The 69043-nt window shown below is 49.2% G+C and overlaps 2 protein-coding genes across 4 annotated transcripts; one reads left to right on the top strand and one right to left on the bottom strand.

Annotated features, from left to right (window-relative positions):
* Nucleotides 1-1660: 1660 nt before the first annotated feature.
* MIURF (mitochondrial elongation factor 1 upstream open reading frame) lies at nt 1661-2554 on the bottom strand. 3 transcript variants are annotated; one of them, XM_085601260.1, is made up of 2 exons: nt 2398-2554; nt 1661-1889 (listed from the first exon to the last, which is right to left on the bottom strand). In XM_085601260.1, the coding sequence occupies exon 2, from the start codon at nt 1871-1873 to the stop codon at nt 1661-1663; it is 213 nt and encodes a 70-aa protein (XP_085457386.1). In that variant the 5' UTR covers nt 1874-1889; nt 2398-2554. The 3 variants fall into 3 exon arrangements, with proteins under 3 accessions (XP_085457386.1, XP_085457387.1, XP_085457388.1); XM_085601261.1 differs by having other exon boundaries at nt 2402-2544; XM_085601262.1 differs by lacking the exon at nt 2398-2554 and adding an exon at nt 2131-2253.
* Nucleotides 2555-22871: 20317 nt separating this feature from the next.
* Nucleotides 22872-25323, top strand: LOC146833442 (zinc finger BED domain-containing protein 5-like). The gene is made up of 3 exons (XM_085599903.1): nt 22872-23661; nt 23950-24286; nt 25236-25323. The coding sequence occupies exons 1-3, from the start codon at nt 22872-22874 to the stop codon at nt 25321-25323; spliced, it is 1215 nt and encodes a 404-aa protein (XP_085456029.1).
* The last annotated feature ends 43720 nt before the right edge of the window (nt 25324-69043 follow it).

The raw sequence follows: 69043 nt of genomic DNA on the forward strand, positions 1-69043 counted from the left end.
AAACTTTGCAAGCGGCATGGAGTCCTTTTTAATACTCACAAGAATGACAGGGGTTTCACAAAAGAATAACTTTGTGTAGACCCAACTGTGCTAGGAGAGCTACTGTGCCACGGCTGACTCTGTACAGAGGCGACTCAGTGCATGCTAAAATAGGAAGTATTAACCGATGAAGCTCGTCAGCAAGAGGCGAGGAAACTGCGTCACTAAGAATTCTTCCCAAATAATTGCACTTATTATTTAGAAAAATCGTTTTTTTTTTATGTGTTACTCCATTCCACTGCCGTGTGAAAACATCACTCTTAGCAAGTCCCACCAAAAAGAGACTTACTGCTAACATGTTAACCCTTTAAAGCATGAAATATTGTAATAATCATCGACTAATCGTTGTCTTATGGCGCTTCAATTTCTTAAACTACTAGCCACGGCGACTCGTGTTTTCGTAGACTATCAGATCACCTCTGGCCCTGGAAGTATCCTTCACAAATACCGTACAATACGGTATTTCAAATACGCGCCTGGTTTCCCACTAGTTGCTATCATGTCACATGGGTTGTTTGTATAGCGCTTAACGGGCCAGCACTACAGGAGAGACAATGAGGTAACCTGTTAGGGGAGGGGGGGGGGAGGAGAGGCAAAGGAAGGGGGAGAGGCAGGAGGAGGAAAGTGGGTTGTAAGATGCGGCAGAAAGGTGGAAGGAGGAATCGATCGCAATCATTCAGTCTGTCCTCTTCACCTGCGCAGCTTGAAAACAAGCCTTGTTATGGAGACGGGTTATCTGCGGCCACGAGCTCAGACATACAGGACCGGCCAATGCGGTTTAAGCAGTACACACAATGGCTACAAATTCACATCATGCTCCGCGGGAACTTTCCATTGACTTTTAATTCACAAAGATTATTTATTTTATATGTGTTGCAATTTAGCCCGACATTTCCTGTTCAGCAGCGGCGCTTATCCCTCTCCCCGACCCACACTCACTCACTCCTCACTCCTCCGTCAGTCTAAGTGACCTTGGGTGTCTGGCACTGGCGTGAAACTCGGGAGCCGCCTCTCTCCGGACCAGGTAAAAACTAAAGCCTTCCCAGAGGAACAACAAGGCAGAGCAAAAGGCACACCACTGCCTTTCTCCGAGGCAGAGCAGAAATGCCTCGGAGAAAGGCAGCGGCATTTTCGGATTCGAGGGCGTGTTTGTCTTTTCTCTCCTCCAGCCATTGGCTGGAGGAGAGAATGAGACTTCTTGCAAAAAACACGCCCCCCGATCCGAAAAGGACGGGGCCTAATCGGAATGACTGACCTCTTCTCCAATGGCTGGCCAGCATTCAAGAGGCCAGCCAATGGAGAACAGGGGAGAAGAGGGGCGGGTTCAAGCCCCTCTTCTCCAAGTCATTAAATCTCGGAGCTAGACTGCGCAAGCGAGATCTAAAAACCGTCCCTGTAGAGAAAACGGTGCCATGCTTGCAATAAACTACAGAGTATGCATATACCCTTAAGGTGTCTGGTCTAGAAGCAGGCACTTTTTCTACAAATCTTGTGTGTGACCTAGCACGTGTTCACTGGCTCACCTGAGACTTTAAGTTGCAAGTGGAATAGCAGATATAACCAAATACGTTTTCAAAAGTCAGTGGTGGATGAGGGACCCTGGCTCACAACGCAGGCCCGCTCACACCAGCCCTCCCAGTCGGGTGCGGAGGAAGAACTGCCCCTTCTCCAGTTGCCGTGCTTTTTCGTCAGGCTGTGTTAGACCTTGGTTACGGCGGAACTCTCGGCGGACAGACGCAAAGTAGAAGTCACGGTCTGTGTACTGCAGCTGGCGTCCAGCTCGCAGCAGGGCCCGGTACAGGGTGAGCACCGCTGTACGGGACCACGCCGCCATGGCCCACCCGAGGAGGCTGTGGGAGAAAAAAGAAAACCGTGACAACATACACTTTAACCTCCGAAAAATCAATTCTACACCTAGGGCCCTGCAATTATGCCAATGTCTACCATTCCGTTTCAGTGAACTTATTTGCGACGTTACGGTCAGTCCAGTTTCTGGAATATAGCAGCCGGACTACTCTAAACTACACTTTCCTCGAGTCTTTTATCACTTATGCCCGGCTTAGACCCCGTTCACTTTACTCTCCAAACCACCTTTTCTTATTTTGTCTATGTTCCACGTCTTGGTCTCTGATCTCCGTCTTCTGCAGCCCATACGCTCTGCACTCACGTCAACGTTTAACACTGCGCTGTCTCCCTTCAACCTTGTCCCCCAACCCCAGTTTATCTTACACCCTTTGACATCATTGTGTATGTGTCCTGGGCCATTTCACCGGTAGGTCATTGACCGGCGCTTTTTGCACCGCTGTCTAGCCCGCCACGCTTTAACCGTGTGTAATTTCCTCTGCCTTGCCATCTTACCTACGTTTGGGCCGTTCTTCGATTCTCGCTGGAAAAAAAGGTGGAGAACGGTTCGGGCCACCTGTACTGGGGTGATGGGGGGCGGGCCGCAACCCGGAAGAAGTTTTTTCCCGTGTTCCCTCGTCTCCGATGCCACCGGAAGCGCCTCTGGAACACTGGTCATTTCCGAGTATGCGCGCACCGCGGGATTTAACTCTGCGGCAGATGCAAGCGGTTAAAAAATAGGAATATGAGATTAGGGGACACGGGTTTCTCTGCTTTGTCCCCACCCTTCCAAAAGGAGAAAAGGGACGTAAACAATCAAAAACGTTCGCTAAAGCGAAGCGGGCTGCAACGGTGCGTGTTCCGCCGCAACTGGCACTTGTTTTTGGACCAATTGTGCCATTATCTGACAACCATTTCTCAGGGTTTTGCACAGGTTTGGAAAAGGTTTCCCAGTTTTCTGTCCACGAACGATGCCATCTATTTCCAGAACCTCGGGTAGAAAAGAACATTTATCCCTCCCGTTTTAAGAAGGCAAAGTAGTTTTAGTTTTATCTGTCTCCCGCCTTAAATTGCCTCTGCTTCAGTGGCAGTCAATGGTATAATCATACATGCCAACATTTCAGAAGAGCAAAGTGGGAGATAAAAAAAAATATATCGGGAGAATGGGGCCTTGAATCGGGTTACTGTCATGTATGGGCCTTGGAAGTGTGCTGCTGCAGGATCGGACATTTGAAACGCAAATGCATGTTTTTTCTTACCTTCCTAGTAGCATGGACCCCAAGGGCAGTCAGAGAGAGGGTGATGCAAGTGTTGTGCACTGGCCAGGCAGGTTGCTGGCAGTGCATACAACACCACCCACTCCCCCCACCTCTCGTGTGTGTCAGCCCGGGCTGAAACAGCTTCCCGGGTACACACACAGCCGCCGCCGAGTACTTCACAGGTCTTTAAAAGACCATTCGCTTGTTAATGAGGCTTTGTTGTTTTTTCACCCCTTTTAGAGCCCCTGCATCGCCACTCTGACTATTGCTGGAAGAATTAGCACGTTACACATTACCAAGCCCTGTCAGCTGAAACCCCGAGGAATCGAGTTTTTGCTTGCAGGAATCGGGAGGTGGGAGACTAGCCTTGAAATCGGTAGTCTCCCGCCTGAATCGGGAGGGTTGGCATGTCTGGGTGTAATGTGCCTCGTTAGCGGGGAACCATGTGCGCGCTGCTGCGGCTAATGAATTAAGCTACACAAGTGATTGGGTTCTGTAGCGTGGTCTCAACTACCGCCGCTGGGCCCTGCCTCGTTATTTTATACTAGCGCATTGCGTCATGCGCTGGATTTCAGGCGTACGCTACGTGCGTGGGTAAAGTGAACCGTTACCCCGCACTATGAACATTACATTCCTCCTCACCTTAATTAAACACAACAACATGAAAACAGACAATTTTTTACCAGTTCAGGATAAGTCCACCTCCGGCTCGATGACGCAGGCACCGTTCGCAGTCCCACACATGACTTGGGTTTCTCACACAAGGAAACCTGCAAGGCGGGAGGAGGGGGCAGGATTGCTCCGCACATGGTACTGGGAATGTTTTTCTCGGGATGGGAGCAGAGACGGGACTCCATCCTCTGGGACGCAGCCATCCGGGGACTCCGGTGGGCAGCTGGATTGTTCTCCTTCAGGGCCTCTCTGTGGAGATGGGGGCTCTCTGTCAGGCACATTCGAGACAGCCACGGGGATCGTCCCCTGGCGGGTTTCACTGTCCTCGGCCATTCTCCGACTTGGGCCTGCTTCCCCACCTTTCCGGATTAGGATGTTTATCGTCCCTGCATGAACTTTTTTGAAGAAAGATATATCCCTTGTGAGTTCTTCTGTCCCCCTCTGGGCAGTGATCATAGTTCCTCTCCGGCGAGTTACTGTCCACGGGAACTGCTCAAACGGGAGGCGGAATTTGTTCCCTGGATGTCGGTCTTCGACGTAGACCATGTCACCTTCACAGATGTCCGATGCTCTTGCTTTCCTGTTCATACTGGACTGGTCGTTGGTGTTGGTCCTTTTGGCTAGGACCTGAGCCCTGTCAATCGGGGAAGGAACCCAGTTCGGGTGATGGGGAATAGTGTCTCATACTACTCGGCCCATGCTTGCAGGCCCCGGTGCTCTTTCTGTCGTGAGATGGGGCGTTAATCGGTATTCCCTCAGGAAGCTGTATATGGCTCGTTCTAGGGGCGCTATGCATAAAACCGAACTTCCTGCACTATTTTATTTTAAACATTAGGCAATGTGTCCATGTGATAAAACAAGACCCACAGTCAACGGTGTACAAAACTACATTAGTTCATTTATTAACTCATTATTTCATTTTTTTTACTTAGAAAACATATACATGTGTTTTTGAAACTATATATTAATACATAGACTGCATGTTGCATAATAATAATAAAACACACTTATAATTTGTCTTCAACAATCCACAACAACATGACATAAAACACAAACATATATACACAATACAATACAATTGATAAGACAATAGACCTCAAAATAAACAAGGGAAAAATTAGTGATTATTAAAAACCATAGGTTAAGAAGTTTGTACATAAGACCAGCGCCGACGCGCGTTTCGGAGCTCCTATTTAACTTTTACAGGCTCCTTCTTCAGGGCGTATTTGAATGGTCTTTCAAAGAACAAAAACTTCAAGGCCTAACTTGATGTCCAACATCATGCGGCATAGGTACAAAATTCAATATTGACAGCCGTTGGTTTGTCAGGAGAATTTTGAAAGAAAACACCAGATAAACGACAGTGTCAATCGTTGTCTTGGTTGTTTTAGATAAAACCAAATACGGTATCACAGTCCTTAGGATCGGTATCCACGCCGGAAATTAATGCCGGTCAGGAAAGTATCCAAGTTGAACTATGCGGACCCGAGGTAGTGTTACTGGATATAAGTATTCATGGTCACACAGTTGGGATTGCCTAATATTGCTCACAGGCAACACGTTCTATGTCTGGATGAATTAATGTTCAGACGGTTCGCAGGCTGAGATCTTTACAGATACGTCGTGCAATGAAGGTAGAGGGTAGATATAGTTCAAACTATCTAATATTATTCACAGGCAACACGTTCTACGCCTGGATGAATTAGTGTTCAGACAGTTCACAGGCTGGGATCTTTACAAATAAGTTGTGCAATCAAGGTAAAGGGTTTGGACATAATTCAAACAATCAAAAGGTACAAGAAAATAGTCTCCCGGGTCCACAACATACTGCTCACGACGTTCTAGGGGCGCTTCTTCGGCATGAGTGATAGGAATGACTTTGTTGAGGGTGCGCATGAACCGTTTAACTTCCCCATTTGCTTTAGGTCAGCGCGGTGTTATTTTCCAATGGTGGATGCCCCAGGATTTGAGATAGTCAGCAATCTCTTGCCCCTTGAAATGCCATTGTCAGTCTTCACCACCTCAAAGATCCCATGAGTGGCAATGATTTTCTCCACTTTGGTGATCACTTCCATGGCGGTTTGGCTTCCTACAATTTCTACTTCTGCTTACCTCGTGTAAGCGTCTAGGACTACAAGGGCGTAGCGTCCGTCTGGCAAGTGCCCAAAGTCGATGCTGACACACTCCCAAGGTCGTTGCGGATTGGCTTTAGTGATGACAGGTGCAAGTCGCTCCGGCTGGCCTGAGACCTGGCACCACTGGCATGTTTTGACGGCCTGCTCGACCATCGTGTCCATCCCCGGGAACCATATTTTTGCTCTCAGCCGACTTTTCGTCTTCATGACGCCTTGGTGCCCTCAATGTGCTAGTTCCACTGCTTGTTGTGCAAGGCTTGACGGGATAACTAGTCGTGGACCTCCCAGGAGACACCCACTGCTGTCAGTGGATAGCTCTTCTTTGACTCTCATTATTTTTTTTTTTTTTTTTTTGATTGAAACCGTTTATTACAATCTCAAATATATACAGGTATGGGCCTACAACCTTCCGGCCGGCCGCTAAAGTGACCGAAATAAATGACATATATACAATAAGGCACTTGGCGTTACAGAGACGCTAAAGCAGGAGGTATCAACCACGTGGGCCACATGACTCTGAGCCCACAATACGGTTTCGTTTTATACAACACAGCAACATAAAATCACACCCGCAAGGCAACCCGAGAGCGAAAGTGACAACATATGCTCCTCAAATGGGGGGACCCCAACCATACACTAAAATTGAAGGAGGGGAAGGGGAATAGGTCCGGGACTGGGAAAACACTGTGCCCGGGATTGAGGGAGAGGGTCATCTAGGGGGACGGAGCTGGTGAAGCGGGAGGCAACAATGGCGGCTCGCAAATACCCCCGCGGTAGGCGTTCCAGGGGCCCCACACCTTCAGCCACGCCCCAGGCTTACCCCGCGCCACATACACCACCTTCTCTCGGAACATGCACCAATCCATGTGTTCTTTCCAGGCCGACACTGCCGGGGGCCTCTGGGATCCCCACAGTTGAGCGATGTCACGTTTAGCAATCATATAACCCAGCGTCACCCATTGCGTCTGCGGAACCGAGTAGTCGGTCGGTTCCCACACATTCAGCAGGCATCTCCTCGCTTCAGGCACCAGCACGACATGCGTAACCGCTCGCAGGACCTCATGCACTCCACGCCAGAATCGCTCCACCCTCGGACATTCCCACAGAATATGTAAAAAAGTCGCCAATGCACCGCACCCACGCTTACACAGTCCATCCTCGGCATAGCCCATACGCAGAAGCCCTGGCCCCGTCATGTACACCCGGTGAAGTATCTTAAGCTGGACGAAGCGAAGGCGAGCCGGGATGGCCACCTCCTTCGGGGAGGCCACCGCGGAAATCCAGTCCTCGTCGTCCAGCTCCAACCCATCGGCAACCCAAGCCTCGCGGAGCCCAGTCAGTAAGCCCGAGCGGTCATTAATCAACTTCTTGTAGATGAGGGAGATCGTGCTGTCCGGAACGTGGCCATCTAGCTCTCTATCCTCCAGTGGGGAGGACTCCGGGATGGCGGCCACGTCTGGGAAGACAGAACCCAGTGCGTGACGGACCTGCAGGTATCGAAAGTATTCACTGCCCTGCAGCTGAAACTCCGCCTGCAGTGTCTCGAATGTTTTGAATCCTCCCCTCGTCCAGAGGTCCCCCACTGTACTAATGCCTATCGTGTCCCACCTATCGAAGCCCTTCGAGGTCCATAGGGAGCCCAACCTCTCAGACGCATACAACGGTGACGCCCGGGTCAAACGGTCCTTCCATCCCATAGCTGCATTGGCCGCGTGCCATACTCGCACCATGACACGCGTGGGTCCCGTCAAGCGGGAATCGGGCACGCTAGTGTAGAGCGCTCGATTGTAATCGCCACCGGGCAGGAGCATCTTGTCCATTTCAAATGCCGGGTTTAAGGCGGGCCCGTAAAGGCCGTGATTAATTGCAGCTAATTGGGAGGCCCAGTAATACCGCTTAATATCCGGGAGGGCAATCCCTCCGTCATACCACGGGAGCGTCAACTTTGCCAGGGCTATACGCGGCCTCCCGTCCCAGAACAGGCGGCGCTGCAAACTCTCCACCTCACGGAAGTAACGCGCCGGGACCAGGTCCATCGAGTTCTGGAGAGCGTACAGAAAGCGCGGTAATGACATCATCTTGAACAATGCCGCCCGGCCGAGCGGCGAAAGCGGCAAGCGCCGCCAGCGCGCGACGTCCTCCTTCAAGCGCTGGAGGGGGGGAAGCAAATTCCGCTCGTAGCGGGCCACCGGGTCCAGCGTAATATAGACGCCCAGGTAACGAAACCCCTGCGAGGCAATCTGGATCGAGCAGCCCCGCGGGAGAACAGGAGCCTCCCCGGAAAGCACATAGACACAGGATTTAGCCCAGTTGATGACAAGACCTGAGTTACGGCCGAAGGAGCGCAGAACATCGACCAGGACAATCAGTGATTTACGCGGGGAGGCTAAGTACAACAGGATGTCGTCGGCGTAGAGGGACACGCGGTCCTCATACTCAGGGGTCCAACGGAGACCACGGATAGAAGGGTGCCACCGCAGCCACTCCGCCAGGGGTTCCAAGGCCAGTGCAAACAGGAGCGGCGACAGGGGGCAACCCTGTCGCGTGCCCCGTCCCAGCACGAATGGGGCCGAGACTCGACCATTCACCACCACCTGCGCCAATGGGTCAGAGTACAACAATTTGACCCAGCTGATGAATCCCGGGCCAAATCCAAATTTCGCCAACATCGCCCAGATGTACGGCCACTCGAGCGTGTCAAACGCCATGGTGGCGTCCAAGGACGCCAAGATGGCCGGCTCCCGCACAAATGGAACACGCGCGAGCACCCCGTGCAAGCGCCGCAGGTTAAGGGCCGTGTTGCGATGGGGAATAAAGCCGGACTGGTCTTGGTGGACCAGATCGCCCACCACGCCGACCAGCCGGTTGGCAAGCACCTTGGCGAGGATTTTAGGCTCCGCAATCAAGAGCGAGATCGGCCGATAGGATGTAACCCGGTCTCGCGGTCTCCCCTCCTTGTGGATAACCACGATGGTAGCTAGACGCTGGTCCGGCGGGAGGGAGCCCCGCGAGTGGGCCGCAAGGAACATCGCGCGGAGGTGAGGTGCCAGTACATCCGGTCGCAGCTTATACAATTCGATAGGAAGGCCATTCGGGCCCATGGCCTTGCCCGAGGCGACCGAGCGTATGGCGAGGGCGATTTCATCCGAGGTGGGAGCGGCATCCAACGAATCCCTGTCCTCCACTGAAAGCGAGGGCAGCGCGATGTCCCGCAGCAGGGCATGGGAATCCTCCTCCGAGCAGGGAGAGACCGGAGAATATACCTCGCGGAAATAATCCGCGAAGCAGGAAACAATGCCTTCCGGCTCAGTAATTCGTACACCATCCATCCTCTCAATCAGCGGGACCACACGACTAGCTCTCTCCTTCTTATCCAACCACGCAATCAGTTTGCCAGCCTTATCACCCACATCGTACAGTCGCCCCTGTTGCTCTCTGCTAAGGCCCCTGGCCGCCTCCGTGACGAGGGCCCTATAGGCCGCCTGTTTAAGGTGTAGAACATGCAGCGCCGCGTCAGTCACCCCACTCCCCAGACCACCCTCCAATTCAGTAATTTCGGCCTCCACCCGGGTCACCTCCTCCTGTGCGCGTCTGCGGGCATGGGAGATAAAGGAGAGGGCCTCCCCTCTGAGAACTGTTTTGAAGGCTTCCCACAGGGAGATAGCCGACGGAACGGACCCCACATTCTCCTCAAAATACCGTTGCAATGATTTAATCAGGTCAGCACGAATAGTGGGGTCACGCAGGTACCAAGCATTGATTGGGGCTACCCTGCCCTCTCCCCTCGGGAAGACACCCAAGTGCAATAGGAGCGGGGAATGATCTGAAATACCCCGCGCCAGATGGCGCACCTCTCCCACCCTCCCAGCATAGGCCGCAGGGACAAGGACATAATCAAGCCGCGAGAGGCTACCATGGGCACCCGAATGGAAGGTGTACTGCAGCTGGGTGGGATGCTTTAAACGCCAGCAGTCCACCAATCCCAGTGTGTCTAAAAGGCCCGCTAACCACGCCTGTGCCCGGGGGAGGTCCCTAGGGGGATGACGATCCATAGTCCCAGAAGCCACCGCATTGAAATCCCCCCCAACCACCAGAAGCCCCCCCGGGAGGTCAAGGAGGAGGCGTCCCAGATCTGCAAAGGTGGTGGACTGTAGCCCCGGTGGGACGTACACAGAGACAAAGACAACTACCTTGCCCTCCATCCTCCCCACCAAGACAGTGTAGCGTCCCCTCTCATCATGGCGCACCTCGTCTATTTCTAGCGGGAGCGAGGTCTTGACCATGATGCCCACCCCCCGTGAGCCTGATGTGAAGCCCGAGTGGGCCACCAAGCGAAAGCCACGGCGATTCATGGCACAAAAGGAGTTACCAATAAGGTGTGTCTCCTGCAGAAAGACCACATCAGGCGAAATCCGTTTCAGATACTGCAGGACCACACCCCGCTTGATCCTATCACCCAGTCCGTTAACATTCCAGGACAGCACAGTCAAATCCCTACCCCCCATCACATAACGAAGCCATCATTTGTCCCCCCCAGAGCATCTCAAAAACAACAATACAATAACGGGTTTGCCTTGCGGTAGAAACGAACCACACCCCACCCCAACCCACCCAACCCAACAGAACTCCCCCCACCCTGCACCCCTGCATGAGCCCAAACAGCCCCCCCAAAGTGCAGTGTGCCTGTCGCCCCATTGATAAGAAAACTAACTAGTCCCCCAGAGGAGGAGGGAGATCCCCCAAGAGACCCCACACGACCTCCACAGGAGGGGAACTTACCCTAACAGTCAATAGTGACAACAACGCAGTCCAGAGCAAGGCCTACCATTAGTCCCTCAGTCCTGATCCGGCGGGCCCTCCCCACCAACCGCACCCCCCCCACCCCCCCGGCCCCGATCTCCGGGCAAAGTGTCTAGCCAGTCCCCGGCCACCTCGGGTCGATCAAAAAAGTGCGTGTGGCCATCCACCTCCACTCTCAGCTTAGCTGGAAAAAGCATCGCATATTTGAGATTCAGGTCCCTTAGGCGACGTTTAACACCAAGAAAGCTCAGTCTCTGCTTTTGGACTGCCGGAGTGAAGTCAGGATAGAAATTGATGTCCATATTGTCAAGTTTGACCGGCCCTTGTAGCCTGGAAGTCTGTAGGATAGCGTCTCTGTCCCGAAAATTGAAGATCCGGGCGATGAGAGGCCTCGGAGGGGCTCCAACCTTAGGCCTACTCCCGGGGACCCTGTGGGCACGCTCCACCGCAAAGAATTTACTCAGCCCCCGAGGCTGGAGATGGGTGAGAACCAGGTCCTCAACAAATAGATCCGCCGCCTCCGCCTCGCGTCCCTCCGGCACCCCGATAATGCGAACGTTGTTCCTCCGGGCCCGACCCTCGGAATCCTCCAGCCGACGATTCATCAGGGCGCTCGCCTGGCCAAGCCTGCGCACCTCCTGTTGGAGGGCCGCCACGTCCGTTGTGAGGCCCGTGGTAGAGTGGGCCAAAGAATCGACCCGGTCGTTGGTTTTAGACAAATCAGCCCTCACGAGGCCCACGTCCACGAGGACCGAGTCAATCTTCTGCGCCAGAGTGTCGAAGCGCTGGTCCACCGAGGCCTTCATCTCGGCGATGGCGCCCATGACGTCTCGGAGGGTCAGGTCCGTGGGCAGAGCGGAAGCATCAGTCGGGCCCGTAGGGGACCTACGCGGCGCCTCTGGGGATCCCTTCTGGAGGGTGTAGCGGTCCATACTGTTGGATTGCTGGGCCGCGCCACGGCGGGTCGATTTTATCTTAGCCCGATCGCCATCTTGTTTGGTGGCCATGGTTTCGATCCCCAAGACGAGTCAGTCTCCTCAAGAAAGGGGGGGGGCGACAATCCAGTTCAAGGGGTCCAGGGGGGAGCGACCACCGCTCCGCAGGACGGACCGCAGCTGGCGGACCGGCAGGGCACCCCAGCGAGACCACACCACCGCACACCGCCCCGCAACCCAACCTCGCCTGGCAGCAAGGAGGGCGCAAAAGCGAAAGTGAAAGTGCGGGGTACGCGAGTCACCCAGCCTTGCCCGCCGCTGTTGTTCACTTTGTGTCCGGATCGCCCCACAACTCCAGTACGGGGGGCCGGTGTGGAGAAGGCCGCAAACCTCAATCGATGCTCCTGCCGGTGTCCGAGGTCCGATTTAAAAACGGAAAACGGGCGTCACCTCTGCTCGGGCTCACAAATACAGTCCCCTCATCTGGGACAGGATTCTGTCAGGATTTATGCAGGAGGTCGCGGAGGTCCTCGGGAGCCTCGCACCTACGCGGCCATCTTGGTTGCGCGCTAGGCTCCTCCTCTGACTCTCATTATTGACTCCAACGTGGCCTTCGCTTGTGGTGTCTGTCTGGTCATGCTGGTCTGGATGGATCGCCAGTCATTTGCTCGAACCGCAGCGATTGCCAATTGCAGGCATTCATCATTTCTGGTGCCTTCAACCAGTGTTTCGATCCTCATTGGCATCGGCCAGGACCGTTCGGACACAAAGCGGACATATTCTACGGCAGAGGTTTTCAAACTTTTGATGGCCGAGCCCCCCCATCTAAACCTTTTTACACGTCGAGCCCCCCCCCCCCCACCACCTGATAAAAAAGTTCTGGAAGCTGGTACTCTGCATCATTGATGGCCATTCCCTCCTGCAGAGCCCAGGTTGTATAGGGCAAATAATATTAAATAAAGTAAGAGTGTTTAGTAAACTGAAGTTTTTGTAGTACATGTGCTTATTCGATAGTTCAAATAAAAAGAAAACAATTAGCACAAAAAATTTCATTGGTGCTTTATTTTTTACATAAAACATAAAATTTAGGATAGATTAGCAAAAACACTCCCAAAACTCAGGTGTGGGAGTGCATGTTTTTCTCCACAGAGACAATGTGTGGATGGATTCTTGCTTCTGCCATCCTTAGGTTGTGTTCCACTTCCAGTCTTGAGCAGTGCCTGGAAACGGGAGTGCTCACAAAATGTTGTAATATATTTTTTTCAGTTTTATATAGCGTGAACATGACCCAAATGTATTGGAGCGCTTTTCAGGAGCATCTTTTACATTACACAAGCACACATTCATTTTTTGTAAGCACAGGGAGATTTAGTGATTTGCCCAGAATCACAGGATGTTGAGCAGACATCAAGAATTGAACCTGGCTCCCCAGCTCCACAGTCTTCAGCTCTGGCTGTTGCGCCACATCCTTGCCCCTATACAAGATATCAGAAAAAGAAGTTCCACAAAACATGCTTTCTGACACAATTAAAAAATCCATGATTATGTGGAGTATGGCCAGGTGTGGCCATGTCAGTAGGAGGCCAGCCACAGTTTTCCAAGAAGGCCTAGGGGACATTTACATCATACACATGTGATATAAGTGATTCAAAAGGATATATACATCTTTATTCTCTAGCAGCATCAATAGTCAATTTGTTAGCATAGTTGGCTTATAAAGAAGATCGCCTTCCAAAGCTTCAGAAATAGCTGCACAAGAAAGCATTTAAATTTGGTCTATGAAAGAAGCGAGGACAGATGGTAGGCATACTTGACAATATTTGTTATATTAGGCTTGTGGACTCCGCATAGGGATTGGAACATGTTAAACAAGCACCAGTGACTTTAATCAAGGTCAAATTCATTTTTCGTAAGTCACTGGTAAATTAAGTGATTTTGCCCAGGATCACAAGATGTTGACCCGATACCAGGACTCGAACTCAGGTCCCCAGAACCAAAGTCAGCACCTATGGCATTAATGCCAAATCCGCTCCTCCTTGAAACATCCAACGTTCCCACTAGTATTGGGACGAAGGGGAAAGGAGCGAGGCTTTAAAAAAATAATACAAAAAACTCTTCACTCTTACCTGCCAGAGAATGGAATCTTCAGGAAGGTTCAAAAGCAGTAGCCCACTGACCTATTTACATTATGTGCACTTTGTACATGTTCTTTGCAGCAGGCACATTAACCCTCTGTACTACCTATCCATGAGTCAAAACTTCCACTAGACAAAACTCTGATCTCTCTCTAGGAAGAACATTAAACACCAGAGTCATCATGACATTTTTATTGTTGCTGAAAATTGCTGGAGGCCAGGAAGGAGGCAGCAAGCACTTTTAAAAGCTTAATATACTTGCAAACATAATGCCTCCACCCAAAGTCAGCGCCCGGTCACACCGGTTGCACTGCCCTAGAGCTGGCCCTTCTCAAGGGTCCTGTGACCTCAGTGACAGAGTCACTAATGTTCTTGGCTGTGCTGCTTCATAGGCCTGCCCGCAAGACTGGAGGTGAACTTCAGTATGGATTGTGGTGGACAAACCTTGAAGGTTAACCCAGACTTGTCAGTGCTAGGGTCGACCTACTAGTGCTAAGACATCAGCGCTTCTAAGTTCTTGCGAAACCTTCTAAGGTCTAGCATGGGATTGTGCTCTCTCAGGAGAGTGGTCTGGTGGACTGGTTATTAAGGCTGAACCTGGTTCCCCAGTTCCAAATTCAGCAGCTCTGGCCATAGTGCCACATCCTCTCCCCCACTGAACACCATACTGCCCCACTGAGAAAAACTCACACTGCCTTCAACTACAATCCAATTGCTGCCAACTATAAACACCTGGATGCGGCTCAATTTAAATGACGCAATAGACAAGAGCAATATACGGCCTACAAAAAAAGTAACAACATCCTGGAAAAAGCAAACACTCATAGGGAATGCAAAATTTAGCAAGCCATGTGAAATTTAAGCAGGAACAACATGGTTACCTTAACGCTTTTACCCTCACTATTCAGAAATCAGTGAGTTCTTTTGCCTCAAAAGTTAAAGACAAGACTACAGGGCCCTGAATGGACCCATTTCAATGTCCATTGCTTATATCCTTACAAAACGTAAGCAGTATGGTAAAAAGACCACATCCCTGGACGCAGAGCCGCAGTACACATTTTGTTTTCCAATCCACACTTTGCAGTACCTCCAGGATTGGTGCACTAGTTGCAAGCCCAGGGAAAACAAAGACAAGAAAACAAAAATATCGCTTCACCGGCAAACTCTGTAAAAGTGGCGCTAATGTGCTTAGGTGTGAATAAAATCAATCTGGCCAGTTTGCTATCACTCTGTCTTACTTTATTTAGTTATTTTTCATATAATTTTTTTTTTTCCAAGACCTTTATTGCAGACTTACACATTACACATCTTACAGCCTACAACCCCTCGGGCCGGCCGCGTAGGATATACACCTGCAGTCAGTAGTAAAGCACACAGCCCTGTGCCGTCAGCCCGGGGGTACGGCGGCGTTGTAAGGCACGAGTGTCGCACAGTGTGACGAAGGATAGTGCAGGACTCAATTTTCTCTTTTTTTCAACCATAAAACATAGGCATATTGCCAAACTGGCGTAAAGGCGCCTAACAGTCGAACTGCCCCCCCCCCCTAACAAAACAAGGTCATCACGTTCAGCACCATAAATCACCTACGTTCAGGTGAATTTTTCATATTTTTAACCTTTTGTTCCAGATGCTGCACTTTGAAATTAAAATACGACATTTCCAGCAAAAATGATTTTCTTTTTTGGATCCATTTCACAGGGGAGCAAATAAAAGAAAGGAGAGGAAAGAGAGTTTTTAGAACCCAATCTTGAAGTCACGTTTTCAGTAAGAGAAGAACTGCTAGACAGAAAGAGAGGGAAGAATGAAAGAGTGTGGGGGGGGGCAGCTGAAGCGGCAGAGCAGAAGTGGACACTGTATTTTTCTTCTCTGAGCAAGAAGGAAAAGACAGAGTCCTGTTACTTCTCTGCCACCCGTCCTCGAACGCCAGGAAAGGCTGAGCTTTATTTAAAGGGGATGGTGATTTCTTGTCCTGGGACGCATTTTCAGAATAAAAAAGTAGGCAAACAGAATCCTAGGAATTGAACCAGGAGGGGCACGCTGTGCCCTTCCGCTCCCGCCCACTTCGACCACTGGGCTTCTGACTAAGACCTGGGGATACAATTGCCTTCACATCAGGTGCGCAACGCCCATAGGACTCAAAGGGCTTCAGCGCCCTCACCCCCCGTGGCCCCCAAACCCACCCGTAGTGTGTGTCAGCCCCGGCTGAGACAGCTTCCCGGGCAAACACACACAGACAGTTTTGGTGCTGCCAGCCGCACCTGTACTTCACAGGTCTTTAAAAGACCATTTACTCGTTAATGAGGCTTTGTGTTTTTCACCCCTTCTTAGAGCCCCTGCATCTCCACTCTTCCTATTGCTGGAAAAATTAGCCCCCTTCCACTCCCCACCACCTCCGAAATCGTTGCGCCTCTGGCCTTTAAAGACCTGTGACTCCAGACACTCTCAGCCGAGCCCCCAGCAGCTGGAGCTGTAGCGGCCCGGGCTGAGTTAGAGGACTGGCGCCTGACAGCAACAATAGAAGGTGAAGTGCGCGCCCCCCCTGGAGGGATGCCCCACAGTTTGAAGTCCTATGTTCTACGGTGTCTTCTGCGTCCTCTTCTTCTGCTTTGGTCTCCGCCCTCGGGTGCCTCGAGAAATAGTCTGACGGGTTGGACGTACCTGGTTTGTAATCTACCCGGTAATCATATCCTTGCAGCTGGAGTATACATTTTTCTATCCTCGGGGGGGGGGGGCGGGAGGGGGCTTCGAGGCAGACCCTTGAAAGAGAGGTATAAGAGGCTTGTGGTCTGTGGAAACTGTGAATGGGTGTCCGTATACGTAGATGTGAAAATGCCGACAGGCCCAATGAATGGCTATGGCCTCCCTTTCAATCTGCGAGTAGCGCTGTTCGGTTTCCATCAGTGAGCGGCTTGCATAGGCGATTGGAGCCCAGTCTTCATTACGTTGCTGTTGCGTGAGCACTGCTCCTAGCCCGTAGGGGCTGGCATCCACGGCAATGTTGGTAGGACGGGCTGGGTCAAAGTACAATAGTGTGGTGTCTGCAGAGAGGGCCGCCTTGGTGTCTGTGAAAGCTCGTTCCTGGTCGGGCCCCATTGCCACGGGGTTGCAGTCTTCGTCAGCTCCCTAAGGTCCTTCATGATGTTGGTCAGATATGGGATGGAGCGTCCACAGAAATGAACCATCCCCAAGAAGCTCTGCATCTCCGAGACGTTAGAGGGTGCTGGGGCATCTTGAATGTCACGTACTTTGTCAGGATCTGGGGCCACTCCTTTGTCCGAGAACATGTATCCGAAAAAACTGATTTTCTTCTGCAGGAATTAGCACTTTTCTCTGTGGAACATGAGGCCAGCTTCTCGGATCCTTTGAAGGACACTGCAGAGACTTCTGTGGTGATCTTCCAGGGACGTGGCGTATACCAGCAGGTCATCACTGACGTTAAGGACTCCGGGGAGCATCCCTAATGGTGTTCTGAAACACCTCGGCGGCGCTCGAAATCCCGAAGTTGAGGCGCTTGTATCTTCTCATGGGTGGAGAAGGCAGTGATATATCGGGAATCCGGATGTAGAGGCAATTGGTGGTACCCCGAGCGGAAGTCCATTTTTGAGAACCACACGGCACCATTCAGCTCACTCAGAATGTCATCGATAGTAGGGGTTATGTGACATTCCCTCTTAATGGCCACGTTTGGGAGGCGCATGTCAACGCAGATGTGGACCTGCCCTGGCAGTTTTGGCTTTCTAGCCACCACGATCGGGAACACCCATGGGGTGGGTCCACTGACCTTCTCTATGATCCATTGCTGTTCCAACGCCTCCAGTTCATCTTCGACCTTCTGTCTGAGGTAGAACGTTATGCGTCTGTGTCTCAGCGCCACCGGTTGATCTGATTGGTCGATGTGGAGAGAGACCTCTTTCCCATTTAGTCATCCTATCCCTTGGAAAACATCATCAAACTCTTCCATGATGGCCGCTAATTCTTCTTCCTGGATAGTGAGGGCATAGGAGATCTGCCGCAGCTCTTGCGCTGCATAGCCACTGACCAGCATTCCGCTCCCTTCTTCTGTCACATACACCGTGGTGGGGATGCTCACGTCGTGATGTCGAAGTTCGGTTCTGAAACACCCCAGGAGCGGGATGGGCGTCTTCTGTCCATATGCAAATACGCGGATCTTGGCCTCGCGCAACTGTGGGTATGGATTTAGGTTTCTGTCCACGTTGGAGGCCATCAGCTCTGTTGAGGCTCTGGTGTCTATGGTGGCCCGCACTTCTTGGTTGTGAATCTGGATACGGCATTTTGGAAGCCTGCGCCTTTTCTGTGGCGGTTGGTCCACTGCAAATATGTAATGAATGGGATAGTCTCCAGTGTGGTCATCCATGTCTTTACTATTGGGTGCTTCGCCTACTGCCTGGGCCGTTTCTTTCTGGTGCCTCGATGACCTGCACACGGCCGCAAAGTGGTTTATCCTGCCACAGGCCGTGTACTTCTTCCCTTTCGCTGGGCAGTCTTGCATGCGGTGGGGTGTGCCTCCACAGTATCCACATTCTCTCCGCTTGTCTTGCGGACGTTTGCCTGGAGATCGGCGCTGTTTGGCCTTCATGACCTTCTTCTGCTTCGTCTTGATGGGGCGGTGGAGTGCAGCCTCCATGTGCGATGCTCTGGCCTTCGCCAACTCCTTAGACCGTCCCAATGTGAGAATGTCAGCCAGGGGTTTGCCAGACTCCTGGAGAATGTTCTCCCTTAACTTCGAGGAGTAGCAGCCTTGAATGATCTGGGCCCTGATTTCTTCCTGTTCATCCTGGAAGCCGCATGTGTTGGCCAGTTCCTTCAGGCGACCATGGAATGCATCTAACGACTCATCCTCTTCTTGCTTAGCCTGGCGGAAGATGAATCGCTCATAGTCCTTGTTTTGCCATCGGCTCGAAGTGCGCATTCAGCAAGGTCACGTATGTCTTGGGCGTGGCCTCCACCAGCGTCTTGTAAATATGATGAATGTCCTTACCTCCTAAGTGCAGGAGTAGTGCCCGGCGCCTCTCGCGGGCGATGCCCGCCCTCTCGAAGTAGAACTGGAGGCGCTCCGTCCAGTCCTTCCACCTCGGGGCCAGTGATGATGGAGTGCCGTCCACCACAAACGGCTCGATAGCTGGGATCGCCGCCATCAGGATGCAACCGGGGGGGGCACCTCGCGGCACGTGCACTGCCTCACCTCAGCAGACTAGGCAGCTGCCTGACAGAGGGCGATTGTGGCCTGGACTCGCAAAGGCCGCTCTTCACTGATGCCGGCTTGGCAGTACCCTCTGTGGGTACCCTCTGGGGGGGGGGGGGCGCACGGAGCTGGTCAGACGCCTGAGAGATGGCGTGGAGCTGGGGCCTTAGAACGTGGCAGCACCAGCGCTGGACGACCTCTAGTGGGCGCACGGAGCCGAGCTGACGCTGGAGAGAAGGCGTGGAGTCGGGGTAGCAGAACCCCGCCTTGCGACAGCAGCTGTCTCGACTTCCGTGGCACGCTGATCAGGCGAGCGCCGTGCGGCAAAGTAGCGTGCGTCCGCTGCCGCCTCGTCGCCAGTGTAATGTGCCTCGTTAGCAGGGGACCATGTGCGCGCTGCGGTGGCTAATGAATTACGCTACACAAGTGGTTGGTTCTGTAGCGCGGTCACAACTACCCCCGCTGGGCCCCGCCTCTTTATTTTATACTAGCGCCATGGTTCCCAAAGTGTGCGCCGCGGCACCCCGGTGCGCCGTAATGAGGAGCCAGGGGCGCCGCGACCACAATGTGACAATGTGAACTCACCCGCAAAAACTAGGGACATGGTTTGTCCCAAGAGGCGCACTGCCGCCATGCGTGCGTACGTATACGCGTCGTATGCAGTCTCCATTACTCATACGCAGCTCGGTCGTTTGCAGGAAGTTAATGCTGCCGTCTTCTGCCGCCCGCCGTCTTCTTGTAGGACCCTCTTCCAACATCAGGTAAGTGAAGTTGTTGGGACTGTCTTGGGAGGGATTCCTGTGGGTCCTGTTAAGACTTATTTGTTTCTTTAATGCGTTTTTGTATAGCGCGGACTTTACCCGAAGCGAAGGTGTCAGAGAGCTTCACAATAGATAGGGACGTAAATCTGCATCGGGCCACGCGTGCAAATGAACTTGGCGGTCTCATCTCATTCCTTAATTAATTTATTAGCAGTAAAATTCAGTGTTTTTTTTATCTTTGCCTGCTGTGAAAGCTGTCTAGGGATAGAAGCAGGTGAAGAGAAATGTTCCGCAAAAGCCTGCAGCCTTCCCACCTCAAGTGAAGCATTCAGTCTTCATTGTTCGCTCCCACATGCAGATGCACGGATACGCGACATATCCGTACCAATTAACCTTTCACGACTCAAGCGAAGTATCCTGGGCTAAATGGAATATTCTCCCATTGCACCTTTAATGATCCCTTTCAGTTGACTTTTGTTAAAAGCCATTCTTATTCAATGTGGGAGCTGAACCCACCTCCATACAGTATATCCAAATGTCCTTTTTCAAGACACTCCATTCATTCTGCTGCTCTGATTACAACGCTGGCCATTTTTCAATTCTTCTGTCGTTTCTTTTCTTCTCTACTCACACGCCTTCAAGACTCAACTCTAAAGGTTTGCAAGAAAGACTTAGAACGAATTGATAGCACATATTCTTCTGAAACATGAAACTGAAGACAGAAACCAATTGTTCTGTAAAGGCACATTACCTTTTTTTTTACCTTGGATTTTCACTTTTGAACGTCAGGTTTGATGACCATTTCAGCATGATGCCCTTGCTTTACCAAGAACAGCTCTTATATTTTTCCTTTTTTGAGCATGGTGAAATAAAAACAAAAACAAGGTTGGTCCTTTGCTCTCCATTTCCTTCCCATTAGTTGTGTTTCACTGTAAGTTACTGCTAAGGCGTTTTATTGGACTCTCTTTTAAATATAGAAACTAATGTCTACCAAGGGACACTGGAGAAAGATAGCCCAAGGCAGGTCTAATTTCTCAAAATGAAGGCTCTTTATTATGTAACAGGCATATACCTGACAGGGGAACAAAGGTTTCAATTTATGCACTGTAGAAAGGCTCACTTCCATGCAAGTTGCACTGCTTGAAAGCGAGAATGTTATTGCAGTTTGAAATAAATTCAATATCTATTTAAAGCTGATGTCAGTTATGGTCATATTTTAAAACAAATTATAGCAATGCATTTTCAGAAAGTTAGTTTAGACAGATCTTTGTAGGTATATCCAGTGGATTCAGCTACATAAGCCACATTATAGAAATATTTTAACTATACGAATTCTGTTTACACTTGGGCTAGGCAAAGTAAAGATACAAAGGAGAACAATTACAAGTGAGCCTGTTACAAAAACGAACGTTACGTTACATGAAGCAATAGTTACAATTGTGCAAGTATCAAGAGCAAATAAAATACTAGAGGTAGCAAACGATACGATATAAAAGGAAAAAGTGACGTGTGCAGGCCTTTTATTTATGTGTTCAAAAAACCTGCAATAATAAAAGGCATTGTCATTTACAATACCAATAGGTCAGTGGTTCCCAAAGTGTCCCTGCCTAGTCCTGCTGGCCCTGCCTGCCTCAGCTGTGCTTGGCTCTCTGTCCCGGCCTCGCCCTTTTGACCCCAGCTGCTGCTGCACTAAATCTGAGACCCACATCTGCTTCTCTCTTTTAGCCTTCTTTTTCACCTCTGTCTCTTGCGATTTGCACCTCTTTTCAGTTTTGCCTTTCTGTGCATTTGGCTTTTCCTCTCGCCACCTTCACCTTTTGCCCCTTTTGTCACCTTTAAGGCCGTGGTTTCCAAACTGTGATCGACATTTCACCAGCATTATTTTTACTGTAAAAACGACGCACGTTAAAAATCTGACATAAAATGTAAGCCAAGCCAATGACTTCTCTCAGAGAGAAGAAGGCCTTGGCTTGGCTTACATTTTATGTCCGATTTTTAACGTGTGCCGTTTTTACAGTAAAAATAATGCTGGTGATACGGGTGTAAAATGTAGGTTGGGCAGAAGATTCGGCAAGACTAACCTCTGCTTTTAGTACCCACAAATATCTCTCTCATTTGAGTGTATGGTAGAATCACGATGGAACTGGCAAAATGAATTTTGCTTGGTGATCTGCATGGTAAATGTTCTGTGCAGCAGGCATATCAACCCTCTGCACTACCTAACCAAGAATAACAACTTTGAGTCAAAACTTCTATTAGGCAAAACTCTGATCTCGCCTGGGAGAACATTAATCACCGTAGCTTTATTGACATTTTAATTGCTGCCTGGACACTGCTAGAGGCCAGAAACGGGGCAGCAGGTGCATTTACGCCCCTGTGCGAAGTCAGCACCCGGTGTGGTGGCACCGGTCGCACCTCCCTAGAGCCGGCCCTGCCTTCACTTTTATGAGTGACGCTATGAAATGTATTAAATGCATTTGAGAGAGAGTGGTTATGGAGACTGTTGAAGGGTAGTAGGGAGGGCATCCGTGTCGGAGGTGGTCATTGTGAGGGGGAGCGCCCAAAAACATTGGCACGGGGCACCACCAGTTCTAAAGCCGGTCCACCCAGGAATCCAGCACTGTTTGAACTAAGTCAGAGTTGCTCATGTTTTCTATTGTTGGTTGCAACCGCTGCACTAAATTGCAGAAAACGTTCCATTTGCCATTTTATTTGACCTTAGATTTCGTGTAAAAACTGAGTGCTCTTTCTGTCTGTGCGGGGTGCCAATAAGAATAATAAGTCCAAATGGTCACCATCATCATGGGCTACTATAGCAAAATAACAGAAATAACAGATCCATCATTAGGCAGAGAATAACTTTAGTTCTACTTCTACTTGTCTTACCTGGATGTTTTGTACTTCAGGCTTATTATTCCGTGGAGACTGTGGATGAGACCCGCAAGAAACCTGAGAATACTTCAGCAAAGGAAAAGAAAAGACGGCCAGGAACTTTACAGATAGAAAGACCTTTCTTTATGTATTTTGTATATTCTTCTCAATCCGAATAATTACGACTAGAGGAACTGATTCCCATCTTTCTGATTGACAATGAAGAGATTTCTAATGTCAAGTTCGTCTGAGCAAAGTGAAGTTGCAGGTTCTCCTGACAAAAAAGAGGACGGGAAACGAAAGGCCAAGTACAGAAAGTACGATGACAGGTATTTGGATTATGGTTTCACGTGTGTCCAGGTTAATAACGAGGACCGTCCTCAATGTGCAATCTGTTTGAAAGTTTTGGCTCTGGAATCCATGCTTCCAAGTAAACTTAAGCGACATCTTGAAAGTCTTCACCCAAATGTGGTCGGAAAGCCAAGGGAATTTTTTGTAAGAAAAGTTGCAGAAGCCAAACTACAAAAGTCCACTTTCTCAAAACAAACCAAAATTAATAGTAACGCCCTCCTGTCTTCATATAAAGTGGCCTATCTAGTTGCACAGAGTAAAAAACCCCACACAATTGCAGAAGAGCTGATCTTGCCTGCTGCTGTTGAGATGGTAACAATCATGCTCGGCGATGATGCGGGTAAACAGCTGCTGAAAGTGCCTCTTTCTAATAATACCATCAGCCGGAGGATAAATGATATGGCTGAAGATATTAACGAGCAGCTCATCTGTAATCTAAGAGGCAAAGACTTTGCACTCCAGCTGGATGAGGCAACAGACAACCACAAAGACACCCACCTTATTTGCTATGTCAGGTTTCTATACGAAAAACAAATTGTTGAGGATTTGTTGTTCTGTAAAGAAATCAAAGGTGGAACTACAGGCCAAGACTTGTATGCGGTTGTGGATGATTTTATGCAACAGAATCAAATTGACTGGGAGAGATGTGTTGGAGTTTGTACAGATGGGGGCCGTTCCATGGCAGGATGCTACCAAGGACTTCAAGCTCGCATACGATCTAAAGCTCCTAATGCTGTTTGGACACACTGCATAATTCACAGAGAAGCACTGGCAGCAGGAAACCTCAGTGAAGAACTGCATGGTATTCTGAAAATTGTCATCAGAGTGGTAAATTATATTAAAACAAGACCATTGAAAGCAAGATTTTTTGCTAAACTGTGTGAGGACATGGGTGCGGAACACTCATGTCTCTTGTTCTACAGCAGTTCTCGGTGGCTGTCTCTAGGTAACTCCCTGCTTAGGGTGTATGAACTGAGGAATGAAATATACTCGTATCTACATGATGATGAACATTGTTTTGCTGACAAGTTTATTGATGCAGACTTTCTAATACAAATGGCTTATGATCTATTTGAAAAACTGAATGCACTGAACAAGTCCTTGCAAGGCAATAATACTAACATCTTGCAACTGTCAGACAAAGTTTCAGGCTTTAAGAAGAAAGTGATCCTTTGGAAAAGTAGTATAAGCAAAGGTGACTATACATGTTTTCCTTCATTGGACCAGTTTCTGCAGGAGAATGAGATGGTGTTAAAGGCGGAACTGAGGACCGTTTTTGTTCTGTATTTGTCTCAACTGCGTTTTTACCTTGATAAATATTTTCCAGAGGATGAAGTGGAGCCAATAAAATGGGTGAGAGACCCCTTCAATGCTGAGATACCTCAGCATTTCAGCAATGAGGAAGCAGAACAGCTTATTGATGTTTCAAGTGACTCAACATTGAAAGTAAGGTTCCAGTCTCAGTCACTGCTTGACTTCTGGTGCCAAGCTGGTGATGAATATCCAATGATAAGCAAGAGAGCCCTGCATGTTTTGATCCCTTTTGCTACTTCGTACCTTTGTGAAGCTGGTTTCTCAGCAGTTGCAGTGATAAAGTCTAAATATAGGGCAAAAATTAACCTTGAAAAAGAAATGCGTGTTGCGATCTCGAAAATAACTCCAAGATTTCAGGAGTTATGTAAGGAAAAACAAGCACATCCATCTCACTAGGATTTGTAAGGTAAATTTCAGACTCTGTTGTTTTACCTGTCCATTGAAAAGATATTTTATTGTATAGAAATTTTTGAACTATTGTGCGGTTAAAAAAAGTTTCATGGAAACATATTTGGCTATTAATCTTGTATCGCTTCACACTTAACAAATTTTTATTAAACGGCTGTTATCTTCGTATTTTGTTACAAATATGATTATAATACCTTCATTGCATCCCAATTAATTTAAGGAAGACAACAGGAAGTACTCCCGAGGTCGGGCTTACATCCCCCTCCCACCCCACGCCCACCCGGAAAAAAATGGTGGGGAGCCACGGCCAACTGCCAATTAGGTCAAGGGAGCCACGGGTCAAAAAAGTTTGGGAACCACTGTACTAGCGCATTGAGTCATGCGCTGGGTATCAGGCGCATGCTACGTGCGTGGGTGAACTGAAGCGTCACCCCGCACTATGAACATTACACATGGGTAACATTAATTCCCCTGATTTATTTTTTAAAATCCTCCACCTTCCTGTTCTAGAAATGTTGGCATGTATGACATTAATGACGTGAATGAACGTTGCTTGTTTACAGAAAGCATGCAGCAACTGTCCCACCGACAGTCGTAAAATATTGAATACATCACAAGCACTTCGATGCCTTGTCAGGGGTATGTAGTGTCCTGCAGGACACGTTCTAGTGTTTGGCATGATATGAGTTTTCCCAGCCACTCCCTCGAGGGCTGGGCACACTGGCCCTTCCACCCATCCATCACGGGTGTCACGCGTGATGTGGCTCCAAAAATAAAAGGGCCCGGGTGCATGTGCTTGTGGCCAGTTACTACACTATACCACCTGGTGTTCGTGTCGTCCATTGCGGCCTGACACCACATTGGCGACGAGGGGGTCGAGCCCCGTGTGTACAGTGGCCGCCGCCTCATAGTTCCCGATGAGAAGCATAGGCTCCCCCACGCCTACTGCCAGCAAGATCACAGCAGAGGCAGCGCTGAGTGAGAATAATGTCACTCAGTGCACTAACTGGCGTCACCCGGGGAGGTCCCTGCAGACGCCCAAATACTTATGCCGCAGCAGCCCTGATACTCACCGGCCGGCAGCGAGAGGTTAGTGACAAAAGAAAACAAACGTGAGGGGAATCGCCATGGCTGGCCCAGAGCTTTATGAAGACACGGTTCTGACTCTCGAAGTACCCCCACATACTAAGGCATCCACAGGCTGCCCCACCTGCTGTTTCTGCACCGGAAAAAGGGAGAAGATGAACGCCGTCTCACTACATGCCCTGCACCAACAGTATCAGTCTGAGGACCGAGCTGTTGTTTCCGGAGAATGCGGAGCAGCCGCACCACCTGAATTCTTCACTGCCCCATTCCCACTCTGTTCAGAAGAAGGGGCTGCGGGCACACAAAAGTGTTGTGGCAAGGATCACTCCCTGCCTCCTGACCGCCGTGAGCAAACGAGGAACTGCGCACCAACCGGCACTCACCTCTGCACTCTTCCGTGCGCTGACCACAAGCAACAAGGCGCCGTGGCATGGTGTGGCGGGAAGCGCTCTGAGGCATGGCTTTCCTGCCGCGCAGATCCCCATCGTGGCAGGCATGAAGCACATGCAGCGCCACCTGGTGACCATGGGCAGCTGCACGTCTGCTCTAAGAAAGAGTGAAAAGAGCACCTGCAGGAGTTGCCGTTCTTGCGCCGACACCCACGAAGGCCCACCAACATACTCAGCAAATAGAGTGGAGAGGCAGTAAAGACGTTACGGCGCCGTGGGCAAGGTACACTCAAGACGCGCAGTGTACACAGCGCCCTGCACCAGCAGAAGTAAGCCCCTTTGCCCCGGCGGCTCCTGCACGGCATCAGCATTGCCTGCTAGCAAGATAGGGGCAGAGAGACGCTCCTCAGCCAATGGTGGCACCCGCCAACTAAGGAGACAATCCCCAGCGCGGTATGTCCACACAGCATGTGGGCTTAATGGGACTCACCGCTGCAGGCCGGTGCTCACATATCCAGAGGCTCTAGGTGTCCATTCACTGCTCCCGTGATACCATCTGTCCCGCAACAAGAGGAGGATCGGATTGTGAGGGAAGCGGTGTTTCAACACAAGGAGGTAGCTACCAGCAGCGTGCAATCGTGTATGAGGGAGAGCACTGCCCTGAGCCCTGCCGCATTGAGAGAGGCTCTGCACCTGACTTCCCAGCTGCACCGAAGCCCAGCACCAGCATTGAAGGTAAAGGCCCACAATTAAGGAAAAGACTGCCGGTGCCTGTGCAACGCATTATGTGGTGATTACACGTAGTCAATTTCAGGAGAAAGATGTCTTTATTCGAGATAAGCGGAGCACACAGAAAGTGTGGTCCCTCCAACGCCATCGCGGTACAAAAGGGGGTGGTGATGGACGGAGCATCAGAACCAATCAAACACTCACACCCAGTCAACAGATCTGGGTTTGATCCATCACCGTTCTTTAGCCCACTCTGCCACCCCAGTTCAGACATGGCCATATGCAAATCAGTCTGACCCTGCGCCTCATGGGAACAGTCCAGCCCGAACAACACCAGCCACAGTACAAACTTGTTGGTGGAACCCACGCGCACAGTTAACAAAGGAAAAGAACACTGGGGAAAACTCCAATGAAAAGAAGCACTGCTAAATGCAAGTGCAACATTACAACACGCTACACTGCCACCTAGTGGCCATTTGGAAATATCGCTCCAGTAATTCATCGGCTGTTTAAAATGAAATGGTCCATAACATTGAACAAGTGGTGTGCTTCGTGACACACCTATCATCCCTGGCCCAGAAAGAAGAAACCAGTGAGTCAGCCCTGCAAGACAGCCTGCATGTGAGTTTTTAGAGGACAGAGGGGCTGGTACCTGAATGAAAGGGGCCTGCACTACTCTGTGCTCTGAGGATCTACGACAACCAGGCTGTTTGGAGTACAGCAATAGCAAAGACGGTAAAGCCAGATGCAGCCACAGAGAGTCTAGTGTAGAGGACTCAGCACAACCACATCAGACAACAAGCCCCAAAGCTGCCCCAGCCAACAGAAGCATCAAGTGGCCAAGTAAGGTACAGCACAGATAACGGGAAAGGCAGTCAAGCACCAGGAAAGCACCATGGCTGACCTACACCACCACAAGTGACGAGTGCACCGCATCCCCCAGGGGTGAACAGCCACCATCTCAACACAGAAGGAAAAACTGTAACGCCAAGCGCCAGAAGAGGGTGCCCACAAAAAGGACTAAGCACGCAAGGTGACAGTGTGCAGAAGTCTGCACCAGAGAGCCCGACAGCACAGCCAGGAGCCCACTTGGAGCCAAGAACTTAAAGCCCCAAGGCAGATAGCCCACAAAAGACGAAAGCAGAACGTGCGTGGCGCACACGCCGCCAGTGGCTGTTTTACGCCACCACAAGCAAGAACAGTGTGCCACCTACCCTTGGTGGTGAACGGCCATCACCGCAAGAAAGAGGAGCAGGCATTCCAAGCAGCAGAGGAGGCCGCCCGAAGGACGAAGAGTGCGCAAAGACAGAGGTGAGCAGAAGACAGCCCCAGCAAACTTGACAGCACGGGCAGGCGCCTGGGAGACAGAGGCATCTCCACAAAGAAGCACTGCTGAACGCAGCACAGAGAGCAACTACCAGCGAAGCCCCGCAGTGGGCCGAAGACAAAACAGTGTCCTCCCTCACATTGCCTCAAGAAGGAGTCGGCCGTGACCCAAGACAGGCAAGAGAGGAGTCGCACACTCCACGTGGCAGGCCACCACAGCAACTGGTGCTCCGGCGACACGTGACCGGAAGTCACGTCGCACAGCAAGCAAGGAGCATGTCACACAAAGTGAACAGTCCGGACAAGCACACCGGAAAGAAGAAAGCAGGCGCCACGACGGCGCCGCCTCGAGGTCCAAGTACATCGTCCTCGAAGGAAGAAGCGTGACAGCCCCTGTCACCCCGAAGGGAAGAAGAGGAAACCGGCTGAAAAGACCAACAAGGAGAGAAGACCGAGGACTCGCACAGCAAGCCAAGAGCACACCCTGACACACCAGACAGCCACCAAGGCGGATCGACGTCCCTGGATACAGCCTCACGGGAGAACCGAACATAAGCCGCAGCGAGCGCAAACTGCATCTCATCCCAACGCTTCTCAAGGTGAGCGTTAACCAACATCCCTGGATACAGCCTCACGGGAGAACCGAACATAAGCCACAGCGAGCGCAAACTGCGTCTCATCCCAACGCTTCCCTAGGCGACCGTCTATCCCAGAGTTTCGGCAGTCTAAGTCAAACGGCATCCTTGCTCCCGACCGCAGATGCCATGGATGAAGATCAGCACCGAGTGTCTTTCCTCACACTGTCTCAAGATGGAATCGACAGTGGCCCCAAGCCAGGCAAGAGAGGATATGCACACTCTACATGTCAAGCCGCCACCGAAGATCAACTTCAGCAAGGCGGAGACACATGGCTGCTAAGTCCCTCCTGACTTCCAACTCTCCCAGCAAGGCAACACCACCTGTCTTTCCGACCCACCACATGGCTGGCAACCGCCATCACCCCAGCCCTCACAAACAACACCACTCCCAGAGTACCGATGGACTGGAGTCCTACACCGTTACCACACCAGTCAACAAAAGAAACCAGAGGCTACATGTGAACCTGGCATATCCCTGAACAGCTGCAGCGAGAGCAAGTCTTGGCCAAGACTCATCCACCCTCGAGGGTTGTGCGTACGGCTAAGTAACTGCTCCTCGGTGGTCCTGCAGTTGCCTCCAGTCAGCACACAGGCGGCCCCAGCGCAGCCCTCCTGCAGTCCTGCAGCAACCCCGACAACGGGCCTCCCCAGGCGGGAGAGTGAGAAGAGACATTGCCCAACCGACAGGTTATCGGTTACAGCCAAGCGGTTCAACAGAGACAGTTGATCAGGCAACACCTCCGTGAACTCTCACCATGGACTCTATCCATGCTCATGACGCATCCCATTGTATGAACTGTTAGAACTCACTACAGACCATCCCCGACGTCAGCAAAGTGGAGCCCTGCAAGACTGCAAGTCATGTTATCATCAGAGAACTGACGGTATGCAACGGACGTCTCCAAGCCAGCGGTCGTGTCCTGAACCCCTCATGTTAAACTACGGGTGCTTGCCGAGATGGTCCTGTTGCAGGCAGAGTCACCAGCCCATGTCTGATGTCTTCTTGCCACCTGACTCGTAAGACTGATGGACCTTGTGGTGTTCAGCTGACTGTTCCTCTCCACTGGTTGAACTAATTGTTGTTGTTGTTCTCCATTAAAGTTGGGGAGGAATGTAGTGTCCTGCAGGACACGTTCTAGTGTTCGGCAGGATATGAGTTTTCCCAGCCCCTCCCTCAAGGGCTGGGCACACTGGCACTTCCACCCATCCATCACGGGTGTCACGTGTGATGTGGCCCGACAATAAAGGGCCCAAGTGCACATGCTTGTGGCCAGTTAATACACTATACCACCTGGTGTCCGTGTCGTCCATTGCCATCATCTGGGCCTGAGGCCCGACACCACAGGGTAGTAAGCGCTATGTATATGCAATTACATTTACAGCGCATAGCTCTCGTCCACACACAAAGGGGAAAGGAAAGGGCAGCAAAATGAATACGGTAAACCCATATATATGCAGGTACTACATCTTTTCCCTCCATTTGAAATAAATGAATGCACCAAATATTACTTAAATCTTGAAGGAGGTGCAGCATTCCTATTGGCACGGCTAGAACCAGCGAAAACCAAGGTATTACAACAAACACTTTAACTCAGATCAGATCTAGCATCAGAAACATTGCTACTGGCATTAGAACTCGGGTCGAGGTTAGAGGCATTATTGGTATGAGAGGAATCATATGCCTGAGAGGATGATGTATCATTAGAGGAGCACAATCGTTTTTCGCATCCTAGGAATTTCAACACCATAACAGTGGAGTTATTCCACCACTATCCATTTTCCACAATAATATCTGTATCCCCTTGCTTGACCACCTTAACTGGATCACTGAATTTACTGATATTGTTTTTCTTTTGATAAGATTTAATCCTAACTTGGTCACCAAATTGGACCAATGAGTCTTTAACTCTATTCATGTTGTTATAAATGTGCTTCATTTTTTACGTTTAGCCTTTATCACACATTCCTTCACTACGTATCTCGCAGTAAAGGAATGCGTGGTAAAGGCTATATGTGGTAACCACGCATGCGTTGTTATGCATGCGTGGTTAAGGTTAAGCGTTGAAACGGCCGCGTTGTAGTGGCTGTTTCCCCCGTAGGGCTGCTTTAAGATTGACAACACATTTGAGTGCCAAATGGACGGTCTCTTTTAATGAGATTGGTTCTTTCTACTTGTCCATTACTTTGTGCATGATATAGAGACAGTTTAATATGTTCAATTCCATTAACCTTGAGGAAATTTAACATTTCTTGGGATGTCAATTGTACCCCATTGTCACTGATTAAATGGCAGGGAAAACCCTGGCAACAAAAAACCTTAAGGAAGTTTAGAACTTCCTTAGTGTTTACTTGGATCACAATTTAACCGCTACCCATCTGCTGAAATAATCCACAAGTACGACAGCATAACATTTTTCTAGTGGAACGGAACTGATCGGTCCAATAAAGTCAATACAAACTTTAATCCGCAGGCCTTCTGGTAGTTCTACAGATGTTTAGGGACATTTTTGTAACTTAACTATTTTGTCAGCAGTTCTACACATAGCACAATGTTTCGTATATATTTCTATATCCTTGTCCACGGATGGCCCCCGGTAGGCCATTTGTAATTTCTTTTTTGTACCCATCCTTCTCACATGTCCCTCATGGGACAAACTGATATGTTTACCCTTTAAAGCACTCCCCAGTGGTAAGTTCATCCTTAATTCTCCAGAACGGTTGCCAACTTGTGCTTAGCAACTTTTCACAAGACTATCCCTTGACAATACAGTGTTTCACTTTTTTAAGTACCTCATCACATTCAGGCACTTGAATCTATACTTTTTGCCTAGGCAGCGCTTGCGCTGTCTCTTCGAGACATGCTGTGTTCAGGATATTGGCTTGTGGCCCCTCCCATCTTTTCTAAGCCCCTCTCATCTTTTCTATTGACTCCTCTTACTGTCCTTGGGCTTTTCATTGGTGAAATGGCTTACTAGTCCCTCCTTTTCATTACTGTTCCATGAGCTCTTACGCTCCATGTTATTTTAACACTTGTAAGCAATATTTCTTTACCCGTCCTCGAGCACCGCTCGCGTGCGCCCTTATTTATTAACGACTCCTGTAAGCTTTAAAAAAAAAGTCTTGGCTTCCCTCCAAAGCAGACCCCTCCCACCTCTGACACGGCATGCTTGCACGTCTTTATTTATTTAATAACAGTGCTGTGTGCTTCAGCTCGCTTGTCTCCTCCCCCTGCTTATTATTTCAAGGAACGCACCTTTTAACAACTCTCCAGCAGCGTTCGCGCTCAGCTGCCGCTCGTCTCCTCGGCTGCATATTTGATGTTGCAGGACTATGTTTGCAGGCTGTATAATCATTTAGGTATATAAGGTTTGCTTTACATTATTTTAAGGCTGCCTGCCTTTTATCGACAGTCGAGCAGCACTCGCGCTCAGCTGCATGCCTGGCTTGGGGAAAAGCTGATTCCCAGCTCCAGTCCAAAGCAGAGACTCCAAGGGTCAGTTGTCTGACCTCCCAGAAAGGCACTGGGGACATTAAAGCTGAAAGAGCCCAAGTCGCATCCCTGGTAGCCTACTCAGAAATGTTGCCCCCACTGGATGCCGGACAGCCAAAGGACAATTCGGAGATAGCCCAAAGGTGCACCTATGTCTGCTGGACCCATGGGTGTTGGTTGTGGCTGGATGCGTCGCCTGAAAGGGTCACCAGCCTCTACCAAAGATTTGCACCATGACTGCTGTGTTGCAAAAGTGCAAGGTCTGCATCGGCAGCCCTCGTAACCCTACACACAGACAGTCTTCCCCCACTTACCTGTGGACCAAGAACTCGACGGACGTCACCCATCGACTGCACAGCATCAGGAGGCTTGGAACCGCCGTGATTACATCAACTCACCCAGTTGCCCAGATACGAGGACGCACTCCACTTCAGGTCAGTAACAACTTTATTTAGACAAAACTCCTTTCAAGCATCGGGCTTCTTCCTCAGAGGCTTAGCATTGGCAATCCATTGTAACGTGCAGCTACATCGTCCCCCGCGTGCTTTCATTTTATTGGCCTCCCGATGGTAACTCTTTCCTCAGTGCACGCTGGGACGTGTAGTTTAAAGTTCCATGCAATTTAAAACCCTCAAGTTGGTTTGGATGTCAATGTATAATTCAGTACACATTTCAAGCTCTCCAGTCGGCTCCCGGATGGGACGGCGTCTGTTTGATTAATTTCACCTTCTGTGTCTTTCACGAGGGAAGGTTTCACTCGTGCAGGACCCGACTTAGCTATTCGGGTGGTGCGACCAACTCCGCGGCCTGGAACCGCCGCGATTACATCAACTCACCCAGTTGCCCAGATACGAGGACGCACTCCATTTCAGGTCAGTAACAACTTTATTTTATAGTGCGGTGCGTCCTCGTATCTGGGTGAGTTGAGATATATATCTCAACTAATGGCAAGTCCACCACTTCCCTTAAGGATATATGTAAGTCTCCCCGGAGGAAGGCCTATATAATTTTTAATATGTCTTATCTGAAACACCTCTAAATTGTTTTGTGGTAAAAAAGTTAGGAGTCCCATTGGCTAACAGAGTTAAACAGTTGGCACCCCACCATGTCTAACTCCTGAACGGGACCTCCTGACAGGCTCAAGTAAGGTATCAAATAAATTGGAATATTAAATCTGACCTGATGCCCAGGCTAGATTGAAAGTCACTATTAAAGTTACCGCGAAGGGGCTCTTTATCAGAGATCTTTTTAGAGACAGCCGTATAGGTGCGTGGGGGTAGGTGCAACAAGTGTAGTGAGTGATAGTGAGGTGAGTTAAAATAGGTATGGTATTGCCAATCGATGAACCATTTTATTCTGGTGGTATACCAGCCTAAGTAAAATCGGTGACCCCTGAGGGATTATAATGCTCCCTAGGGAAGTAGAAAGGTCGACATGTTACTTGCTCTATGCCCATACGGGTCGGTGGCAATTCATCAGGACCAAGTGGGAATGTGCTCCAAAAAGTGAATAATGATAAACTCTACTACATATTAGGTGATTAAAAAATTATAAGTACATCACCAAGCAAATCCATTGGGTCCCTAAGAGGAGTGGACCCGCTGTTGCGATACCTAAAAGAAAAAGAGAAAGAAGGACAACACAGACACATAAAACATTCCAGCATTTAAAATTGGGTGCTGTTGGGCTCCCGTGGGAAACCGTGCGTCTATTGTGATAGCCAGTTAAATGGGTGCTCACACACGAATCTTGGAGGAGATCGTGCCTCATCGTATCGGGGTTACCAAATACGTGATACTGTGCAACCACCCTGTGTGCCAAATGCTGTACTGTGCTTCACGAAGTGCTCATTGTACTTACAGAGTTGGGGCGCACGCACAACCTGGATCCTATCGGGGCTCAGGCTTCCGTAACAAGCCGACAGGGGTGTGTCCGACATTACCCATCCCCTTCACGCACTGTACTAGCAATAAAGTTTGTTGTCAGTCCCAATATGGCCGCACAAGTTTGCGGTCTAGTTGTTTGCCCCCGTGCGAGTGAGCACTTCCTTTATCTCGGACACACCCCTGTCGGCTTGTTACGGAAGCCTGAGCCCCGATAGGATCCAGGTCGTGCGTGCGCCCCAACTCTGTAAGTACAATGCGTTTCCAGGGTGGCAGCAGTGGACGGCAGCCTTTAAGGTACTTACTGCTCTCCTTCATTTTCCTAGGGCGAGCGCTCTACGGCCTCCAGGCGATTCCGTACAGCAATTTCTGTTTCCCCAGGGGGTGAGTCTCACCCACATGGGCTCCGTAGCCACGAGCACTAGCATCTTTTGGGATTTGCGTCCAAATCACCCGCTACTTTAGCCCTCTTGACACGCAATTCGACCTTCCCTATTGCATACTATGTTTTTAAATGTCCTCAGATAGCTGGGGACGACAGCGCTTTTTAACGATATTTTGCTCGGCCACATATCGCGATCCCCCGCCACTGAGCACTTCGTGAAGCACAGTATAGCATTTGGCACACAGGGTGGTTGCACAGTATCACGTATTTGGTAACCCCGATACGATGAGGCACGATCTCCTCCAAGATTCGTGTGTGAGCACCCATTTAACTGGCTATCACAATAGACGCACGGTTTCCCACGGGAGCCCAACAGCACCCAATTTTAAATGCTGGAATGTTTTATGTGTCTGTGTTGTCCTTCTTTCTCTTTTTCTTTTAGGTATCGCAACAGCGGGTCCACTCCTCTTAGGGACCCAATGGATTTGCTTGGTGATGTACTTATAATTTTTTAATCACCTAATATGTAGTAGAGTTTATCTTTATTCACTTTTTGGAGCACATTCCCACTTGGTCCTGATGAATTGCCACCGACCCGTATGGGCATAGAGCAAGAAACATGTCGACCTTTCTACTTCCCTAGGGAGCATTATAATCCCTCGGGGGTCACCGATTTTACTTAGGCTGGTATACCACCAGAATAAAATGGTTCATCGATTGGCAATACCATACCTATTTTAACTCACCTCACTATCACTCACTACACTTGTTGCACCTACCCCCACGCACCTATACGGCTGTCTCTAAAAAGATCTCTGATAAAGAGCCCCTTCGCGGGAGCCCGTCGGGCATTGCAGCGCCGGCCCGACGAAGAGCACAGCCCTATGATGAAGCATGACACCTTGCTAGGTGTGTGAGGGCATTCTATAGAGACTAATCGCTCTCCCCCCTTTTTCTCAACCCCCCCTCTCCCAGAGGAACTGCACTCCTGGTTTTGTTCTTGATACCTTGGAGCACTGTGCAGGACCTCATTAAAAAGCTCTTGGTTCCTCCCTTTTTGAAACTATTAAAGTTACGCAACTTTTAGAAAGTTGCCACTGTGCTCCAGCTTGTCCAGTAGCTTCCCAAAGGCACTGGCACATAGTCCGGTTTCTGACTGCCTGGGTAGATGTGTGAACAAATCCCAGGTCCTGGAACAAAGGCAGTTGCTGCATAGCAAGGTGTCACTTTCTCTCCCAGGGTGGTTCCTGCAGACAATTAAAAGACAAACCTGAGGCATGGCAAAGATTGCGGACAGCTAGGACGCGTTTCCCGATCGCTCCGAGCCACCGCCTAATTAAGCTCACCATTAGCACCTGGCGATCCACTTCCAGTCGCTCCAGGAGTATCTACAGGCACCCGAAGGAGGGAGGCACAAGCAGACCTCAACTGGATCATCCGGGGCCCTGGGGCAAGCTAACCGGAGCCTCGAGGAGCGTGGCATGGCGAAGGAGCATGGCCTACAGCGCGTGGCCCACCCCGAGGTATAGAGGGAATGGCCCTGCGGCAGCACAGTGGAAGCAACTAGGGGCTGCAGGGCCAGGGGTGCAGGACGGCTCTCCCTGCCCTGTGATATAGTCCTGCCTGTCCCTGAGCAGAGGGCAGCATCCAGGACCCGGCGCCTGCGTCTTGGCCCGGACCTCGAAGGGTCTGAACAGGACGTCGAGGCTCACTGACTGGAGCCCGGAGAGTTGACGCGCGGCAGCGGACTGAGGTCTGTGGTATGTGGCAGCCCCCAATGCAGGCGCTGAGGGGCACACAGCCCCGTATACAACCCCACAGGAGGCCGCTGAACACATGGGCGCAGGCCCCTTCTACAGCCGTAACAGGCGACGGTGACCGGGATCTGGAGAACACCATCGAGCCCCGGAATACAACAGGGCGGTGCCCCGGGGAAATCTAGTGCACATCCGAAACAGGTGGGCCGGTGCTGTGGCCTTCATCGCGTGGCATATCCCTGGTGGTGGGGCGTCTCTCCCGATGGTTGGGCAAGTGCTTCCCAAGAGCAAAGCAGACGGTGAGGAGCGCTGCAACCACCGCTCACTGCGTACGCAACAATCCTAAGGCGGCTAACGTGTGTGGAGTCCCTTAGCAGCAGCAGCCAGGTCAGTGGCCAAAGGGCACGAGGCCTGCGTAAACAGAGGTAGGCCCTGCTTGTCGTCTGCATCACTTACACAAGCTCAACAACAGACAATCTTCTATAGTTGCCGCAGAGGTGGCGGTAGGGCCCTGCCATGATACGGGGTCCGACCGAACCTAGAGGGAGTAGAGGCCTTTGCGCCACTTGAGAGCTCACTCACATGCCAGACCGGATCCCTGAATCTGCAGGCGAGGCACGGCCAGATGGACGCCGGTCAGGGCGAGACCTGACCTGAAAGAATCTCTTGGCAACAGAGGTAGAGGCTGGAGGGACAGGGGGGCCTGAAATAAAGTAAGCGACCAAACTCAGCAAAGGGCCCAGGCGGGCAGCGCTGCGGCCTCCTAGCCACATATCAGTTCGAAGCACAACAGAGCGCTCCCCCCCACCAGAGAGGAGACTCTGAGAAGAGACAGCATTCATGTGTGGGCCCAGGGACTCGGCTGACTGCTCGGACGGCAGGGGTGCATTGACTAACGTGCCCAGTGACACCCACGACCACGGACCTAGACATCATGGCCGGGAATAGGGCAAAGAAGAAGCAGTCCCTCAAAGAAATGTTCGGGAAAGCCGGTAGCTCAGGGACAGATGATAAACCTGCAGCCCAAGGATCGGAGGCCCGGTTGTACTCAGATGATGGTGAGGGCCGAATCACCAAAGCATACCTAGAATCACTTTTCTCCTCCTTGCGCACAAACTTGCAGGCAATGAAAGCGGAGCTCACCTCCGACCTCCGAGAGGTGGGACGGGACGTGGATGAGGTGGGAGAGAGAGTAGCGGAGCTCGAAGACAAAGAATCATGCCAGGTGGAGGAAGTAGCATGGCTCCAACAAGAGGTCCTGAGGTTGAAAGATCAACAATTGGATCTTCAGGCAATGAGGATCTGGAGAACAGATCTAGGAGGAACAATATTCGAATAAGGGGTATGCCATCAAAAGCAGAAGCCTCTGACCTGCGCAAATACGTCATGGACCTCCTAAGGTATGTCTTGGGCCTTCCAGAGACCTCATCACTACAACTGGACCGGGTACACAGGGTAGGCCCTGAAAGACCTGGGAAAGGACAGCCAGTTGATATCCTGCTGTGTGTCCACGACTAACAGATCAGAGAAGACATCCTCAGAAAAGCCAGCGATTCCTACCCAGTCCACTTCAAAGGCCATGCGCCAACCTTTTTTTAGGATCTCTCCAGGATCACCCTCCAGAAACGCAGGGACTTCCGTCCCATCACAGAGCACCTACGGAATGCCAAGATACCCTATGCCTAGGGTCACCCGTTTCACATAATTTTCAGACGTAAAAGAGTGTTGCACCAGGTTCGATCCCTCACAGAGGCCTGTGCTCTTCTACGCATCGATATACAGGAGGACCCCGTGGGACCACCTACCTCTCCTAAACGCCTACGATCCACTTGGCAGAAGGTGACAAACAACCGTCGCGGGTCTGGACACGACTCAGACACCATCAACAAAGAGAGACAAGCAGTGCTACAGGCCCTATCAACGGAGTCCTCCCTCTTGACGACATCTTGAGCTGGCAATGATCCTGCCCGCGGGGCTCAGAATGGGTCTGGCAAAGGCCTTAAGAAAGGCGGCTGAGGAGCGGATGGCCAGTCGACCTCCGAGATGACCCATCTCTCAGTCAATCAATGGACCAACCCCAGGTCTCCTGGAGGGCCCTTCTCCGGAACAGTCCTCTCTTGGCTGAACACGCCTCACCCCGACTCGTCGGACCTGATGGATTTTGGTCTCCTGTTGTTGGACATCCTTTTGTTTTGAGTATCCTTTACGTTATTTCTAGGGGTCTTTCCTGTCTTCTTTCTTTTCTTCTCCTCCGCACCAATCAAGCCTTAGCATGGACAGCAAAGGTATAGAACCTCGTGCATTGGGGCACTCCGCTGGGGCTATGCTACTGAGACTGGGGCATAGCGGCCGAGCAGCATGAAACACATAAACTATTAGAATGTATAACATCCGCCTGTTGAATCTCAATGTACGAGGTCTCAATAGCCCAGTGAAGTGCAAAGCGATCCTATCCTATCTTGAGAATTCTGGAGGGGACATCTGCTTATTGCAGGAAACTCACCTGCTGGCTAGGAACGTCCACGGCATGTGCTCTCCCAGGTTCCCTAGACAGTACTGGACCTCAGACGCAACTAAAAAGAACGGGGCAGCCACATTACTCGCACAGAGCTTCAAAGGAAGAGTCTCCAAGGTCATAGCCGAACACAAGGGCAGGGCAATTGGGCTTAGACTACAATGGGGCCATGCACGGTTTGCAGTGGCGTCTTTATACGCACCACATGAGCACCAAGAACGCTTCCTGCTTACCTGCCTTCCACAATTGCTTGCCACTCCTGACTGAGGGGTGGTAATTGGGGGGGGGGATCTGGATCTAGTAATGAACACAGACTTAGACCGCTCCGGACAACGCACCACACAAGCCGGGACGCTCTCACAGACCTGACACCAGTGGCTCACAAACAGCTCCCTCAATTAAATATGGAGGCAGACCCACCCCTCGATTAAGGACTACACACACTTTTCTGCAGCCCACAAAACCTATGCCCGTATTGACCATTTTATGATTACAGATACACTGGTGGGTAATGTAGTTGAAGCAATGATTGAGCCTCGTTCACTCTGATCATGCCATGATCACGTTATCGTTGAACTTGGATGCCTCTCTGCTGTATTCCCTCATGATAGCGTCTCCGTGATGCAATGTTACACTCAGACCAGATAACAAAAGCAATCCACAAGTCACTCTCAAAGTACCTTGCCGATAATGACCGCGGGGAGGTTCATCCAGCCTCCCTGTGGGAAACTTTAAAACTAGTCATCTGGAGAGAATTTATAGCTACCTCAGCAGGCGAAAACAGGCTTCGAACAGAGTACAGAATGGAGATAGAGGCAAAGGTAGCAGAGCCAGAATCCATACTCAAACGTACATGAGCCCCCCGTATATGGAGGGAGCTAGAAAAGAAATGACTCATCCTCAGCAGGCTAGACCTAGACAGCAGAATATGCCTTATTACATGTGTGGCACAAATTCTTCCTCAGTGGCAATCGCTCAGGCCGCATCCTAGCTCATAAACTGCACCAGGTTAGAGCTTGGAACGGGACAATAGTGCATGCAGACTCACAAATTGCAGAAGATTTCTGCGCTTTCTATTCTAGGATGCATGCGGAGACTCAGCTGCTTATCTCCAAGATGTGCAGCTAACCACACTGCCGAATGCCATTGCAGCTCACTTTGACCGCCCCATCCAGGTAGACGGGGTAGTTACTGCGATAGTCCGCCTCACAAACTGCTAAGTCACCAGGCCCAGACGGCTTCACCCCCTTGTTTTATAAGAAATTCTGCCAGGTTTTGGCTCTCATATTGACACGGCTTTTTAACTCATTTATTGACACTGGGGTACTACCTGATTCCTTTACGGAAGCTTCCATATCCGTGATCTTAAAACCTTCAAAGGATCCCCTGGATGGCGCGTCCTACCACCCAATCTCTTTACTGAACGTCAACGCCAAAATATTTACTGGCATATTGGCAGCACGCATCAACCCATACATGGCAGGACTCATTGACCTAGATCAAGCCGGCTTTATGCTGACAAGACAATGCGGGGACAACACAAAGCGCCTTTTGCATCTTATAGACCTCATTGACCACTCTCAAACGGAGGCCCTCCTGATGTCAATTGACACAGAGAAGGCCTTCAACAGGGCTCACTGGCCATTCCTGGTGAAGCCGCTCCGCCACTTCTGGGAAAAGTTCCTCAGCTGGATAGGATGCATATATAAAACTCCCAGGGCATCGGTCAGAGTCAACGGATATTCCTCCGGACATTTCCCTATATGCAGAGGAACTCGACAGGGGTGCCCACTCTCCCACCTACCATTCGTCCTCTATATGTAGCCGATGGCCCAGAGAGTTAGAGACATTCATTGATCTCCAGGATTCGCTTGGGGGCCGACATGCATACTATCAGTCTATACGCTAATGATGTGATTCTGTCCCTGACAAACACTGCAACCTCGCTCTTGGCTCTGGTGGGCGAGTTCTCTCGCTTCAGTGAGGTGTCGGGATTTAAGGTGAACCTGCACAAGTCGCAAATACTAAACCTATCTACTGCCCCTGCCGCTGTGGAGGCCCTGGCTGGACAATTTCCATTCTCCTGGTCTAGCAATCATATAACATACCTGGGGATTCTCTTGTTGCAAACACCTGCTAAAACACTGAAGCTAATTATGGTCCACTTCTAGAGCAGACTAGCAAAACTTTAGCCACTTGGACACAGGCGTGTCTATCATGGGCGGGTTGTATAGCCGCAGTCAAGATGACAATCCTGCCGCGCATACTGTACATTTTTCAAATTATTCCCCTAACCCAACCCCCGGCCACATTGCGGAACCTTCAACGCGCTATCAATCACTTCATTTGTGGTGGGAAACAACCGCAACGTAGCTTCTCACAAATAACAAAATCTAAATCTGCAGGGGGGCTGGGGGTTCCGGTTGTCTCACAATACTTTCAGGCATTGCAACTACGCTTTATATTGGAGTGAAATCATCCCCTCTCAGAGTAACACTGGTTGTTCATGGACCAAACCATCGCGGGATTAAACAGCTGGCGCGAGATTTGGCTCCCGCGCAAGCATAGGGCATGGGGGCAATACTCCTCCCCATCACAGCGACAGCCCTGAGGGACTGGGATGCAACGACGATTCGTCTCAGTCTCACAACCTTTCCTTCCCCTGTTGCCCCTCTGGTCCATAATCCAGACTTCCCACCGGGGTGTAAATCGGAGCTGTTACAGCAGTGGCTTGAGCAGGGCTGCAAAAGGGTAGGTTCCCTATTTTTCTTTTTAGAACATATTTTATTTGTCAAAGCACACATGGAGCGGAACTCTGTAACCCAGAGGCTTCCGTAGCACCAACATACGTTTATCATGACTTTGACACTTTTCTCATATACAAATGAAAAACAATATTGAAGGGACTTGCAAATTCAAGAATACGAAAGAAATAAGAAATGAACAAAAAACCCCACCCAACCGCACGGTTAGCCAAGCAAAGTCAAATAGCACAATCAGAGCAATGTCCCACGCTCACTACTATACCCTACAAAAGGGCACAATCCCACCAGCAGACATATACCCATAGAGAAAAGAAAATAAGTAGTATCCCCACCAAGGGAAGAGGAGGAGGGAGGGGAGGGGCAGGGAGGAAGATCAGCACCGGCCTGGGCCCTGAGCCGGAACCGGCTCCAACTCTAGCCCCCGATAGTCTGCCCAACGCTTCCAGATCTTATAGTGCTTACGGGGGCACCCCCTCACTAGAAAGATAGGAGCCTCCAAACCCATACAAAAATCTAGTCCCACCTTCCAGGCCGAGACAGATGGCGCCACTGTCGCCTTCCAGGCCCTAGCAATGTCACGCTTGGCAACGGTAAAGCCCAGGAGCATAAGATGGCGTTTATAAATGTTGCCTCCAATATCATCCATCACATGCAGGAGCACCAGCTTAGGCGTGCGAGGGAGGTCCCAACCCAAAACCTCTGACAAACACGTCATCACTCCCCGCCAGAACCTCGCCAGCGCGGAACAGTCCCATATAGTATGGAGCAGAGTGCCCTCTTCATGCATACATCGTAGACACACTGGGAAAACTACTAAGCCCGCCCTATATAGCCTGACTCTCGTGAAATATACCCTATGGAGGTATTTAAACTGGATAAGCCGAAGACTCATGGCAATGGCTGCCCCCGAGGGGAGGCAAGGGCCTCCACCCAGTCCTCCTCTGGGAGTGGGCCCACATCACCCTGCCGCGCCTCCCGGAGACGCTGCAGGGTTGGGGAGCTATTCGTTACAAGGGATTGATACATTTTAGAGATCTTATAGTCACCCATGAAAACCTTCGCTTCTACTGGGCTAAAATCGGCCAACTTTTCCAGTCCCTCCAAGCTAGGGGAAATAACATGGCATAATTGCAAATATTTAAAAAATTGGGTACGCGGCATTTGAAAATCCTTCTGCAGGTCTTGAAACGACTTCAAAACAGAGCCCCGCAAGACATCTCCCAACACAGAGATCCTAATTGCGTCACAACCACAAAATCCAGACAAGGCAGCCAACTGCGGCAGGCGTCCATTCTGCCACAATGGGGTCTCACGGGTCAGGCGGTTCCACCAATCCATCCTCCGCAAAGCCTGCCTCCAGATCCGAAAAAGTAGCTGTGTGGCGACTGGCAAGGAACGCCGCAGGGGTGCAGAATATAGAAGAGTGTGCAGCGAGTGATCACCCATGAGCCGCCGTTCCACTGCATACACTGAATCCGACCTGTCCCCATACCACCATTCATTAAGGACAAGAAGGTGCAAAGCCATATAGTACGAAAGAATGTCGGATGTCGCAAGCCCGCCACAATATGTAGATTGGAAACCGGTACGGAGAGCCATCCTGGCCACTCCACCACCCCATAAGAACTGACCCAAGACCGCATTAACCTGACGAAACCATCTTGGTGAGATGGGAAATGGATGATTCTGTAGCTGATATAAGAGACAGGGAAGAGAAACCATCTTAAAAATAGCTGAACGACCATATATAGATAAGGGCATATGGGACCAAATTTTAATATCTTCACGCACCCTGTTCCACACCAGCACCAAATTCCTGTCCCAAGCGGTCGACTGCGAGTCCGAAAGGAACACACCTAGATATTTCAGCCCACCATGCACCACCCTCACCGCGGAGGTCCAACTACCAGGATCACCCCCTCTGCCCAAAACCCAAAGGGTAGACTTCTGCTCATTCATATAAAGACCAGCGGTCTTGCCGAACACCTGCATTATGCGCAATAGTCGCGGGCCAGTCCTGTCTAGATCTGTAAGGAAGAACAGCACATCATCGGCGTATAGGGCTATGCGGTCTGACAGCCCGTCAGCCCACTCAAGACCAGCCACTTGCGCATCAATGCGCACCCAAGATGCCAAGGGCTCCATCACCATGGCAAACAGATACGGAGACAGTGGGCACCCTTGCCTAGTGCCAAGGCCAATGGTAAAAACCGACGACACTGAGACCGCCATGCGTACAGATGCCGTTATGCCAGTATAAAGCAGGGTTAAATAGGACAAAAAGCGAAGCCCTAAATTCAATCTGCGAAGGAGCGCAAATAGATACTCCCAACTCAATGAATCAAAGGCACGATCCATGTCCGCGAGCAATAACGCTCCACGTACCCCCAAGCCCCCAACTGCTGCAATAGCTGTTTGCGCTCGACGGATATTGTGTCGGGTCGCCCGCTGGGGCATAAACCCAGCCTGGTCCGGATGTACTAGGGAGGAGATATGAGGCCGTAGACAGTTGGCCAAAGCCTCGGCCAAGACCTTGGCCTTGACGTTGAGGAGGGAAATGGGACGGTAGGACGCGTGGTGTTCGGGCGGTCTACCGTGATTGTGAAAGACCACTACCTCCGCATGCCACCAATCACTAGGCAGTCGAACAAACTCCCTGGATTCCTCCACCACTCTACGGTAGTGAGGGCCGAACTGGGGAAAGTACCGCTTGAAGAATTAATTTGGGAACCCATTGGGACCAGGGGCCTGCCCAGGGCGCAGCTTCCGCAGAGCTGAACCCAGTTCGTCCTCAGTGAGTGGGCGGTCCAGTTCCATACTGACCTCATCAGAAAGGGCCCAAGGCGGAAGATCATCTAAAAACCGGCCTACCACCTCCGCTGGCAGACAGTCCCTGGGAGTATATAGGTCTGCATAATACACCGCAAAACTCTCCGCTATGGCCGATGGATCTAATATGGGCAGCCCTTCCGGACCGACAATACCCGGAAGAACAAGAGATCCCGACGCACCCCTGCACAGTCTATGCAACAGCTTACTCGATTTGTCTCCCCACTGGTATATCCTACTCCGAGTTCCCAGCCAAGCCTGACAGGCCTCGTCGAGCAGTAGAGATGAATAACTTTGTTGCGCCAGTAGCAGTTGGCGACGGACCAGCCGCCCCCCCCTCTTCCCTACTAGGCCCCTCCAGATTCAAGAGTGTAGCTTCTGGCCGAATAAGGGACTCTCTACGGGCCCTGCGGGCTGCAGGGCAGAAGGAGATATCTACCTCACAAAGAGTGGGCTTCATTGCCTCCCAGAGGGATGCCGCGGCGGACATCGATCCCACATTACGGGATAGATATTGGTCTATGGCTTCCTCCATCCGCTCCCTGTAATCTTCATTCTGAAGATTCCAAGTGGAGAGGCGCCACCGGATGGGCCCACGAGCCAGTCCGGCACGCAGAGTAATGGCTATCGGTGAATGATCCGAGAGCCCACGGGGGAGAATATCCGCCTCAACCACCCTGCCGGCAATGCTCCGGGAGACAAAGATGTAATCAATGCGGGAAAAGGAGTCACGTACAGCTGAGAGATAAGTGTATCCCCGTGTTCCACCATGCAGCCTATGCCACGGATCGACCCAATCCTGACCTACCACCAGGGAGTGAAGCTAAGTAGGGTGAGGAGCCGCCTGGGCCCCACCGGGCCTCCACCGATCCAGAACAGAATCTACCACATCATCCCAGTCCCCACCAACCACAGCCGGGCCCTCAGGAATATCCGCCAAGACAGTCACAAGTTTCTCCACCAACCCCCAAGATAGTGGCGGTGGAGTGTAGACACTGCCCAATATCACTAACTCACCACCCACCGCACCCTGGTGGAAAAGGTAACGGCCCTGCGTATCACCCCACGTCTTAGCATGGATGAAAGGGACTCGTCGGTGGATGAGGACTGCGACTCCCCAAGACCCTCGCGCAAAGCCGGAATGGAACACTTGTATGTACCCAAAGAGTTGGAAGCACAACGCCTTCATCCCCATGAGGTGCGTCTCCTGCAACATTAAAACATCAGCCCTAGCGCGCTTTGCTTGTTTAAAGATTGCTCCACGCTTAATCTTGTCAAGCGCCCCTCTGACATTCCAGCTCGGAATACGTAGGGATCCTATGGGATCTAACGGTCTACCCAATACCGCAGCCATGTGAGAACTTTAGAAATATGTAACATACTGGTGTCTTGAAATACGTAGCTGAGCAAAGCTCCAACATGCAAGTAAACAGTGCGATTTAAAAACATCAACAACACCCCTGAACAACCCAAGCAACCTCCCACCCTATACCTCAATAGCGGTGAAGTATCTGTTGCAGAGAGGGAAGAGCAGGCTGACCCCAACAGGAGTTACCACCCCTCTCCCGCCAATGGATCCCCAACTCACAGCCCATCGTCATCTGGCCTCTGTCCCAAACTGTAAATGTCTAACAGATTTACAGGTCATCTTTGGGCTCCTCCAGCATACACACAAACAGAAATCAATCAGCTGGTGCCGCCTGTCTCGAGGCAGAACCCCTTCGTGCTGAGGCATCGCCTGACTTGGACCTCCTTCTAGATCTGGATCGCCGAGACCCCTTCCCCTTGACATTAAGCCCAGTTCTAGCTGCTCCACTGGAGGACGAATCAGAGTCTCTCCCAGGCGGTGTGTGAGGGCGCAGCCGCACCGTCTCGTCCGTCCACTGGAACACCTGCTCCGGGGAATCGAAGAAATGAGTGATAGAACGATATACAACCTGCAACCGGGCCGGATAAAGCAATGCATATGGAAGCTTGAGCTCACGTAATCAGGCCTTGGCCGCTAGGAAAGATTGCCGCTACTGTTGGTACCAGTTTGGTATAGTCAGAGAATATCAGGATACGGGCATTGTCGTACTGCAAGGGTTCTTTGGCCCTGGCCTGTTTCAGGATAGCGTCTCTGTCATGATAATTAAGCAATTTCGCAATCACTGGCTGCGGGCGAGCCCCTGGCGGGGGCTTCTCCATCAGGGCCCTATGGGCACGCTCGACCACAAAGCACTTGGATAGGGAGTCCGGAGGCAGCCAACTCGCCAGCCACTGGGCCCTCTCCATATCTCCGGACTCACACCACTCCGGAAAACCAGCAAAGCGGAGATTGTTGCGGTGTGCCCGGCCTTAGGCATCCTCCACCCTTAACGCCAGGCCCCGCTGAGTGCTCTCCAAGGATGATACTCGCTGTTGCAAGGCTGTGATCACGTCTTCCACCCCGGAGATTCTCGTCTCAGTCTCCGTGATGCGTGCCACCATATTCCGCAGGTCCTGACGCATAACGTCCGATCCCACCGCCCCTATCTTGGCATCAAGCGCGTATCTGGACTGAGTAATAGCCGCAAGGAGGGCTGCATTGTCCGGCACATCACCCTGGGTCAAACCCGACGCTGCCCCAGGGACCCCAGATCCAGCAAATTTATCCAAAGTGCTCTGTTTGGACGAGCTGCTCCCGGGCTTGTCTCTCGTCATGACGGCCCAATGGTCTCCCACACCGCCAACACCAGGTGGTTCGCCGCTGACAAGCCCGTCCCCAAGCAGCAGGGCAACTTCGGTGATCCAGGAGCAGCGATGGCGACCGACAGCAGTCCCCACGGCTCGAACCAACCGCCGAATCAACAGGGCCCAAGGGACACACCACAGGGCCACCCGGAAGCAGATAAGCGGCCCCAGGCGGCGATCCGCAACCAACACCCCCACGCGGCCCAAAAATGCCGCCGAACCCCCACCCCGGTCAGGGGGGGAGTGGGAAACCCACTGGTGCACCCACAATCAGAAGCCCCCCACGGCAACCCAAGGGAAGTCAGCAAGCTCAGGATACACTGCTCACACGACGATCCAGGGGATCATATGGCTAGCGGCGACTCACCCAATGTCCTGCGAGCCACTAGAGCCCCTCTCCTGCACCGCTAATTGACCACCCTGCGGGAAATCCCAGTGTCGCGACAGGCCCAGGCCGAAGGAGGGAATCCGACTGCTGTGCAGGGGCCCCCGCAGCACACCCAATCCGCCGCCCAAGCCCCAAGCCCACAAGGGGGTGACCCCTCGCCGGGCCGCGATCCCCAGGTCACCTGTAGGGTCCAGTAGTATGCACGACCACTCCGCCGCCCCGGGTTTCCACACAGGGCAGGTACCAATGCCCACCACGCCGCCAACTCCTAGGACTTCCAACCGCAGGGCAGCAGGCCACAAATGGTGGGTCCCTTGCACCACTGGTGGGACAAGCACTCCGCAGCCCAAGCGGTGCAAAACAGCGGCGCCCGCAGCAGGCGCCACTGGGTCTCGCCCACTCACCCCCGCGGTCCGATCTGAGCGAGGGGGGCAGCCCTGCACCGTGGGGGTCATGCACACAGCCGAGTGCAAATCAGGGGCCAAGCTTTCCACGGCCTGGCCGGCACAAAATGGCAGAGTCAGCAGCAGTCTTTCCTAGTTCTCGCCCACTCAGCCCCGCGGTCCGAATCAACCTCCGAACGAGGGGGAGGCTCTTGCGCAGTGAGGAAGCAAGTGCCCAGCCAAGGGCAGGCTCCAGGAGCGAAACGAAAGCCCCGGGAGAGATTGAGATGGAACGCCGCGGCTTCTCACCTCCCGAGGTCGCCGGCAAAGCAACACTCGAGCCCTCGGCTTCAGCACCGCCGCAAGGCCTCAGGGGCGATCGTCGCCACCCCGCAGCCACAGGATGGGCGGTCCAGATTTGCCACCAGAAGCGACACCAAGGCTCTACAGCACAGCGGGAGCCCTGTGGTGGATGTTGCAGCCGGAGGAGCAGGATACCAGAAGGATAATGAAATGGGCTGAACGGAGCTCACTTAGCTCACGTCCGCCATGCTGGCTAGCTAAGCCACGCCCCGTAGGTTCCCTATATGATCAGAACCAAATCAACAAAGACCGCGGGGCCTACTGCTGACGAGGTTGTGGACAGACAGGCTCACTAGTGCATCTTATCTGGCATTGCGTTAAATTAGTGAGATACTGGGGTGTGATACTCCAAGACATATACGACGCCTTCAAAACTGATATCCCACGCTTCCCTGACTACACTCTCCTAGGACTTCCCAATTCTCTGACATTTCCCTTGCGCTCTACAAGAGGGAGGCAGATAGCCTTCGCCCTGAACGCCGAACGCGAATGGAGCGGCTGGCCCACTGGGGCACAGATAGGGTCCTAGATCATGCAGCATGGCTGAGGCAGCTATGGTTGATACTAGGAATAGATCGTCTATCCATGTTAGTTGAGAATAAAGCAGATGCTTACCCCGAACTGTGGGAGCCTTTTATCCTTATCCTCAGCAAAGAGTTTAGAAAAGTAACCTGCCTCAAGCTCTTGCAAATCCTGCACTTTACAGACACCACCCATCACATTGATACCCAATAGAGATGATAACGAACAAACTGGAGTCCCTAAGGAAGGTGCGACAGGGGAACACTACTAGGTGGGGAAGAGTTGGGAGGGGCAGGAGGGAGGGCTTTCTTCTAGTGGATTTTTCTTTCCTTTTCGTTTCCCAAGTTCTTGGCTTATGTTTGTAAGTTTAATTAAACAATGTTCTTCCCCCCTCTCATTACACAAGACTTGGCCCAAAGTGACTGAGCTATCAATACATACTTTGGAGAAATAGCCTATTATTGCCCATTGTTCTCGCTGTCAGCCTACGGGTTGTAGGCATCCAGCTGTGCCTATCATATACAACTGCAAAATTTCCTGTTGGCTATTGTTGATGGTACTAATATGATAACTTGCTGATCTGAAACGTGTAAACCCAAATAAAAAGAGTTATTCCATAAAAGACAAAGCTGTGGGAGGGAAACCTGTGTCCAAAACGGTTTTCCCGTGGACGTATAACCCAATGGTAGACACATCTCTGGGGTGGGCTACGCTGCTCCCGACCAAGGAAGGGTTGTGCCATCTTGAAGGGGGCAAGAATGTGGCACTCTGGGATAGCCAGATGCCACACATCTCAGGTTACTTCATCACTTGCGAGGAGGGGACTTGGTAGCCCAAAGGCTAGCGAACGCGTGGCCCTCAGGGCACTTTCCTGGGATAAGTAGGACACCCTACCCTTCGGTACTTGCTGGACTTGGAAAGATTACGTGAAGAAGAACACTTTGCACACAAAGAGAGGTTGCAATTTCAGAGTGACTGCACCTGCTGTGCTTTGGGCTAGTGGACTTTGGACCCTGTTCTGCATACCTGGCTTGGGGAAAAGCTGATTCCCAGCCCCAGTCTGAAGCAGAGTCTCCAAGGGTCAGTTGGCTGACCTCCCCGAACGGCACTGGGGACATCAAAGCTGAAAGAGCCCAAGTCGCATCTCTTTTAGCCTACGCAGAAATGTTGCCGCTACCGGATGCCGGACAGCCAAAGCACAATTCAGAGATAGCCCAAAGGTGCACCTGTGTCTGCTGGACCTGTGGGTGTTGGTTGTGGCCGGATTCGTCACCTGAAATGGTCACCAGCCTCTACAAAAGATTTGCACCATGACCGCTGTGTTGCAAAAGCGCAATGTCTGCATCGGCAGCCCTTGGAACCCTACACACAGACAGAGTCTCCCCCACTCACCTGTGGACCAAGGACTTGATGGACGTCACCCGTCAACCGCACAGCATCAGGAGCATCTTTGAGCCTGCATCCCTCAGCATCAGGACCACTCCATTGACTTCTGTGGCCGTTGTCCTGTAAAGTTTGGAACTTGCTGCAAAAACGGTCTGGTGGCCAGGCAACTGTCCAAAGTATCCTTTCTGGCCCTCTAGACCTTATCTCTGCTGGGTGTGGTTGCCCAAGCCTAACTGCATTCAGCCGCAGCTGCCCAGGGATGAGCTAAGGTTAAACAAACAATACTGACTGGATACTGACTGGACCCAAGACAGTATTACTAAATCTTAATTAAATATTAAAATGCTAGTGAGGGTTTTTCGTCTACTTCCGAGCATATCTGTCGACATCAGGGGATGTGACATGACTGTGAGTCATTTGGCGGACCCGGCGCAACTCCCTACCTGAGAACTATGGGGCACTTTGGGAAGAAGATCTAACACAGCCCGTGAAGACACTGCGATTGCTGGCGGCAGACCGTACTGGGGCAGGTTGTTTGCAGAGACTAATGGAGGCCACAGTGACGAGGTGAGGAGAAGATGGAGGGAAGACGACTGCAGTTTCCTGCCGGAGCTGAGGCACGCCCTCATTACCGGTGGATACCAGGGGGGACTGTAAGCTTATTGAAGAAACTCAACAACCAAGGGGCTTGGGACAGCGGAGACAGGAGCCATAGCCGAGCATACCACGAAGAACTACTAGAGACCGCCGGCCTGCGCCAGTGAGCTGTTCAGGCAAAGTGAGTACAGGCTGTGTGGCCTAAAGAGGGAAGTAGCTCCATGGGCACATACTGAGAGACCTCATGTGAGTGGCCACTGGGGACCGGCAAAGACTCCTTGAGCGCCAAATGCACTGAGTGGACTGGGGAGATCTTTAAGAACATCGAGGCAACACCACTGCTAGAAAGCCTCCTATGTTTCTGTGTTGCCTTGATGGGAGGCTGGGCACCCAGCCTAGGGGAGAAAAGGCACATTATAGCATACTCTCGAAATCCGCCTATAAATGGCACAACCTGATAGGGGGTGGGTAAAAGAACTGCCTTGGCTTTAAGAGATTGGGCTACGAGTGAGGACTTTCTTCCTATGCACTGGGTGGAGACGAAGAAATGCTACACACATCGGGCAAGTGATATTGCGGGATGAGGGGACTACTCTGGGCCCTACAAGACTACTCAGAGCTTGGTGATTCCTGATATGCAGTAAAGGGGCATTCTCCATGCCCCCCAAGAAGAAGAAGCCCAACCGTTGTGACCTCCTTGCCTATTTACATGGACCGCAACCAAAACACATGACTTAGGAGTCCACTAAACCTGACCCTAACATGGCACTCACCAAATCTGACCTGTTGGACAGCCTCCTTACTTCAAGACCGAGCTTCATGACTAACTTAGGCAGGACCCCGCCAAGGGTCTTGCGAATCTTCCCTCAGATCTGAGTACAAAATTAGCTGAACTATGAACCGACATATACTCGGTGGGACTGCGGATCCATGACCCAGAGTAGCTGCTGGAGGCTGTCGTGACAGGCTAGAGGCAAGGTTCACCATACACTAAGAAAAACTCAAGGGGGCCATCGACAAATTGGAATACCTCGAAAACCGCTTGAGGAGAGATAACTTGCTCCTCAGAGAGCTTATGAAGAGATCCCAGAAACCAATCTTGCACCCTTTGTGGTGCGAATGATTACCTCCCTGCTGGCTGATGAGCATCCAGAAATGCGTATTGACACGGTTCATCAAACGTGCCGTAGAAGACAGTCCCAACAGTAGAAACCCATAGAAGTGCTTTTTTAAATTCCACTACTTTTCTGAAAAGGAAGAAGTCCTACAGCATGCTAGAAAAGCAGGTGAGGTGTACTTCCAGGGCTACGACTGCATGATCTATCATCATCAAAGTAGTTTTTTTCAGATTATAAATCCTTAAAAACTGCATACATCATAATCAAAACAGTCAATTAAAATCGTATAATCGAGATACAATTAGCAAAAGTAAAATAGCTCATAGCAATGCATAGCATGTGTCCAAGTTAAAAATATAAGCCATTATTACATTAACAGCATTAAAAAATAGCATAAAGTGTAAAGGCAAAGAAGCAGACTATTATTAACTCCAAGAATCAAATAAGACTGCACCTACATTGTCTTAAAGTACCGTAATTACAATAAGTTCAAAGCAAGCATTACGTTACAAAAGTTCTTGGATAACCAATATAATCATAGTGAGTCATAGGTCAACCTTGGCACGGAAGCTTTCTTGCGAATAATCCATGCGGAGAATACGAAATTAGCGACTCTGATATATATCATTTAGTTCATATCAGATCTCATTTTCTTCAGCGCATGTTCTATTCTCCTAATACCTAATGAAAGACATATTGGTTTAATCCACTTCTTGCGACAGATAACATAGGCTTTACAAAAGAAGAAGAATTGTTGGAGAGTTTCCTCCTCCAGATTACAAGAAGGATATGAAGTACTGGTGCAATAATTGGGTCACCAACTGATGCAGAAATTATTGATGGGTAATGTTCCCTATCTAAATCCAAAAAACAACTGCTTGGCTAGGTGACAAGTAATCGTGTCTAGAAAAGGCTGGTTAGATGGAACCACTTTAAAAAAATGTCCGGCTGTCTGGATTACATTTCCTCAATTCCTCTTCCCACAAAAAAGACTTAAATATGTCTTTTACCACAGATTTAGGAATAGAGGCTGCATCAGCAGGAGAGTTCTAAAAGGCAGATAATCATATCCTTAACAAACCTTAGCCAAGGAATTTTCGGACAAACATTCTTACACATTAATTTAGCAAGAACGAGCCTGTAGCTGCCAGTTCATTATTGGACCAAAATCTGTGCCAATACAGTACAGGTCTGTGTTTGCTTACAAAAGCTATTGGAAAAATACTCCCATCTAAGAATTGCGGTAGTCGGGGTGGGGTGTTTTTTGAAAGGTTCAGAAAAGTCCTCATGAATTTATTTTCTAGTGCAGTAAGGTTTTTAGCCGTATCATGGCCCCAAATCTTTGCACCATAAAGGACCAATCCCTTAGCCTTAGCATTATATATCTCAACTGCTGGGGAAAATGTCTTGGTCTTCTTTGTCATCATGAGGGTCACCGTGGATTCTTGCTGGAGCTTTAGTGAACTGGAACTGAAAAGGCCAGGTTAGCTTATTAGTAAGTCTAAGGCCTAAGTAATCAACATCTTTAATGTGTTCGAGCAGTTCATTCTATGCCTGGATACTGCACCCCCTGGATGTAAATGGGTGGAAGGGCGCATTTTTTTTCTTTTTGATATTCCATTCCAGACTCCTTTCGGCACAGAATTAAAAAAAAGCGGGCCACTAAAGCCTGCAAGCCAGACAGGGTTGTAGATATGAACAGTGCGTCATCCGCAGACAATAACGTCAGGACTTTTAATGCCCTAATTCTTGGTGCATAGTTTCCAGAAAAGTCCAGGAAGTTCACTAAATAATTTATATATAAGAAAAAGTGAGTGGGAGCCAGGACACAGCTCTTGCGTACTCTCTTCTGGATTTGAAAACTGTTAGTCAGTTCACCATTTCTACCAAACCTAACCCAAGCAAAATTTAGCTCATGCAATCTTATCATAATTGGGAGAATTCCATCAGGTACTCACATGTTACCTAGAATGGCCCATAGCTTGTGTCTGGGAATGGAGTCAAAGGCCGATTTCAGGTCCACAAAGACCACATACAAGTGGCCCTTCTCCACTAGCACAGTTTTATAAAAGATTGTGTACAAGTTGAAGATCTGGTCCACAAGATTATCTTCTGCCGGAAATCAGCTTGTAGATCAGATAGTATACTGTCCTCACATACCTCCTCACCAAGTTTCCCCAGAATCTGGCGACAGAAAAGTTTATACATCCCATCTGTAAAACTGATAGGCCTGTACTTCCGGATATCATCATGATTGCCCTCTTTAAATATAGGCAATATCTCATTATGGTGCCAAGACTTTGGTAAAGGCCCACCCCACAAAATAGGCTTAGTAAGTAGATTTAGATAAGGACCCCAAATTAAGGGTTCTGCAGCAAATAAGTCACAAGGTATACCATCAGGACCCGGGGCTTTTACAGGGGCAATGGCTGCCAGGGTCTCAAGTGACTTGTTAAGAGATATTTCAAGAGGGCATAACAATTTCTTAGGATTGAGTAGATCTAAGCGGGAGGCATCACCAGAGGTTGTATTGGCATTAGAATAAAGCACCTGAAAATGTTCAACCCAAGTTTGAGGCTGGAGAAAAAAATCCACATGGGTGATGGCGGATGTACTTCCATGGGCAACTATATTCCAAAAGGACTCGCTGTCCCTTAGTCTCGCTGCCCTAACCAGGTCTTCCCACACATCTGTTTCCCTTGTGGATCTAACATACTTGAGCTGGTTTTTGTACTCCCTCCTAGCTAGTAAAATGTGGTCCCTATTATTTGATTGAATGGACCGTACTAGAGCAGATTTGGTAGATCTACATTGCTTATTGAACCAAGGATGTTTAGCTCTTCCTTTTGTGCCTATTGCAATCCTTAACACAAAAAGCACCTAGTTGATCAAATAGGTAGGTCATCATGATGTTTAAGATGTCCCGCTGCCCTGTTCCCACCTTGTTCCATACTCGCCATCAGCTCAATTGATCCAATAACTTTTTCATATATCTGGACCTTGATATTAGGATCACAGGAAACAGAGGGCCATTTAAAGACTGTTGTTGGCAAGAAGAAAGTCCCCCTGGTGCCCAGAGTCCTGCAATTTGCATTTCATTAGTAGTAAGCCTTTCATTATCAAGGCAAGTCAAGTCAATAGATTTTATTGCGGCCAAATTTGGCCATAAAAGACAATCAAAAAATAAAAATATCCAGTTAAAACGTGCAAAAATTCTAAAAGCAATATAAAATCAGCACATTGAAATATCAACCAATCTGTTTCAAATAGTATATCAGCTTTTGTCGCAAGATAAAACCCTTAATAAAAATCTAGCAGTGATACAACCTGTAGACAGTTTGTAACAGTATAAAAAAAGCAAACCTCACCCAGGGGTCCAAACCTCCATAGATTTCCAACATTTCACTGCAGATCTGAGAACCGAACTGACCATGAGACATACATCACAGCTGTTTATGAGCTGGAGGTAAAATAGCGCTTCTCTACATTTTGCAGTGCCGTCATAATTTTAGTAAGGGTTTAAGAAAATACTGAAACAAAGGATTACAAATTTGCAGGAAAACATAAAATGTAACAAGGTTTGGTCTGCCAAACCATTACATGGACAAGGTGGGGCACAATCCCCCAAAGCGCTACAGTCCTCCCAAAAGCACAAAAAGCAGCCAAACTGTGCCTGCCCTGAAACGGAAGAGGAGAGACCTCTCCCAGTTTGTAAAATCTAGAGGCAGGTACAGTACAGGTTCAGCAGACTCTAAAAACCTATAATAATGCCTCACAGAGCACTTATTTAATTAATTATACAGCCTCTTCATCATGCAGAGCTCTGAAAAGTGATACTTAACCTTTGATTGATCATCCCTTTTAATACTAGATGGGGTCGTGAACTGGGCAGACAATCCCATTGTTCAAAAGGTTTTGGAAATGTAATCTAGCCATGGAATTGTATGGCCCTTGTCCAAACTGCGACAGTAGTTGATAAAATCCCTGCACAAAATGGCGTCAGGGTTAAGCCACACACTGACCCACAACAAAGGAGCCAAATTTACTTTATCTGAGATGTACCGCAGGTTTAGCTCCGAGTGCATGATAAAATTTGAGCTGGGGGAGGGTGCAGATTAAGTAGTCTACGGCAGATTCGATTTTCCTGGGCTTGGAGGGAGGACACATTAAGATGTCCCCAGACCCCTGCACCACATAGGACTGGGGAAACACACTGAATGCCCTGTAGACTCAGAGGGGGTTCCATCGGGTTCCGCCCTGGTGGTTCTGGCGCCGATGACCCCCCATGGATCCAGACTGACGCCGGGCGTGCCACTGCAACATTCTGCGGTGCTTGTCCCCACGCCGACGTTGCGGGTGCTCACTGGTGGCACCAGTCCCATTCTCATCCCCGATGACCTGGAGCCAGATCGATGCCTGCCGATGCTGATTCTGGCACTGACAGAACCCTTTGATCGTAGCTCGGTCCCACAGCCTTATTCTGAAGGGCTAGGAATAGATGAAGAATGGGAGGGGTCGCTGGTCCCTTTACAAGACCAGCCACAGCAAGAAATGGACTGGTTTTAGGAATTGGGGTAGGCCAGTGGACTGGACACCTCTCCAGATTCTGGTCTGCTTTCTCCCCCTACCGTGGCTATGGAGGAGGGAGCTTCCTACTCTATGGTGGTGCGAAGGGCAGCTGAGGTCCTGGACTTTCAGCTCCTTTCTATGGCAGTCAAGACGAATATCATAATGAAGGTCCTGCAGCCGAGTGCTTCTTCGGAACCACTCCTGCCTTTCAATGAGGCCTTGACTGATGTCCCACCGGGAACCTGGCCCATGCCCAGCACAGGGGCTTCGGTGAATAGGTCACTCGCCCGCCGCCCATGCCCTGCACCGGGCGACCCAAATTTCCTCACCAACCGCCCTACCCCTGAGAGCTTGATGGCCCAAGGCTCTACATCACAGCGCATGTTCTCTTCGGCACCAGGGGATCCAAGTGGCTGGAGAGTTGGCCCAAAAAAAAATTTTTTTCCCCCAGCCCTGCATTGCGTTCGGTGTACACTGCATCCCTGTTGGGACGCTACTCCCACTCCCTGTGGGAAACAGTTGTGCAAGTGCTGCCACAGGTCCCAGAGGAGGCCCTGGCCATCCTCAAGCGGTATTAGATGGGATAGATACAGCAAACTTTGCCATTTGTTGTGGGCCTAACACAACCAACTCGCTAGGCAGAGCGATTTCATCAATGGTGGCTGTTCGACGACACGCCTGGATGAGAACTTCTGGCTATTCTGGGGCTGTCCAAGCTTCCCTCATGGATATGCCCTTTAATGGCACCTGTCTCTTCAGAGACAAAGCAGTGATGGCCTTGGAGCACATTAAGAACTCATGGGCCACAGCCAAGTCCTTGGGCATTCAGTGGCCACACGTCCTCGTCTGCTTTTCGCCCCTTTGGTAGCTACGGAAGGAACTTTCAGCCACGCCAGCTATACCCCAGCCACAAGACCACGCAAGTTCAGCAACCTCTGCGTGGCCATGGGCGTGGCTTGTTCCTACCTTGTGTGTCAAGCGGCCAGAGGTTGGGTCAGTACAGCACCCCCCCTGCACTCTCAGCCTCTAAATCCTCCTAGTTCAGCCCTTCAAGATCATGGGCGGCCAGTTGATGGCAGGATAAGCCATCACCTCCACCCCAGACAAAACAGGTGGGTTCTTTAGATAGTCCGAAGGGGCTACTCCTTCCCATTCAAGACTATCCCTCCCTCCATGCCTCCAACTTATGGATGGCTGACAGAGTATCACCCGAATTTTCTTCAGGAGGAATTCATGACTCTCTTAGGCAAGGTGCCATAGAGATTCCACTGCCTGAAGTAGGCAGTGATTGTTATTCCCGATACTTTCTGGTCCCGAAAAAGGACACAGGCCTTTACCCTATCCTGGATCTACGAGCCCTCAACTACATCCCCAAAATGGAAAAGTTCAAGATGCTCACTCTGGCTTAGGTCTTGTGAGCCCTGGACCCAGGGGACTGGATGGTAGCATTAGACTTGCAGGATGCTTATTTTTACATTCCCGTCCTGCCTGCCCATCAGCACTATCTGCGGTTTACAGTAGGCCACTGGCACTTTCAGTTCCCCTTGCTCTCTTTTGGCCTTACCAGCGTCCCTCGAGTGTTGACCAAGGTGATGGCGGCGGTTGCAGCCCATCAGCGCAGATATGGGGTTCCATTCTTCCCCTATCTGGACAACTGGCTGTTGAAGGCAGGCTCGCCCTAGGCTGTCATCTCCCACCTCCAGACTCCGGTGAATCTCCTGCAATCTCTGGGGTTCACTATCAACGTGCCTCACTCCAGTGCTTAATTTGTGCCGGTGCTTTCCGGTGCTTAGCACCAGCACTTAATTATCAGGGCCGGGTCTACGTGTCTGAAGCAAGCAGCATTATTCACATGGTTGATAACATAATTGATTACTGCTCCTGAGTCCCGGTGAAGAAGAGTGCTGCAAACTTGCATAGTACTGGTGTTGCGGCGCGGCAGTGAGAGCCTGAGCCAAGAAGATTCATTTCAGATTTATGATGGCATTCAGGCATTGGCAGGCCCTTAGTTCAGTGTTGCCGGTGGGCGGGACACTGAGATTGGGCTGGATTTGATTCTCCGGGGGTCGGGCAGTGCGGCAGTTTAGGCAGATTTTATTCAGATTGCCACGCCCCGGCCTGCACACGCGCTCCCCGTAACGAGTCATCAGCATTAACAGCAGCAGCAGTCTGATGACGTTTAGGGTAGTGCAGGCAGCAGAAGCACCACCAGGCCCAGTGTATTTATATTTGTTAATGTGTGCCCCGGACCAGCCCAACACATAACCGTAAGTACTACTAGCAGTATTATAGTAAAGAGGCTAGCAGTAGCCATAAACACAGCCTCGTTACTGTCTGCCCGCCCCCAGCCTGTGGCGTAGCTTGGGCTGCCTAACGAGCTTCTTGGTGTGTGGCACTGCACCGGCCACCAGTAGCAGCGTCAGTGTTTAAATTAAGATTTTCTTGCGCGGGCCCTGTGCACAAACATTATTTGCTTTAAATTTCTTATAATTTATTACACTCGTCGGGAGAGGCTGGGGAAAAGGCCTCCTAAAATTGCAGCGCAGGTCGGGTGGCCGTGGCTATGACTGCGAGGAATTGGCTCTTTGAAGTTCGCAGGGGTAGGCAGCGAGGACTGACCTCCTCGACATCGGATCCGATCACCAGAGAAGACATGAGGTGTTGAATAATGTGTGTTATTCCGGAAAGACAATCAACATCAGTTAAATCAAAGATTCGACTATTGACCTTATTTCTGTGTCAGGCGCCGGCGATTATCTCTGTGAACACATACATTCCTTTTTACCATTTCTATCTAAAGAACAGCAGAAGGAAGCTGTGAGAGAGGACACGAGAACCAATCTGCTGGACACGGACAGATCAATTATATTGTATCCACTCCAGGCAACCGAGCTATTGTCTTCTGTCTGCTGCTCCAGCCCGATCCCATTTCACCAACCTGGCAATGCCACAAACAGGGGTCAGGGACAGGCACAGAATGGCCTGCAAAAGGCAACTCCTAGTACACCAGCAATTTAAAAGGACATTGCCAAAACTGGAGAGCTTTTTATTAGCTTTTTGCTACAGCATTTGTATTTATTGTCAGAGGCGTGCATTATGCTCTCAGCGTCACACAACTACTCAACTTTACTGCTCACCGCATTTTTACGCCTATGCTGCACAGTCAATTAGAAAATATTTTTTTTATCCCTGATGCTGAACGTGACCTAAGGATTGTGTCAGTGCTTGGTTTAATGAAAGTACCCACAACACTGTACTATGGGCACATGGGTTATCAACAGTATGGTAGGTTAGTTTAGAGATATGGTAGGTGTGGAATGGCGGTATGGTGGGTGTGGTGGATTAGGAAGGATTGGTTTGGTAAGTGTATGGTATTTAAAGTTTTATATGGTGTAGTATGTACTGTTAGTTATGCTATGTAAAATTAGATATGGTATATATATATATATATATATATATATATATATATATATATATATATATATATATATATATATATATATATATATGTCCATTGGTCCAGAAGGGATGGTATATGAGGTAAGATATGAAAAGCTTCCACAGAACAAGGAACTCAGCCACACAACTGTTTTTACATGTAAACATACAGAAACATTGTGGAGCATGGAAGCCTACACATTTAGGGGCCTATTAGTTTCAAAGTTGTTCTAAATGCTGATCGAGAAAGTCATGAATGGATTTATTTTCAATTACTTAAAGCAAGGAAAGGACTCCTCCTTTTTACTTCCTAGTACAAGTGCATTCTGTTTAAACCCCAAGCCCTAAGTAGAGTACTGTAGCACCACTGGCTTATGTTTCAAGAAAATTGAACTGTGACTCTCACAAAACATTGTGGTTAAACTATCACTAGGCCTCAGGGAAACAGAAAACCAGAAACTCTTCCACTGAATCTTCCCCCCTGGCTCTCCGCATAATATATTTAATTGCTCAGGAAGCATAAGTAGTCTGCCTACGCACACCTCTACAAAGTCTTTACATAATATATTTCAAACTGGAAGGTCGCAAACCACTTTCACTATGCCTTCCTGTTTCAAAAAATATATCTGGTGTCCTTTTTTCCTATCTCATCTGATCTGTTTGCTGCATTTTAATTAGATGAATGCTTGTGTTAATGAAGGAAATGTATTTTGGTCCATAGCTTTGCTATGGATAAACAACTCTAATCAAAAAGAATATACTTGGAAAATTGTTTAATATCTTCTTCACGGTTGTGACATTTCCAAGCACTGGGCGTTTGGTTTGAATTGTGATAATAGCAATAGCACTCACATAGAACACACTGAGCCCTACTCTGTCTAGGCACTGTAGAGTCTTTTACTAGTAATAAGAAATGATTACATTATACAACGAGGAAAGTTTTAGAGTGGTCATAAATATCATTGATTTAAGCTGCCACTAGATGTCTAAAAGCAGACTGTTCCACTGCTTCAACACCCACCACCCACACACTTAATACTCAAGTCTACTGATTCTGAACATAGTACTTCTGAGTCAAACGACCTTGGCCCTTTGGTAAAAATGGGGTAGGGATGTTTTCCTTCAAGTAAAAGAGTGCTAAGTGCTTAATTGATAATGTACTGCTTTGGAAAGTCCAGGCAGTTGAACTTAATGTGGCTTTCAATTTTGAGCGAACACGCCGCTCCTGGTATTGGATATATGACCTCTCTTACATGCAGGGGTGTAGCTAGTATTGGTGCAGCAGGTACAGTGGCACCAGGCCAAAGAGCCCTGAGGTGCTCAATGAACCATGGTATTTGCTGACCACCCCAATAACAGTTAAAGGGGGCATTTTCCTTGCTTGCAGCAGGGCCCATTGCATCCTTGCTACTCCATCGCTTCCATGCAGGCAGAATTTCTAACACTGTCATTCTGTGCTGCCTCGAGTCTGTGCAACAGACCTTTGGTTAGGCTAAGCCAAAGGGATTTGCATAATTCCTAGCATAACAGGGTATTGAAGTGTTTCGTACATAAAAAGCTTAGGAAATGCAGATTTCTTTGAAAACATTCAAAATGCTCCACTGCAACATACCTAACCACCACACCCTCACCACCGCCGCCAGAATGGGCAAGGCTCCTTTGTTATGTTTGTCCTTACTGTGATGTTTGGATTTTTCACAATCTTATTGACTTCTTCAGTGATGTAACATTTAGGGCAGCTGTAGCACCAACACTGTGAAAATTGTTCCAGCTGAAAATTGTTCCAGCGCTACTGGCTTGGTTTGTACAGCTAAATAGCTAATGGAAAATGTGTTGTGCACCATTTTGGTCTTTGTTTTTACAAATGTTCTAGAGGGGAGAATCCCCCCCCCCCCCTGGCTGCCCCACAACACCTATAGCAGCCGTTAAGCTCGCTTGCTAGGCACCGTATGGGGGCTGGTCTAACAAAACTTGTGAGGGCTGCTTTGGGTTACCAGTCCAGCCCTGAGTGTCTATTAATTAATAATTTTTGTGACTGACAGTGGGAAACTAACTCTGCACTCTGCCACTAACGTCACCCTGCTTTTGGAGTAATACCTTTATGAACTCCAAACCCCTTCGGCCACTGGAAGTAACTAAGTGACTCATTCAACTGTATTGCATGATTTTATTCAGTTTATCTATTTAGTGTGTTTTCACAACATTTTGGTTTATTTTGTCACATACGCTATGTAAAAGTTGTATCTTTGAACTCATAGACTCTGTTAAAAATGGCATACCCCAGTATTGTCCTTTACCCAAATCAACACATAGAGCACTGGAATTATCCCTTTTCAATGCATTAGTGATTCTAGGTAATTTATTCCCAAATTGTGCTTTGAATGCACTTTTGATTTAATATTTTCCCAAATTTTCACAGGGCAGGGAAACCTCCTATCAAAACCTTACTATGATGAAGGCTCCCTTGCTGAAATTCAGATCGGGTATGGGGTATTATTACATCTGACTTTTAGCAGTGCCAGTTGGGGATGTGGGTGGAGCTAATAGAGTAAGTGGGTGGAGCAAGTAGAGGAAGTGTGCGGAGCTGGAGAAAAGTAGGTGTGGCCTCTGACAAACATTTGAGCACCTGTACTTCATATTTTACAAATTAAGCACTGCTCTTAACATGACAAAAGCAAGGGCAAGTCCTGCCTTATCCATTTCCCCCCCCTCCCCCCTCCAACCCTCTGTTACCGGAGCTCTACAATGAAAATATTCCCATTTGAAATGGGTGAAGACTTGCAACGCAGGACAGTAAAAGACCAACAAAGGGAAGATCTTAGTGTGGAGTGCGCGCCCCCCCTGAGATGTTGTCGCGCCCCCTGGGGGGGCGCGCCCCACACATTGAAGAACACTGCGTGTAGACAGATATTTTTTTTTACATGGGATCTTACAGATTTCCGTGGTAGCCTAACGTTTTAGTGTTGGCCACCCCTTCTTACAGACATTTAGAGTTTAAGATCTGCAATGCACTCCCAGTTAGGCCCTTTTCACAGGGGTTGTCTGTTCTTTTGCCAACAGTAATTGTGTATATGTTTATAATTATATGACTGTTGTTGATGGTCTCCATCTTATGTGGAATACAGGACGCCTCAGTCCATTAAGGTGACAAGCCAATGACAAAGGCTAGAGGCCTCATTTTTTCGCTGGGAAATGTTATGTCAGATGCCATACAGTTATAAAAGTCAATAAACCTGTAAGGGTGGATTGTTATTACACTGTGTTGAAGGCTGTAGACTAGTATTTTGTTACATGGAATCTCACAGATTAACATAGTATGCAAGGCCTTTGGTGCTGGTTACCGCTTCGTATAAAACCGTTGGGGCAGAATATTTAATACTGTGGTAATCCTGGTTAGACTTTCTTAAGTGGAGTGTTGTCTTCCAGGCCCTTGTAGAAAAATAAAAGACGACATACATACAGATACATACATAGATGGTCTTTTAACGCATTATTTCTACCACTGGCTATATTGCCCTGTGTGTAATAGCATTTGACCTGCTCATTTTTTATTTTATTTTTATTTATTTTGAAGGTTTTATATAGCGCGGACAAGACCCTTGCAGGTATCAGAGCGCTTTACAACAAATATAGGAAATAGACATATTCATACAGAATATTATGGGTTATATTAGTCCAAACAGTGGTAACTATTCCAGCATAGCAAATATCTACAAACCTGCAACTAATAGTTCAAGTGAATTTGGCCAGGAGAATCGATTTCACTTCTTTTTTAAAGGATGCCATGTGAGGGTTCGGTCTTGTTTTTGGGGGCAAGGCATTCCAAATCCTAGGGGCCATTCCTGAGAAGGAACGGGTATGAGTTTTCTTCTTGGTAATTCATTGTGGTTTCAGTAGAAGGTTATGAGAACTCCTGTTGGTTCTGTTACCACCCAATAGTACTAATTTCTCCGCAAGGTATCGTGGGGTTTTGTGATGCAGTGCCTTGTGTGTCATACAGGTGATTTGTAAATGGATTCTGGCATCAAAGGGTAGCCAGTTAAGGGCACGCAGGTCCAGGAGATGTGACAGTTTATTTTGGAGCCTGTGATTTGTCTGGCGGCTGCGTTGATTGACGCTCTTAGAGGGACTGGCGTTGATCTGGGAAGGCCGCAGAGAGCGACACTCCCATATTCCACTCTGGGGATTACTAGAGCTTGGACTGTCTGTTTAAAGTCATTTGTTGGTATGAAGCGTTTCAGTCTTCTTAAGGTGTTCATCTGAAAATGTGCTTCTTTAGTTGCTGCGCTGATGTGCTTCTGCATATTTAGCTTATTATCCAGAGTTATACCTAGCGATTTGGCAGAGTCGATCATGAGCTGATGGCCGTCGAGTGCTGTTAAGTGCTTCATCCATTCCATGATGATGGTTGTTTGGCTGGGGGCGCTATTAGGAGGAATTCTGTTTTTAGGGTGTTTAAATTTAAGTGGTTATTTGCCAGCCAGGTCTGCGTTTTTTGGGGCGCTGAGTTGAGGGACTTGATGTCCTCAAGTGAGTGGACCTTAATGTAGAGTTGTGTGTCATCTGCGTATATGTGGTATTGGACATTTGAAGAGTTGAGAAGCTCGGTGAGTGGTTCCATAAATGAATTGAAGAGTGTCGGGAAGAGGGAAGATCCTTGGGGTACTCCTAAAGTGACTGGAGTGTGTTTGGATAAAGATTAATTGGTCTTGAATCTTTGTGTTCTGTTTTAAAGGAAGGAAGTGAACCATTTGAGAACCGTTCCAGGTAGTCCGGTTTAGTAAATTGTCGTGTTTGACGGTGTCGAAGGCGGAGGATAGGTCCAGCAGGATTAGTAAATAGGCTTTGTTTTGGTCCAATATTTTTAATGCGTCGTCTATTATGTGGGTCATGGCAGATTCGGTACTGTGCACTGATCGAAAGCCAGATTGAAATTTATCGAGCAGGTTGATGTGGTCAGTCTAATAATTTGGCCCGTGTAGGGATGTTGGATATAGGGCAATAATTATTTAGGTCTGCTGGGTCAGCCGATGGTTTCTTTAAGATGGGGGATACCTGACCAGCTTTGAGGATGTCTGGGATGGTTCCTTGCAGCAGACAGGTGTTTATAATCCTAGTCCATAGAGGCACTAACGTTGGTATGAAGACTTTTAGGAGGGATGCTGGGAGTGAGTCTGAGAAGTGATTGGAGGGATTTAAGGCTGTGAGCGTTTTTAGAATAGATTCTTCTCTGTAGAGGTTGAAGGAGGACCAGTCGGGGTTGTTTTTGAGGTCGAGCTTTGCGGAACAACGAAGCGGGTTCCTAAAATGGGTCGGTGAGGGCTAATAGGTCGTTAAGCAGGTCTGTCTTTATGTTTTCAGTTTTTGCTGTGAAATAGGACGCGAATGCCTCGCAGTTGGGGAGTGTTTCTAGATTAACTTGAGGTGAGTGGGAGACACCCTTAGATTGAGCTTTGATTATTTCGAAAAGTCTTTTGGAACGATTCTTGGATTGGTCCAATTATTTACTTATGAAGTCAATTTTTGATCGTCTGATTTTTCTGTAATAGGCGTTTCTCGTGCTTCTGAGTAATTTGAGGTGAATAGAGGAAGGTGCTGCTCTCCATTGACGTTCAATTGTTCTTAGTGCTCTTCAGTCTTCATTTAGCCCACCGTCATACCATGGGTATGAATCTTTATTGGAGAAGCTTTTCAATTGTAGTGGAGCTATATTGTCTAATAACATGTTCATAGATTGGAAGTAGTGATTAGTCAGATCGTGTACGTCATGTAAACTGTCAGGTGGGGGGCGTTAGGATAGGGCTAGCGGTTGCAAATGAGAAAGGATTGGCGTTTTTTAGGTTTCTCTTCCAGATTTTCGTTTTCTTGGGTTGGACATAGAGTAGTTTAACTGATTCATTGATATAGAAAGTGATTATGTGATGGTCAGACCAGTCACGTGGGAGGATCTATTCAAGCTGGGTGGAGTCCGCTTTGGAGATTACTAGATCTAGGGTTGAGCCTTTTTCATGTGTAGGGCTGTCACAAATTTGGGATAGGTTAAGGTCAGTCAAGAAAGCTTTGAGGCTATTGACCTCAGGGTCGTGGGGGTTATACCAGTGGAGGTTGAAGTCCCCTAGGAATATCTGAGTGTTCTGGTGTCCGGCATTTGTAGCTAGATCATCCATTATGTGTTCAATAAAGGTAAGGTTGTTTCCTGGTGGATGGTAAAATGAGTGAAATGAGCATATTGGGTTGTTATTGTTAGAGATTTCTAGACATAAGTATTCACAGGAGGAGAAAACCAGGGAGATGAGACGTTTCACGGAGAGGTAGTTCCGGTGTATGCAGGCAATACCACCTCCCAGCCTATCAATTCTATCTAGTCTTGTGATGTGATAGTTATGGGGGACTAGTATGTCTAGGATGGGCTAGGATGATTCGTTAAGCCAAGTTTCCGTTAAAATTATGAGGTCAGGTTCGTTAGTTAGTATGAGGTCAGCTATATCAGCGGCTTGACGTGCGGCCGACCTACAGTTTAGTAGGATACATTTTAGCCGGGCCTTGGTAGGTATAGTGTTGGGGTCTTGTAAGATGGGTACTCTCTCGAGGTTGTTTTTCAACAATACCTCTAGGAATGTGTCTCGTCGCTCTATCTGGGTTGGGGGGGATGGATTGGATAGAGGACAGTATCAGTGTGTTGTCTGTGTGCGCAGAGGGGGGGGTGGAGTTGGGGGCTTGTAGGAATGGAGTAGAGAGGTTAGCTCTTGTGGTGATATGTACACATCTGGCTGAAAAGGAGTATGCTTCATTGTTTAGACAGTTGCCCATTCTTTTAGTGTTCCATTTTTTGCTTTTATAGGTTCCATTTAATTTCTTTCCTTCTCAGTTTTTTAGCATCCTGTAGCTCCCCAGACAGTGCTACTGGACTGCTTGCTTGCCCCGCTTCCTTTCCTGTGAGGCATACTGCATCTTGCGCTGCCACTATATCTACACTGGACGATCATATTGGAATAGTCTTATCTATAGCGTGTCATTGTGGTACTATTTCAAGACGCTCTCCATGTTTAGAAGCATTATGTTGGCCACCTTGACTTATTACAACAGTAATGTGCTATAGACTTAGCATTCGAAGATGACTGCCCAGCACAATGTTTACTGAGTGGCTACTATGAAAACGATATTGTGCATAGTAGATTATAGTCTTTACCATCCAAAATGACCAATACATTGCTTCCAAATGTAGCAGCTGCGATGGACCTTTAAAACAATTATACACTTAGTACAATGCTATTGCAAAATGGCCACACACTTCTATGTTTAATTTTAATTGTATAATGCGAGCATACGCCTGCCAAAATTCAGTGTTAGCTTGTTTTTTTCTTTTTTGAATGCATCTTTTATATGTTCCTGGAAACTTGTATGTCTGTTTTTATTGTGGGTGGGTAAGTGAGCAAATGCAAGAATGAGTCTGTGCATCAATGAATGCCTGTATGAGTTCAAAAACGAGTAACAGAACGCATACCTGATTTCTTATTGATTCCCTAGACTCATGAATGACTGAAAAGACAGTTTGTTACAAGTCAGACATATTGGGATTGACAGTGCTTGTTACTATAATGTGTATAGTCTCTTGACCCAGTCTCCAAAACTGGCATTTAGTGTGGTTAAAAGTTTTACAACTTGGGCACACATAGAAAAAAAACTGAGATATCTCAGCAAATCCAGAAATTCTGGTCAATTTACATCTTTAACTTTCTTCATAAGAAACAGGATGCATGCAACTTAATAAACAGTTGTAAAAAAAAAACATACATTTGTGACAAACATGAAGGAACAGAGATACAAATATCATCAATGAGCCTCATATAGACATTAAATTCCCATATAATTAGATGGTGAGACTGCACTGTAGGACCTCTATTTTTGAACTCGTACTCACTCCGACCACAGACATTTTCTCCAGTTTGCCTACAAGGGAATTATTTATCAGTTGACTTGCCTTCTTTTTGGCCTTAAGTACTCTCCATGGTGTTTCAGCTACTTCTGAGATCAAGTGTTCTTTCCTGCACCAGCAAGGCATCAGAACCATTAACTACTTAGATGAATCTGTGCTTATGTCTCTGTATCAGTTCACTCTCCAAATCCACTTGCAGGTGATGGCCCATCTTCTGCATAATTGAATATTGTTATTGTCTCTAAGTATGTCTCATCCAGAAAAGCAGTATCATGCTTTGGGGTTATGGTGGTGGAATGGTCACATTGTCCCATCTCCATAAAGATGAAGATCTGATTACACATGGCCAATAACTAATTCCCTCATCGTTATAACCCAAGAATGATGTTTGTTGTCAGCCTTGATATAGGCGATTTTCTCTAGAACGCTGCATTACATGGCTCTTTAGATGATGAGGACTGTAATCTTGGACGTGGCCTTTAATCTGAAGACCCGGATTTTCCTCGTGAGGGGTTACATAAATGTGTTGCATTGGTGGTTGGAAAATTTGGATGCTTGGAATGGCAAAACAATTTTCTATTCCAAACGGAGTGCTATTTAGAGACTGCTATGAGCATCTTGCATAGCCTAATTTCAATGATAAAGAGCGATCCTCTGACGAGAAGACACTACACAGGACTGCTTAGAACATCTGCTGGGCTCCTTTGCTGTAAGGATCACTCAGTGACACTATAGAATGTCCTACTCTCCTCAGGGTGGACAAGACGTCCACGGTCAGTATTTTGATGAACTTAACAAGACCTTGCCATTACTGCCTGGCAGGGAGCCAGAATTCTTTCTTCATGGTTTGAAAGGCTACATGTTGAACAGGTAGGTCTCCCAGTAATCTGTTCCAGATGGGGCCACTTGGACATTGACCTCTTTGCGTCTTGCCTTAAGTTCGAAGGTTATTTAATTTGGAATCTAAATGCAGGCGTGTGAGGAGGAACCAGTTATCTCTGGTTTTGGCAAGTCTCTTTTAGGCAAGTCCTTCATTATTCCAATGTGGGTGAGAGTAGCTGGCAGAATCCATCCTTCCTATGCCTTTGTTCCCACTTCTCGTGGTGGATCCAGA

The sequence above is a fragment of the Triturus cristatus genome, chromosome 4_2, assembly GCF_964204655.1.
Source record: "Triturus cristatus chromosome 4_2, aTriCri1.1, whole genome shotgun sequence".
In the NCBI taxonomy this organism is placed as follows: domain Eukaryota; kingdom Metazoa; phylum Chordata; class Amphibia; order Caudata; family Salamandridae; genus Triturus; species Triturus cristatus.

Coding starts and splice junctions, on each gene's coding strand:
- MIURF (XM_085601260.1), bottom strand. CDS start 1,873: ATGGCGGCGTGGTCCCGTACAGCGGTGCTCACCCTGTACCGGGCCCTG.
- LOC146833442 (XM_085599903.1), top strand. CDS start 22,872: ATGAAGAGATTTCTAATGTCAAGTTCGTCTGAGCAAAGTGAAGTTGCA. Junction 23,662..23,949: donor GGAGAGATGTGTTGGAGTTT/GTACAGATGGGG, acceptor GGCTGTCTCTAG/GTAACTCCCTGCTTAGGGTG. Junction 24,287..25,235: donor CTGAGGACCGTTTTTGTTCT/GTATTTGTCTCA, acceptor TTCCTGTTCTAG/AAATGTTGGCATGTATGACA.